Genomic DNA, 72,089 nt, shown 5'->3' on the forward strand with positions numbered 1-72,089 from the left:
GGTAAGTAAAAACTAACCTAACCCCCCTTAGGGGTGTCTAACCCTAACCTCCCCCCCCTTCCCCGCTGCCTAACCCTAAGTCCCCCCGGGGGGTGCCTAACCCTAAGTCCTACCCGGGGGTGCCTAACCCTAACCCTCCCTCCCCCTAGCATAACCCTAACCCTCCCGTGGGGGGTGCCTAACCCTAAGTCTCCCCAGGGTGCCCTTAACCTAACCCTCCCAACCCCCCCCCCCCCGCGCGGCTGTCCGCACGCGGCGCCCGGCATCCCTTCGATTGGGATGCCGGGCGCCTGTCTCCCAGCGTCGGGAAAATGATAGCGTCTAGATATAGATGCCCGTCATTTAAACCTCGCCGGGATAAAGCAGTCAGGAAGCCCCCTGTCGGGATTAAGACAGACGGTTTTCCAATTGCATCCCCTAGTATCTGTGAATGTCTCACAAGCATAGGGCCTTATTCAGCAGGGCACGCTATTACACTGCTGAACACAGATTCACGATTATCGGGAATCTGTGCAGGTGCATGATCCATGGGTCAGCGATCCCGCACGCAAACTGGCAGCAGACAGTCTGCTATCTTTTGTGGGTGGGGAGGTGGTGGCGATGGCCTCTGTTTCCTGAAACGGAGGCATTTCACCGCCGTTGGTAGGGGAGAGGCCAGGACCTCCGTTGGCTGACAGAGATTTCCTGGACTTTTCACTGCATCTGCTGTAGCAGGCTGCGTGACCCCGATGGTCACCTTAGCCTGCCGATGTTCTGCAGAATTTCCGATGCTGTGTTGGACAATGCAGCTTGGATAAGTAATGCAGCAGGAGACGTGATGCCTCCTGCTGCACTACCATATCAGCAGACAGAATTGCAAAGCTGATTGAGAGCAGCTGTGCAATTCCAGACCCTCCAACATGACCCGTTCCATTCGGTACAAAATGCTCTGCTCCTGGACTTCCCTCTTAATTTATGATTATAGACACCTGTATTATCAATTACCTAGTTCAACACAGGAGATTGCAATCATACATTAGGTGAGAAGTCCATGAGCAGAGTGTTTTGTACCTAATGGAAAGGGTCAGGTTGGAGGGTAGGCAATTCCATCCGAAGCTGAATCAGGCCCACAGTGACTTAAGGTGCATGCACACGTAAAGATTTTCTGTCCAGCCATCCAACTAGGTGATTGGTTGGAATGAAAATCTGGTAAGGTATGAAAGTAAATGACAATCAGCAATTTGCTTCCAAATACCGGAAAATGGACAAAAACTGTTGTTTGGACAAATTGTTTAGATCAAACATTTAATAAACTTGTCTGACGACCATTTTCTTCTGTTTTCTGGCATTTAGGAGCAAATTGCTGATCACCATTTACTCCCATACGTTAAACCAATCAAGGTTGGACAGAAAATCTTTACGTGTGTACCCAGCTTAAGGATAGCTTAACAAGTACAAAACTGCTGCCTAACCGTTTTGTGACTTTATATACCACCTTTTTGTGCAAATGCACATTTATTCAGTAACTGCAGACATCAGTGCGGTAAGATGATGTCTGCTTTAGCGGGGTGGGGATTAAAATGGTCAGCTGTGTAAAACTGTCCATCTGTGTATCAGGCCCAGAGTCATACCCCTTTTACACCGGAGCTAAAACCCGGGTTTTTGAAGGGTTAACCCGGGCAGCTCCCTGGTGTAAAAGGGGAGAGAGTTGGATCGACCGGGTTGAGTGACCAGGCAATCCAACCCAGGTAACTAGCAGGGTTTAACATGGGCGTAGCCCATGAAACCCTGTTGTGAGAACAGCGCACTCCGGGTCACGATGACCTGGAGTGCGCTGCTAGTCGGCCGATTGGTCCAGCTTCAGTGGCGCTTGGAGATGACGTCATCTCCAAGCGACCTCTTTCACTCCGCAAAAGCCGGGTCTAATCCGTTAGAAACTTTGTTCCAACTCCGGGTCAGACTCGGAATTTAGGTGGAAAAGGGGTATTAGGACTGAAGTGAGAAGGGTTAGGTGTTACAAAGATGGAATATAATGTGGAATAGCAGGAAAAAAATACATCACTAAAGGTGGAATAGAACTAGGGACATGTAATCTAAAATAAAGGTTAGAGATCAGGGGAGAAATATGAATGCTAATAGTCAGTTAGGGGTATTCAATATGGAGCGAAAACTCATTTTTTTGGATGTTTTCGCACCGATGACGTCATTTTCGCAGGTTTTGGTTTTACACCGTATTCGGGGCCTGATGCAGACCTGCTCGCGAGCGCTGAGCGCTCGCAAGCGGGTCGATGTTGCCCTAGTGCGCATGTGCGAGACCTGGATAGCGATGGGGAAGCCGTCGCTCTGGGTCTCGCACCAAAGGGTGCGTGCTGTCGATGGTGAGTGACAGCACGCCCCCTTTGGTTGGCGTGCCGGGGGCGTGGCTGCCCAGACGGAGGCGTTCCCATGGGAATGCCTACCGTCTGGGTCCGGCCCCACTGACATCAATAGAGCCAAAAGCACTCCAGGGCTTGCGGCAAATGAGACCCTACCACAAGGGTCTCGTCACAAGCCCGATGGTCGCTATGGTCTTGACCATCGCGACCATCTTTTTGGCCGCTCGCATAAGCTGTGGGTGGTCACCCACAGCTATGCGAGCGGCCAGGAGGCCGCTACAATATTAGGTAGGACGGCCCTGATTCAGAGCGAGAGCTCTTGTCAGAGCGTCCGGCTCTGAATCAGGCCCTAAATTTCAAAGACTTTTCGCAGGTTCGAAAAGTCTTTGAAAAACAACGGGGATAACTTTTCACCACTGAATAGCAGGCGAAAACAAGTGCAGAATTGGGGTTTAGGGGTGCAGGCTTAAAAAAAATAGCCTGCACCCCTGGGAATTACATTTTAAAAATAACTGTGTCAAAAAAAGTTTTAAAAAAAAATAGGGACACCCCAAAAAATGAATAAAAAAATTGGGGTGAAAAAAAAAATGGGAAAAAATTGTTTAAAACTAGAGAAATAGGTTCAGGGCTATTCTGCAAGTATGCGGCAGGTGTTTTCTAGAATAGTCTATTAGCGGCAGGTGCATATTTGCAGAATTTTTAAATAAAGACTTTAGGAACTTAAAAATATGCTAGTACCCATTTTCATGTACCCCAAATTTGATGGGACCACTTAAAAAAATGAAAAAAAACCACTCAGTGCTCTTCGGCATCACTTCTTCAATGTCGGGAAAAAAACACCGGCAGCCGCTATTTAAAACCCCGACTTTCATTTGCAGGCTAAAACGGGGGTACCCATAGCGATCCCCCATGTTTTTACAGTTTTAGGGGGGTCCTACAATTTATTCCAGGAAAACTTTGTTTTTTTCGCCGATCCTACTTCGCCGGGTCCCGTTTTCGTAGCTTTCATATTGAATACGGGGATAAAGCGAGCGCACGCCCGATACTTTATCCCAGGAAAATCTCCGATGTGGAGCGAAAAGTCCAGCACAGACATTTCGCTCCCATATTGAATACCCCTGAGTGTCACCAAGAAATCACTTGAGCACTAGTGCTATGGTAATCAGCAAACAGACCATTCCCTAATAAGGCCCTCTGCAGAAACTGCTCATACATCTAGAAGGGCATGGTCATGCGATCTTGGGGCATGTTTGCACCTCTCTAGAGAACCCTAGCCCCCAAAGAAAGATAGGCCTAGGAATTTAGTATCAGCTTCCCTGCATAATTGTAATAAAATAAGACCAGCAAATGAGCATACTGTAGAATGGTCATGTTTATGTGAGATTGACAGTAATGTAACCTCTGTCATTAGCCCTGTAGCTGCCGGGCATTAGGACCCAGCATCTCTCTCCAGAGGTCTAACCTTCACCAGGTGCCATCTGTGCATGCATGGCTATACATCCAGTGTTAAATAAATATTGAAAATAGAGGCGCTGATTGTCCAAACTAATTTATTTAAAACACACAATTTTTAGATTGCATTTGTTAATATATCATTGCTGGCCAGCACAAATCAGATCATATAATCCACATAAAATTACAAACTTTATACGGTTACATAGATAAAATATAAAATGTGTATTGAGTATAACACTAAACAGGGGTATTCAATATGGAGCGAAAATGCAGTTTCTGCGATGTTTTCGCTCGGATGACGTCATTTTCGCCGCTTTTACCTTTACACCGTATTCAATTTGAAAACTTTTCGCCGGTGCGAAAAGTGTATTGCATTCGACGCTGCGGAAAAGTATCACCAAGCAATGGAAGGCGAAAAAAAGTGCAGAATTGGGGTATTGGGGTGCAACATTTTGGAAACCACCCTGCAAACTTCAGACAGTCCCCCAAAGGTAAACTGTGTCAAAAATGTAAAAAAAATACCTCAGAAGACCCCAAAAAAAGCACTTTCATTTTGGGGGCGAAAAAAAAAAATTGGGGGGTACAAAGTTAAAAACTAGCGAACTACAATCTAGGGGGGGTCCCCAAGTATGCCCCAGGTGTTTTTTTCATTGCAGTTGTTTGCGGCAGGTGGATTTTTCACGTTTTTAAAAACTTCACTTTACCAACTTTTAAATATGCTCATCCCCATTTTCAAGTACCCAAAATTTGCTGGGACTACTTATTTTCAGCCAAAAAACCTAAATACTATTCTTCACAACCTTCCCAAATCCCCAGTATAGCAGCTATCGAGCCCGTTTAAAGACCCAAAAAACCTTCAGCAGGGCTAATTGGGGGTATCCAGAGTGATCCCCTTGTCAGAGCATCTTTTTGGGGGTGTTAGGGAGATTTCCCCAAAAATCAGCGAAATTTCGCTGATTTCAATTTCGCCGGTTCCATATTGAAAACGGGTGTAAGCAGGGGCGCGCGATACTTTATCGCCGGCAAAAGCTCCGATGTGCGGCGAAAACTTTGACGGCGAGGTTTATGTTTCAAATTGAATACCCCTCTAGGTCTCAATATATCATTTAATTAATCTCGATTCATAGGACAGTTTAACAACACTACTGAAAACCTGATATCACTCATTAAACAGGTTCAGCTCTTTATATGGCACTGGTGTTTTTTTTTTTTAGAACCGTATAATATAACTATATTGCTGACTATCACTTAGAACTAGGGGTGAACGGGTTCGGATTTCTGAAATCCGAGGCCGATCCGAGTCAGGCTCGACTTTTACCGCCTGACTCGGATCTGAAATCGAGGCAAAACGTCATCATTCCGCCTTCCGGGTCTTGCGGGTTTTGGATTCTATATAAGATACCCACGTCGGCGCCATTTTCTCACTCGGCTGTGGACAGTGAAGAGGGAGGGTGGGAGTTAGGGCTGGCTGGGCTGTGTAGTGTTGTGCTGTGCTGCTGTTGTCCATAGGGGCTGTGTCCACTCCTCCAAAGTCCATAGGGGCTGGCTGGGCTGTGATGTGCAGTCAGTTGTCCATAGGGGCTGTGTCCACTCCAAAGTCCTGTGCAGTGTCCCAGTCCTAAAGGAGTGCTGTAGTGTTGTCCAGGGGGCGCTGTGTCCATCAGGGGTGCTCCCCCCAAGTGCAAAAAAAATATTTTTTTCTGTGTTTGTGAATTGTGTGCGCAGTAACCGCATGTGCATCAACAAAGTAGCGCCAAGCGTGCGCCTGTGTCATAAGTAAAGGGCCAGCTGGCTTGACCTTTTAAGGGTGCTGTAACCCCCAAAGTGAACTCCAACAAAAATAAAATAATCTTTTTTTTCTGTTTGTGTGTGAAATGTATGCACAGCTGCCGCACCTGCATCGTCAAAGCTGCAGTGCCAAGCGTGTGTCTGTATGTTAAAGGGTCGTGTAACCCCCAAAGTGCGCTTCACAAAAAATAAACAATTCTTTTTTTTTCTGTCTTTGTGAATTGTGTGCACAGTAGCCGCATGTGCATCACCAAAGTAGCGCCAAGCGTGCGCCTGTGTCATAAGTAAATGGCCGGCTGGCTTGACCATTAAAGGGTGCTGTAACCCCCAAAGTGCACTCCAAACAAAATAAAAAATTATTTTCTGTGTTTGTGAATTGTGTGCACTGTGGCTGCACGTGCATTAACAAAGGAACAGCGCCAGCGTGCGCCTGTGTCATAAGTCTTTTAAAGGGTGGTGTAACCCCCAAAGTGTGCTCCACAAAAAATAAACAATTCTTTTTTTTCTGTTTGTGTGCGAAATGTATGCGCAGTAGCCGCACGTGCATCAACAAAGGAGCATCGCCAAGCATGCGCCTGTGTCCCATAAGTCTGTTAAAGGGAGGTGTAACCCCCAAAGTGCACTCCAACAAAAATAAAATATTTTCTTCTGTGTTTATGAATTGTCTGCACTGTACGTGCATTCTCAAAGCAGCAGCGCCAAGCGTCCATCTATCTGTTAAAGGGTGGTGTAACCCTCAAAGTGCGCGCCACAAAAAATAAAAAAATCTTTTTTTTCTGTCTTTGTGAATTGTGTGCACTGTAGCTGCATGTGCATCAACAAAGGAGCAGCGCCAAGCGTGCGCCTGTGTCCCATAAGTAAAGAGCCGGCTGGCTCATTTCTTAAAGGGTGGTGTAACCCACAAAGTGCACTAGTCTCCAACAATAATAAAAAATTATTTTCTGTGTTTGTGTGCGCCTTAGCTGCACGTATATATCAATATAACATAAATGGAGGACCACTTCCTCCTAGTGCTGAAGCTGCTGCCACTAGTCATGACATAGACGATAACATGCCATCAACGTCGTCTGCCAAGGCCGATGCCCAATGTCATAGTGGAGGGCACATACAATCCCAAATGACAAAGTTCAGGAAAATGACCTTAAAAAAAACATTTAAATCATCTGAGGAGAAACGTAAACTTGCCAATATGCCACTTACGACACGGAATGGCAAGGAACGGCTAAGGTCTTTCCCTATGTTCATGACTAGTGGTTCAGCTTCACATGGGATGAGGGCTTCAACTCCCTCCTTGTCAATTTCCTACTTAGTCAGGATCAGAAGTAGTCCTGCAGGCCATGTCACTGGCATGACTGACTCTCCTATCCGGGATTCCTCTGGAGGATCCTGCATTGTTACGCCTACTGCTGCCACTGCTGCTGTTGCTGATGGGAGTTGTTCATCATCCCAGAGAGGAAGTAGGAACACCACTACTTTTACTAAACAATTGACCTTCCAACAGTCCTTAGCGAGGAGGATGAAGTACGACAGCAATCATCCTGAAGCAAAACGTATAACTGAGGCCTTGACTGCTATGTTGGTGTTAGACATGCATCCGGTATCCGCCATTAGTGCAGTGGGATTTAGACAATTGATGGAGGTAGTGTGTCCCCGGTTCCAAATCCCATCTAGATTCCACTTCACTAGGCAGGCGATACCAAGACTGTACAGAAACATCAGAAAAAGTGTCCTCAGTGTCCTGAAAAATGCAGTTGTACCCAATGTCCTCTTAACCACAGACATGTGGACAAGTGGAACAGGGCAGACTAAGGACTATATGACTGTGACAGCCCACTGGGTAGATGTATCACATTATGCATCAACAACAGCAGCATCACCAGTAGCAGCATCTCAGAAACGCCAGCTCATTTCGGTTTCAGTAAGAGGAACACCGCTGACAACCTCTTAGAGAAACTGAGGGAAATCATCGCCCAGTGGCTTACCCCACTTAGACTCTCCTCGGGATTTGTGATATCTGACAATGCCACCAATATTGTGCAGGCATTACATCTGGGCAAATTCGAGCACGTCCCATGTTTTGCTCACACAATAAATTTGGTGGTGCAGAATTTTCTGAAAAGCGACAGGGGCATGCAGGAGACGCTTTGGGTGACCCGAAAAATTTCTGGCCACTTTAGCCATTCAGCGACTGGCGTGCCGAAGACTGGAGCGCCACCAAACACTCTTGAACCTGCCCCGCCATCACCTGAAGCAAGAGGTTGTGACACGGTGGAACTCCACCCTCTATATGCTTCAGAGGATGGAGGAGCAGCAAAAGGCCATTCAAGCCTATACATCCACCTATGACATAGACAAAGGAGGGGGTATGCACCTGACTCAAGCACAGTGGAGAATGATTTCAGTGTTGTGCAAGGTTCTCCAGCCCTTCGAACTTGCTACACGTGAAGTCAGTTCAGACACTGCCAGCTTGAGTCAGGTCATTCCCCTCATCAGGCTTTTGCAGAAGCAGCTGGAGAAAGTGAAGGAGGAGCTAAGATGGAGCGATTCTGCTCGGCATGTGGGACTTGTGGATGAAGCCCTTCATTCGCTTTGCCAGGATTCCAGGGTGGTCAATCTGTTGAAATTAGACCACTACATTTTGGCCACCGTGCTCAATACTAGGTTTAAAGCCTATGTGGTGTCTCTTTCCAGCCGACACAAGCCTGCAGAGGTGCAAAGACCTGCTGGTGAAAACAATGTCAGCTGAAGTGGAACGTGACGCATCAACAGCTCCTTCTTCATTTTCTCCTGCAACTGGGGCTGCCAGGAAAAAACTTAGATATCCTAAGCAACCCGCTGGTGGTGATGCAGGGCAGGCAGGACCAAGTTTGGACATCTGGTCCGGACTGAAGGACCTGGCAACAATTGTTACCAACTGTCACCATTGACAGAATGGTGGAGGATTACATCGGTGACAGCATCCAAGTAGGCATGTCAGACAGTCCGTACCTGTACTGGCAGGAATAAGAGGCAATTTGGAGGCCCCTGTACAAACTGGCTCTATTTTACCTGAGTTGCCCCCCCCTCCAGTGTGTACTCCGAAAGAGTGTTTAGTGCAGCCGGGAACCTTGTCAGCGAAAGGCGTAGGAGGTTGCTTTCACAAAATGTGGAGAAGATGATGTTCATAAAAATGAATTATCAACTCTTCCAGGGAGACCAGCTTCCAGAACGTACAGAGGGACCTGAGGTGGTGGATTCCAGCGGGGACGAATGAATACTCTGTGAGATGAGGATGTACACAACACTGAAGAGGGTGAGGAATTGGTGGATGAGGAGGATGAGGATGACATCTTGCCTCCGTAGAGCCAGTTTGTGCAGGGACAGATTAATTGCCAGCTTGTTTTGTGGGGGCCCAAACGAACCAATAATTTCAGACACAGTCGTGTGGCAGACCCTGGCACTGAAATGATTGGTTTGTTAAAGTGTGCATGTCCTGTTTATACAACATATGGGTGGGTCGGAGGTCCCAAGAACAATTCCATCTTGCACCTCTTTTTTTTTTTTTGCATTATGTACTGTTTGGGGCCTAGTTTTTCAAACTGCCATCCTGTCTGCCACTGCAGTGTCACTCCTAGATGGGCCACGTGTTTGTGCCGCCCACTTGTGTCACTTAGCATAGTCATCCAGCTACCTCGGTGCAACCTTTTGGACATAAAAACACGATTGTGAGGTGTTCAGAATAGACTGGAAATGAGTGGAAATTAATGTTATTGAGGTTAATAATAGCATAGGAGCAGAAAAACCCACAAATTCTGTTATTTTAGCTGTTTTTATGCTTTTTTTCAAAAAAATACAGATCCAAAACACAAAACCCAGAACCCAAAACACGGAAGGGTGGTTTTGGCAAAACCAATCCAGATCCAAAACACGAAGAAAGATCCAAAACCAAAACACAAAAAACACCAAAAAAGTGGCCGGTGCACACCCCTACTTAGAACATAGGCAGTTTAAACTCTACTTAGTATACGTTTTCATCAAGTTGTAATGCTGATAGAAATGTATTTAATGGTAAAACTGTTCAATTATGGGCCATATTCAATTAGCTGTCAAAGTTGGTCCTGAACTTGTCGCCGTCATCACAGGTTTCATGGTCGAAAAAGTATCGCTCTTGTCCCTGCGTTTCCCCATATTCAATTCCAAATCGACAAAAACGGGCCTGTCTAAAACTAAATCAGCAAAAAGTCTTGTCATTTTTGGGGAAGGCAGCCTGATACCCCCCCAAAAGATGCTAGGGAGCCCTGCTAAAGGTATTTGAGGTCTTTAAACTGTCTCAATAGCTGCTTTTTTGCGTCTTTGAGAAAGTGGTGAAGAACTATTAGCAACTTTTTTAAAAAAATATTAGTAGTCCCATCAAATTTGAGGTATATGAAAATGGGTGCTAGCATATTTTTAAGTTGCTAATGTGAAGATTTAAATAAATAAATAAATAAATAGTGCAAAAACCACCTTCTGCAAGTACCTGCAAAAGAAAAAACACCTGGGGCATACTTGGGGACCCGCCCTGAGTCTATTTCACTAGTTTTAAGGCTTGTCCACCAACTTTTTTTTTTTCAACCCCAAAACTAAAGTACTTTTTTGGGGTATCCGGTGGTATATATTTTTTTTATACAGTTAACCTTTGGGGGACTGTCCAAGGGGTGCTTGGGGGTTCTGCATCTTTGCAACCCAAAACCCCAATTCTGCACTATATTGACATTTATTCATAGGTGAAAACTTTACACAGATTTTTGCCATTGACTTTTCATACCTGCAAAAACTCATTGGAATTGAATACGGGGATAAGTGGAGAATGGCAAAATGATGTAATCGGCACCAAAAATAAAAAATCGCCGATAACGGCCTTTCACCAGCTAATTGAATATGGCCCTATGTATCTATTTGAAAAAATTACTTTTACCATATGCCACAAACAGTGTTTCTCCAGCTGGTCAGTTCTTAATTAGGTTGTAACAAGAAATAGCAGAAAAAATATCCAGTGTTGCAGTTTGTGTTATTTTTCAAGTGTGTAGCAAACAATAGCAGATAAAGAATTCGGTCTTGTATTTAGGGGTTACTATGCATCCATATATAAAAGGGATTTCCACATTTATCTATCAGCACTTATCTCCCAGTAATTCAGTCTTTTAACTGGAATGTATATAGAAATCAACAATGATAAAATTTCACTCTATTATATTAATTTGCTGTTAATTGGTATCCGATCAACTTACTGCCCCTTTAGTACTTCGTCCTCAGCATGTGGATCATAAATGAGCAGTTTTGGGATCCAGTGATCCAGACTTCTGTGTGTCTGTAAGTAATCGCAAATCCTTATCCTCCCAGCTGCTGGCAGTGTCCCCAGTGTGCAGCTATACCAGGGGAATTCAGTGGTAGGGACCTATGCTTAAGAGATGTGACCAGCAACCAAAGATGCTTGGCTAAAGAATAGGTAAATCTTTTTGTAGTTTCTATAGAAAGTAACCAAGCACCCATGTTGATCAGTAGTACTTTTCCATCAGGTAACTGACCATCTAATAAAGTAACATTGTATGATTGAGGTGTGGAACCTGACAGCTAGAGGTAGGTGGGCCCTCAGGCAGTGGGGCCCACCGGGGATTTCCCCTGTACCCCTTTGGTCCAGTTCAAACCTATATACACATTGCATGCATGTTTATACCGTGCATGTTTCTCCTGTGTATTTGGACATGCCTCCGAGTTACTATTCCATGAGGGGAATTTACAAGGCCCCACAGAGACACCATTACCCTTTATAACCACTGCTTAACACAGGGAACATTCTGATAAGGCAAAAACTACACAACTATTTCCAGCGTGCTGGAAATGTGTGTAGTAGACACCAGCGCACCCTGCCTGTTGTGCTAGAAGGATATAGCCAATGGTGTGTGTACAATACTGATAATGGCAAGAAGACTTATGTAGGGAAAATGCTGTCTTTTATTGATAAAAGCAACTTGCGGGTGTTAGATTACTGGCTATCCTGTTCCAGACGTAGCCAATCCTGACAGACACCGCTGTTTGTCAGTCACCTTCTGGATATATACACTGCTCAGATGTCTATATATCTGTATGATGCAGTGTGGGCGGTGATGTAAACACAAGGAAGGGGGGGGGGAGGGGGTTGGAAGTTCAGGTAGGTGCGGTGGGCCCCACGACCTCAGGGGCTGGGCTGAGAGTGACTGTAGTTAAATATGTCCATGAGTGCTACGCGAGGTGTGTGAGTAGTGTTCTGGTAGGGCGGCGTATATCCCAATCCCATATCAAGAAGGCTCTATCCAAACATTGGGATATACTTCTTCAGGATAAGGACCTACAGGGGATACTCTCAGACAAACCTAAAGTGGTTTTTAAAAAAGCCCCTGACATTAAACGAAAACTAGTCAAGAATCATATCGAACCCACGAGTCAGACGCAATCTAAATTATCATTCGCACCACACCAGACAGGCTTTCACTATTGTGGGAGGTGTATGGATTGCAAGACAACACGTATAACATCAAAGAAAATTACTTCAATAACGTCAACTACAACCAATGACACTTACACGATTAAACAAGATCTTTCCTGTGAATCCAAAGGGGTCATTTACCTATTAAGATGTGGGTGTGGGAAGGAATACGTAGGTAGGACCACAAGGGCACTGAAGGTCAGAATCTACGAACATATACGGAACATCAGAATAGGTTTCGCCCAGCATAGTGTTTCCAGTCACTTTAAAGATTATCATCATTCTAACCCTGCCTCTCTGGAATTTGTAACTTTGGAACAACCAAAACTCAACTGGAGAGGTGGTAATCACACTGATGTTATCAATAGAGCAGAAATGAAATGGATTTTTTTACTTAAAACGATGTCTCCTTTGGGTTTCAACATCGATTTCAACCTGGGAGCATTGATATGAACACTTACTGTAGAATGAGGTTTTCTTTATTATCTTTATTATCTTTATTATCATTATGATAAAATATGAATAAGAGCCGACAGAGGCTAATAGTGACCCCTAATACACAACATATGGGTACTATTGAGGGAGGGTGGATGTCGTCTACTCCCCCTTTCCCCCCCCCCCTTCCATTTTTTCTCCCCCATTCGCCTTGAATTCCTACCTAGCACCATGAAAAAGATACTAATGTCTTTTCATCTGTTCACCTTTTTCCCCTTCTCCTGTCTTTACGCAGGACATTTACATTTACATTTGTATTTATTCTCTTATTATGAGAAACATGCATTGTGTGTTGAACGCACACCTTAAGAGACTAAGACCTAATGTTCAAGGACCAATTGGTACATCTCGTTGCACACACACCCTTGCATGTCATTCCTCCATTTGATTGGCCAGCAGCAGCTTTATAACACGAGGACATAACATGACAGTTATCCTTGAGAAAGGCCTCTAAGAAGGCAGAAACGCGTTGGATCCACACCACCTCATTACCCCTGTTAAGCACTTTCCCACAGTCTCCTCAGCCTGCCCCCCTCTGAGTTGAGCCGCTGCACTAGTTGGTACAGCCCGGAGACTGCGTGATCTCGCGAGATCGCGGGACCCGGAAGTCTCGCGCCACAGCAGCGTGGAGCTCCCCCTCTTCGTTAGCACTCGGAGGGTGCGCCGCGCCAGAGAGCTCCAGGACCAGAAGAGGAAGACAGCCGATACGTCCACCGGAGGCCCCCAGGAGGTGGTCATAGAGGACGCTTGAGGGTGAGTACTGTGCACCTGGGGGAGTCGGGACACCGCCCTACCAGAACACTACTCACACACCTCGCGTAGTACTCATGGACATATTTAACTACAGTCACTCTCAGCCCAGCCCCTGAGGTTGCAGGGCCCACCGCACCTACCTGAACTTCCAACCCCCCTTTCCCCCCCCCTTCCTTGTGTTTACATCACCGCCCACACTGCATCATACAGATATATAGACATCTGAGCAGTGTATATATCCAGAAGGTGACTGACAAACAGCGGTGTCTGTCAGGATTGGCTACGTCTGGAACAGGATAGCCAGTAATCTAACACCCGCAAGTTGCTTTTATCAATAAAAGACAGCATTTTCCCTACATAAGTCTTCTTGTCATTATCAGTATTGTACACACACCATTGGCTATATCCTTCTAGCACAACAGGCAGGGTGCGCTGGTGTCTACTACACACATTTCCAGCACGCTGGAAATAGTTGTGTAGTTTTTGCCTTATCAGATACTCCACGTGGGCCTGAAGACCGCTCACGACATCTAGCTGCCCCTACCTCTTTTAATCTGCATCATATATACTACGGCTCAGAGCGCTCGTCTCGCATTATTTACAGGGAACATTCTGCTGTCAGCCTACAGGGTGAGCCATGAGTGTGCATGGGACAACCAGTGCACTACCTTGCCCAGCATACCTTATATCCTCCAGGCTGCATCTGGCATTCCATCTACAGCCTGTACCTGTGTTAAGCCTGTGTCCAAGGCAATTTGCTTCTATCTGGGTAATAACCAATTCCCTGATTAAATTGTCTTCTGTGTGAACTAACCTCCACTCACACACCACTATGCACCCAGCACAACTGCATACTCTGCAGGGGCGTATTTATTATGGGTCCAGTGGAGGGCCGCACCACACCGCCTACCTAGCACCCTTATTATATACTTACCTCTCCGGAATCCCACATCAGCGCCAGTATCAGCACTGTATAAACCTGGAAAGTGGCCATTTTCCTGACATTTTGCACAGTACAAGGAAAATGGCTACCGCAGCCATTTTCCCAGTGACCTACACATGCGCTTTAGACTCTGGGCTCACTCTAGTGCCCAGAGTCTATTAGTGTGGTGCTGGACATGCTGCGCTCATTGTGCAGCTGGCCGCAGCCTGAGAGGAGGGGGCCTGTGATGGAGACTGCACACGGGCCCCTTCTCTCTTAAAATGCCCCTGATACTAAGTAGGAGATCTGCCAACTTAGTTGTATTCCTAGTATAGTGAATAAACATAAAATATTGCATAGGGCCAAATTCAATTAGAGGCAAAAAGTCCGTTAACGGTGATAATTTATAGCCGATGATGTCATTCGTCAGTTTCACTTATCCCCATATTCAATTTCAAAGGCAGGTACGAAAAGTCTTTCTAAACAACGGGGATAAGTTTTCACCACTACTTAGGTGGTGAAAAAAAGTGCAGATTTGGGGTTTTGTGGTGCAGTGTTAACAAAAAATAGCCTGCAGCCTTTGGAATGTCCCCTTTAAGTAATCCATGTAAAAAAATGAAAAAAATTAGCATATTACACTGCCCCAAAAAAGTGGTTTCATTTTGGGGGCGAAAAAAAAATAATGGGGCACAAACTTAAAAACTATCAAAATTGACTCAGGGGGTGTCCCCAAGTATGCGGCAGGTGTTTTCTAGAATGTGGGTGGTTGCTGCAGCTGGATTTTTGTAGAATTTTTAAAAATCACTTTACGGACTTCAAAATATGCTTGCACTCATTTTCATGTACCCCAAATTTGATGGGACTAGTTATTTTCCCCCTCACCAAAAAAAAGCTAAGTGCTATTCTTCACCATTTATGCACCTGCCACGGCTGTTTAAAAACCCCAATTGACTTCAGCAGGCCAAATCGGGGGTACCCACAGTGATCCCCCATGTCAGACCGTCTTCTAGGGGGTGACAGGCCGATTTTCCCAAAAGTGACAGGACTTGATACTTACCTTTCCACCGGGTCCAGTTTTCGCCGAATCCTAATTGAATATGGGGCTCACGCCCGATACTTTATCCCAGGAAAAACCGGCGATGATGGCGAAAAGTCCAACCGGTGACTTTTCGCCTCAAATTGAATATAGCCCATAATGTGAATGGCTGAGAATTACAGGATGGTGAATATAGTGTGTGTTTATATGTGCTAGTGATATGCAGAATAGTAACTGTATAGAGATGAGCAGGTGATGAGTTATGGTTTGCATCAGACTAGGAAGAAAAACAGTTTGAAAAAAATCTTTGTTGCAATACACTTCAAGTATAATATATATTAAGAATTGAAACAAAAATATAAATTAACGATAGAAAATGTTTACATTTTACAAGAAGTGTAGTTGCTACTAGAAAACATGTTTTAGAAGGATATACAGTATCTATCTTTATCATCATAGCATTATATTGATCAGCAAATGCGAAACATGGATTATCAATGAAACGTATATAAGTCATCCAATCATAAAAAGCAATAACATCTTACCTAAAATCATTATTTAACCTAAGTAGAGCAGTTGGAATTTTTTTTTTTTAAATTGGCTGGTATGATACAATATCGAATACTGTTTTTTTTCAGGGGCAACATATTAAATATAAATACCGAAAAAGTGCTGCGCTTATATATGTAGTGTGTGCCTGTGTTAGAAAACAGACACCTTAAATGTATTGATCTGATTGTTAATGATAACTGATCCAGAATCAAGAAGAATATTAATTTTACTTCTAAGCATACAGAAACAATAAATACACAGATATTGTGAACTACATTAAAAACTTTTGGTGGTGTACAGTATGTATCTACAACATTAGTACATACAATGAAAATCAACATCCAATAGAAAATATTGATAAGTGGTTATTATTCCTCTAGTACTGTCCATATAAAGGATATATATTTACAAATAACCTCTGCTGTCCTTTGGTCCTTTGAATTTATAGTTTATGTCCAAACTTGAATATATTAAGTCCAATACAGTGGATGGGATCCACATGTGCTGATGGCTGTCCCTCAAAAAAATCAATAAAATGATAGAAGATTGAATAGGATTCAATTGCGGAAAGTGTCATGCTCAGCAGCGTCCAACTTTTAAATAGTGGAGGGTATGGAGAAGATTACGTTGGTGCACTAACAGCGCTGCAAGGAGCCAGGTACCTCACTGATGCCGAGGGCTATTGCCGTGGGTACCTTCAGGGTCTCCGGACCTGGCTCAGTCTCCGGATGCCAGACTACTTTGGTCCGCTTTGTAACAGAGGTCCCCCAGTGTCCGGCACTCATGGACTATGTCGCCGAAGTCTAGGGTGGGGGTATGCCAGGTCAGGGCTTGTGATAGCCGATCGCCGGGTACCCCTGCCACTACAGAGACTCACCTGTATGATCCTCGCACTGACTGCTCCTTTGCACCAGGGCCCGGTCTCACTGCTGTCTGCTGTCTGCCATGTGCTTGATGGATCACGAGATCACTGCAGTGCTGGAGTTCCCGTCCGGATATTTATACTTGTCTTGGATGTGGAAAGTGTTATGTCTGAACTCTCAACGCATTTCAACCAGATGTTGGTCTTCCTCTTATTAAATAAGCCATAATTTGGATGTGTTTGATCAATTATACCGCTTTTATACTTTTATAGCTCCAATAACCTGGGTTTTTGCACGTGAACACACAGCAATCCTGGTTATTGTGCAGTGTGAAAGGGCCAGGTTGAAATAAGCAGGGTTTTAGCAACCTGGCATTTCAACCCTAGTCATGAGAAGGGTTGAACACATGTTCAACCCAGCTCGTGATGCAGTGTGAATGGGTAACTGTTCTCTGCATAGAAAGAGTCTGTGCTTGGAGATGAGATCATCTCCAAGCACCAACTCATCATATGATGCCGATTACCTCATCAACCCAGCATTAGTGGCGGGTCAGGCCACCTGTCTGTAAGGGGTCTCTGCCGGGTTGCACCCGGGATGGGCGCGTGGGCAGAATCCCGGGTGCAGCCCAGCAGATGTAAAGGTAGTATCACACTTTTATAACCCGGGTTATTGCACATGAACACACAGCAACCCAGGTTACTGTGCAGTGTGAAAGGACCAGGTTGAAAAAGCCAGGTTGAGCATGGTTGAAAACAGGTTCAACCCGGCTCGCGATGCAGTGTGAATAGGTAACCTGCGTCAATGAGACCTGGGAACACTCCAAAGATTTATGTTTAACTGCTGTGCAGTCCCAAACCAAACAACACTTCTATAAGTCAATAAACTTTCTATAATGCACCCATAAAATTTCACTAAAATATCCGTACGCATTCCTGATGCACGCATTTTCCATAAAAAGTATATGTGCTGCTGAGCCCTTCTTTTTTTTAGCCACCAACTAAAGCTGGGTAGACTTGTCCAATCCTTTGCAGATCCGTCCCATGATCAAACAGTTGGCCTGACATTGGAAATGTGTGTACCCTCCCCCATCCAACCCTTTCACCTGATCATGGTTATCTTATTATAGGGTAAAAATCAATGTCATTAGTGGAGTCTTAATTAAGATAATTTATCCACCTGGGACTAATTAATTCACACACCAAAGAACATATTCATTAGACATCTAGTTAATCCTGTTAATTCAGACCACTATCAAATTTATTAAAAACCATGAGTTCATCATAAAGCCATATAATAAACCAAAATTCATATATACTTTCTGTCTTTTTCAGGAACTATACTTATCTATTTTCCACTGTAAGGTCAAAGTAGTGGAAAAAAACATTTTAAAGGGAAGGAACATTTTAGTAAGAGAAAGAAAATTTATTTTTTAACAGAACATTTATTTCTTAAAGGGGTGGACCAACATTCATTAATGAGAGATACATTAATAAACTACTAAGAGCATACATGGGTACATCACATGGTAAATGTAGGCCCTACAGTACATAAAGGTATTCCCAGAACAGAATGAAGAATTAGAAAAAAGAAAAAGCAAATCATACATGCACAGAATGAACACCGGTGAAATAATAACAGACCATTCTATGCATCTCTCCCAATATAATTTATGATCATCAGAGGAATTCTAGATCCACCATTTCATTTAATCCGTCAGGGTAGAGAGAGCCCATATTATGAATCCAATAAGATTCCGTCATGCATAATCTCCTATACCTATCGCCACCCCTGGAGAAGATAAGCTCGCCATCCACTAAACAATTTCTGTCAGATATCTGTCCAATCTGGCTGGTTGGAATGAAATCCTGGTAATGTATGGGAGCAAATGACAGTCGATCATATGGTTTTAAACACTGAAAAAAGGACAAATAAATTGTTCACATTGGTTACATTTGTGTGTTTTAACCAATTTGTCTGAACAACCATTTTTGGCTATTTTCCAGTGTTTATGAGCAAATGGATGATTGTCATTTGCTCCCATACATTACCAGGTTTTCATTCCAACCAGCCAGATTGGACAGATATCTGACAGAAAATTGTATAGTGAATGCCCGGCTTAAGACACCTGTTCAATTCCACAAAATTTTAACCCTTTTGGATCTCCATTATGGTAATCTCTAAAATGCCATGAAACACTATGACCAATATGTAGGTTTGCTGGATTAATTTTTCCAGTGATACATTTGCATCAAGTCAGTTGCTCTAATAATAACATTAAATTGGATTTTCATCTGTGTGAGTTGATTTTGCACAGTTATTTCTGAAAAATATCATGTCCTTTTGATTGAAGATTTTTTTAACTTTATGAGCAAAATTTACTAAGCGGCGGTTTGACAACGGTTTCTATTCTATTCTAAACCTCGGCGGTTTGGTGGCAGTTTCTATTCTATTCTAAACCCTGGGGGTTTGGTGGCGGTTTCTATTCTATTCTAAACCCGGGGGTTTGGTGGTGGTTTTGCAGAGGTTTCTAAATGACAGCCCTGTTCTATTCTATTCTAAAATGTGTTTTGATGGCAGTTTTGCAGCGGTTTTGGAGTTAGTAAATCTGCAGATACCAAACCACAGTCAAAACACATTTTAGAATAGAATAGAACAGGACTGTCATGTAGAAACCACTGCAAAACCACCACCAAACCCCCGGGGTTTCGAATAGAATAGAAACCGCCACCAAACCGCTGGGGTTTAGAATATAATAGAAACTGCCACCAAACCGCCGGGGTTTAGAATAGAAGAGAAACCACCGTCAAACCACCGCTTAGTAAATTTTGCCCTATATCTTACATGTTATGTAATTATTAATGGATATTAAATTTATTTGTGCAAAAACCATAAGTTATATTTAGCTTTTTAGCAATTCAGTATTGGCTCTACAATTAAAATAAATTAGATGATGTGTTTGTAGCTGTTTTCAGGTAAAAAAAAGTAGAATTGGCCATTTCTTTTGGGAGCAGCCTCAACCAAATAGTGGCGCACTACATTATTTATTACTCTGTAGCAGGATGAGAGTAGTAGTAATGGGATGCAGGGTATAGGATGAGAGTGGTAGTAGTGGGAAGCTGTAGGTTGTATTGGAGTAGTAGTGCAGATCAGGGGCAATATAGGAGTAGTAGTAGTGCACATCAGGGACAGTATAGGAGTAGTAGTAGTACATATTAGGGGCAGTATAGGAGTAGTAGTAGTGCAGATCAGGGACAGTATAGGAGTAGTAGTAGTGCAAATCAGGGCAGTATAGGAGTAGTAGTAGTACACATCAGGGACAGTATAGGAGTAGTAGTAGTACATATTAGGGGCAGTATAGGAGTAGTAGTAGTGCAGATCAGGGACAGTATAGGAGTAGTAGTAGTAGTGCAAATCAGGGCAGTATAGGAGTAGTAGTGCAGATCAGGGACAGTATTGGAGTAGTAGTATTATTAGTGCAGATCAAGGACAGTATAAGAGTAGTAGTAGTGCAGATCAGGGGCAGTATAGGAGTAGTAATAGCAGTAGTAGTATTACAGATCATGGACAGTATAGGAGTAGTAGTAGTAGTGCAGATCAGGGACAGTATAGGAGTAGTAGTAGTAGTGCAGATCAGGGACAGTATAGGAGTAGTAGTAGTAGTACAGATCAGGGACAGTATTTGAGTAGTAGTAGTAGTAGTACAGATCAGGGACAGTATTTGAGTAGTAGTAGTAGTAGTACAGATCAGGGACAGTATTTGAGTAGTAGTAGTAGTACAGATCAGGGGCAGTATAGGAGTAGTAGTAGTGCAGATCAGGGGCAGTATAGGAGTAGTAGTAGTAGTGCAGATCAGGGACAGTATTTGAGTAGTAGTAGTAGTACAGATCAGGGACAGTATTTGAGTAGTAGTAGTAGTACAGATCAGGGACAGTATTTGAGTAGTAGTAGTAGTACAGATCAGGGGCAGTATAGGAGTAGTAGTAGTGCAGATCAGGGGCAGTATAGGAGTAGTAGAAGTGTAGATCAGGGGCAGGATGGGAGTAAACATTACTTTGGGTAGGCTTGAAGTATTAGTAGTGTGGAGCAGAGGGCAGGCTGGGAGTAGTAGTCCAGAACAGGGGGCTGGATGGGAGTAATAGTGGAAAGCAGGTGCAGGATGGGAGTAGTAGTGTGGAGCAAGGGGCAGGGTGGGAGTAGTGGTAATAAGTATGTAGGATGGGAGTGAAGGGGACTCTTTGGGAAGAAGTAAGCTGAACATAACTCACCTCCGCTCCGGGTGTCACCTTCTCTCTGCATGGGTCCTGATCACCATCCCTCTCTCACACTGAAAGAAGCCAGTTTGCACATGCAGAGTGAGTGAAATGCACCTTCCACCCACGTCCTGCTCCTCCAGCTCTGCCTCTTACTCTGTCCCAGGACTCCCAGCTATAAAGTTGCAGCCTGCACATGCCCCTTTCATCCCTGCATGGTCACATCCACCCCGCCTCCCACAGCCCCAGGGGATGACCCCAACACAGACAGGGAGGGGGCTGCTGACAGCCGGTGGTGGCAGAGACTGATGGAGAGGACATTGCACAGTGATAGTGAAGCCACGAGCTTCCGGTTTCCTGGAAGCGCAGCAGACTACATACAAGGATGACCCAGCCGGCAGTGTTGGGCTGGCCAGCCCTGCAGATGGGTTCATGGGACCGGCCCAGCGGGAACTCTCCTGCTCTACCATCACCCCAGTCTGCCCCTGATTGTTAGTTATTATGGTAGTGCAGAGCCCCTGAGATGTCTATTTAAACACTGTGGTCACATACCATTTTGCAGCCCAAATCTAGGAATGGTGAGTGCCATGGATTACTGATTTTTGTTTATTTGACTACATTTTTTCATTAATAATTTGCAATCAAATTTTCTCATGCACCTCTTTGAACTTGTCCAATCTAGCTTGTGTTAGTTGGTTTCCTAGGTGCTTTACAACAGGTGTGCTTGGTGACTGTCTCACCTTTTAAAGCAAAGTTACTGTGATCTTTAAACCTTGATAGCACACTCTGGGGTAGATGTATTAAAGCGGCACTTAATGTGCCGCTATAATGCTTCCTGCTTCTCCTCTCTCCCAAGGCGAAGCAGGAAGAACTACCGATGAGCTGTATGAACAAAATATTTTAATTAATACAAAAGTGTAGCTGTGATCTGGATCACTAGCTACTTGTATCTAGGATATGTCATATAAGTAATAAATGTAGATCAAAGGAATACTACTAAAAATTGGATATTTAGTAGTATTCCTTTGATCTATATTTATTATTAAAATATTTTGTATATATAATTTATGGTTGCACGGATTGCACTGACACTTTCATTACACTGCCTTATATCCAGCTCCCATTCCCTCTCTTTTGTATTGATTTTATCTTTGTTTATATTCCATTAGATGAATGCACACTTCTAGATTGATATCCACTATTGTATGATTTTATTTATTTTCTACCTTATAAGCACCATTTGTCACTCCCGAGCATAACAGCAGACTACAACTGTAGCTTTCTTCTCCTTGAGATAGCTGACACCTATAACCAGACAGGAAAGTTCGATTAGATATTGTATATCATGTGTATTACTGTATAAAATAATATCCAGGTGGCGCTTATTTATCTTCTACTTCTCTCATATATAAATCTAAGTTGTTAATTTATATACAGAGATTGAGTGTTACTCTGTTCAGTTACATTTTACCACTCATATTGTAATTTTGTTATGTAATTACATAATGTCTATACAAGATGTTATTATTTGTGACTGTCAGATGTGAGCTTAAGTAAAATTATAAGCATGCAGTGATATAATTTAAGCGTAAGTTTATTCTCATTTGGGTTTTCCCAAGTAGCTCCAGTCTACTACCAATACTTGGGTGGAGGCGTACTGCTGAGATGTGTAACTCAAGTGCAGGTTCAGCGCAGTAGCTAACATAGCTGAATTTGTGAATGGGGAGGCCTGGGAATGGCATGTAAATGGAGTACCTCCAGAGAGGAGTTTTGTGTTATATGGGGATCTTACAGTCCCTATAGATAGAAACAAGGGGTGAAGAGGTTGTGGAAACTACAAGTGAAGGAAATGTCCAATCCTGCATCAGCAGAGCATCCCTCTGTGGTTATGGGTGAGGACTGATGATTTTAATCCTCAGGGAAATTGGGTATGTGAAAGAGGAGATAAGGGAACCGGCTTAGCATAGTATAGAGAATAGAGTGTAGTTGACCAGTATTATATTGAGAGATGGACATAGCTGGACTCTCATAGAGAAAAGGAGGTACACCACTTAATATGAGTTTAAGGGTGGGTAAAAAGAAGTTACGTATGAGTAGGTAACCTGGTGTCCCTTTAGAGGGTAAAGGGGGGTTTACAAATGTTTATTGTTTTTACATTTTCTGTAATCTAATGGCTCATACACACGGTATGATAACATGTCAGATTTCAACAATAAATATCCTATCGTTATTGTTCAAATCTGACAGTTTCTGGGCCCTGCTAATGACCAAACGATGGACGATGCGCGTCCACGTATGGTCGTTGACGACAAACTACCGTCGTCTGTGCAAGCAGGCATACCTGGTGGATATCGACCAGGTTAGCCTGTTTCCTATGGTTGATTACGGGTCATTATAGTAGTGGGGGATATGCTGCATGTGCTGGATGTTCGATCCAGCACATGCAGAACAATCAGATAATGATAATATGATTGTTATCTGATCGTTGCTGTCGCACCTTGTGTACGCAGCATTACACACAGAGATTCACATGATAAGAAACATAAAACTTGTTAATAGATGAGGTCCTATCACCAAAACGAATGATAAATGTCATTGTGTATGATAAATGCTGCTCCAACCAATCAGCTCCCAACTGTCAACTGTTAGAAAAATGACAGTTGGGAGCTGATTGGCTGGAGCACCATTTATCATACACAGTGAAATGTATCACTCGTTTTGGTGATAAAACTCGATAAAAAATGGGTGCCATAATGGGTTGTTATTATAACTTGTGTGTCCCCTGTGGCTATGTTATGATAAGTGAGTTAGCATCTGGTGCTTATGGCCATCAGCCATTTTGTGGAAGTCCGCTATGTGATCCATGGGGCAGAGGCACACACATGCTGTCCTACTTGGACCAATCAACCATGTTCTTACCACATTCTCAATGTGCATCCAAAATGCGGGCAACCACTTTCACACATAGGGAGCTGCTGATCCTGACCAAAGTCATGGATCATAGGATAGGATAGGATAGGATTGGCAGTTCCCTACATCACCAATCAGGTGAAGTGGATGCATATAAGGAGGCCAAGTGCTGCATCCCCATTGCAGTGAGGACCCGCCACACTGTTGTGCAACTGGAGACGCACTGGAGTGATCTCCTAGCACAGTTGCATGCTTCCATCATCAGGAGAAGTAACTTCTTTTGCATTTGCTGACATATGCACACAGTATACCTGCTATTATAATCTTAGTATAATATATATATATATATATATATATATATATATATATACACACACGTGTGTGTGTGTGTGTATATGTGTATGTGTATATATATATATATATATATATATATATATATATATAAAATAAATAAATAAAAAACCAATAATCCACGGCAATCACCTTTCCTAGATTTGGGGTGCAACATGGTATGTGACCACTTTGTTTAAATAGAAATCACAGGGGCTCTGCACTCACCATAATAACTAATAATAATAATAGACATAATAAACAGTGGGGTTTTGGTTCATGAATTGATCAATGAATTTAAGCTTGCAGTCCCCATCACGGGACCCCACTTTACTGCAAGTCCCTACTCTATTGCTCAGAATTATAACATGGACATAGCCATCACATTAGTGTTAAACTCAGGGAATGCTATCAAGGTTTAAAGCTCACAGCTTAAATGCAAGCTTAAATGCATTGATCAATTCATGAACCAAAACCCCACTGTTTATTATGTCTATTATTAGTATTATTGTTAGTTATTATGGTGAGTGCAGAGCCCCTGTGATTTCTATTTAAACAATGTGGTCACATACAATGTTGTACCCCAAATCTAGGAATGGTGAGTGCCTTGGATTAGTGTTTTTTGTTTATTATGATTAATTTTTATAATTAATCATTTTTGTGATCACATTTTCTCATCCACCCCTTTTAACTAGTTATCTAACTCATGTCAGCTGTTTTCCTAGGTGCTTTGCAACAGGTGTGCTTGGTAACTGTCTCACATTTAAAAGCAAAGTTGCTGTGAGCTTTAAACCTTGATAGCATACCCTGAGTTTAACACTAATGTGATGGCTATGTCCATGTTATAATTCTGAGCAATAGAGAAGGGACTTGCAGTAAAGTGGGGTCCCGTGACGGTGGCTGCAAGCATAAATGCATTGATCAATTCATGAACTAATACCCCACTGTTTATTATGTTTATTATTATTATTATTATTATTATTGTTATTATGGTGAGTGCAGAGCCCCTGTGATTTTTATTATATATATATATATATATATATATATATCAACAATATCTAACATTTACCTACATAAGCAATTATTATATTCATTATTCATAATGATATTGTCATATTGAAAGCATATTATTAATGGCATATTATATTAATAGTATCATATTACAGTGTTTGCAGGATGCAGGCAAGATCCTGCTCGACCTACCAGCCAGTCTACACCTGCTGTGTATACCCCAAGGACTCAATAAAACCAGTCCTCCATCCCACCTGCCAGTCTTCATCCTCCCATCCCACCAGAGAATAAGGTATCCACCCCACGTGCTCCTGCTCTGGGGAGCCCACAGCCTTATCTGGTGGGTCTGGAGGATGAGGACTCTTCTTTCCCTTCTCCCCCCTCCCAAATCCAACTTTCCTCTGCTTTACTTTCTCCCAGTCCCATTTTCTCACCCTGCCCAGCCCAAGATATATTTCCAAGATGTTTGGTACACCTTTTCCTGGAGCATGAGAGGAAGAAGTGTCTCCTGAAGGTATGTAGTGCAATTACTTTTTAAACGTGTATGTTACAGTTTAATACTATTACAGTATATTAAATGTGCCCTTATATTTATATCCACAGCATCTCCATGTTCTAGCGATCTGGAGGCCTTGGCCAGGGAGGTGGCCAGAGTGGCTGATGCCCTGCTTATGGCACACTAGGGCCTGGAAAATATAGATGGCCCAAAGCAAAAAATAATGTTTTAATTGTGAAAAAAAAATCTATTAACAAAAAAAACCACTTATATTTGAAAAGTTTTAAGTAAATAATGGCATAGATTAAACGTTTTTATGGTTGCAAAGTGTGATATGTTTAAAAGGTATATGTGTACATACAGTATACACACAGACATACATTATGTTATTACTTTGTAAGGTAGATAAGGACCTTTCTAAATCTATATTCAGAGGAAGCAGTTTAGATCTAAAAAATGTTTATTGACATTATTAACATAATTTTGTGTAAATTTTTAATTTTATACATATATAATGTTTATCTTTCAGACTGAAGAAGTCTGGCCAATGAGCAAGCTGAACTAGCTGACGAAACGCGTTGAAGTGACCGTGTTCCACCCTCTGCTATGTGGTGACCTGAACCAGATTAGCTTCATGAATTGTTCTTAGATGTATGGTTTAGATATTATTTATTATATGTGCTTTTTACTAGAGACTTCATCAGTACCTTTTTTCCTTGTTTTTCCCCTCAAAAACTTATCTGAGTGACATTGTGGATGTCAGGACAGAAGCGTATTAGTCCTTTGGTATGAGCACATGCACTTTATATGTTGGGGTTATGGAATAATTTTTTGGTACATGCTTGATTTATTTTGCACAGGCACAGTGCACTTTATAGCTTGCAGTGAAAAAGCACAAGTACACTGTTCTTGCATTTTTTAAGCACTTTTTTGCACTTTGTTGGAATATTGTGGCACTAACACTTGTTTGGAGTGGTTTATATGCACAAACAAAACATTGTTTTAAAAACATTTTACTGATACACTTGTTTAAATATTCATTTTTATGTACCACAGAGAACATCCTGAGTTTCTGAAAAGGAAGGTCTGTGAAATAAGCACATTTGCTGCAAAGGGAATTTGCTTGTATACATTAGATGGGGTTGTTTTCTCACCATTGTTGAATATTATTTTGTGGACTTTTGAACAATGGTCTGTTTTTGGATATTCTGAGGCTGCCAATCGCAATAAGAGGAGTGTAATCTATTTCTAGGTTTGGAGTAAAGAGGAACTCTTCTAAGAACTTTTCTAAGAACTTTTATAAGTACATTTTAAGCAATTGAACATTCTTGAAATAGCGCTGTATACTACTGTTTTAAATATATATTTTTAGGGTAAGAAAAAAAATCTTCATTTTAAGTCCTACTTAATATGTAAAATAAAAACCATTGTTCACAATAGTTACATATACACAATCTCCATATCCGATATACAATATACATTATATATTAACATAGTCAAACATAAAGGTCATGCAATTAGTCGAGCATATCTATAGCAATAACTCTGGTACTGAATCAACAGGGGACAATGCACAATTACAGTTTCATAAACAATGACAAACAAACCAAGTGGAGAATGTATAACATGAAAATGTTAGAGCAATCTGATAACTGGTATGAAGTTCATCAGAAGATTGTCTGATATTGTTATTCTGCAAGACCTTCATCAACATATGTGTACTACACATGTTCAAAATGATGTTGATTCTGCAGATCCTTCATCACATGTGTAGTACACATGTTCAAAATTACTTTGATGGGCTCCAAGTTGTCCTCATTCCTGACCTTATCCTAGCCAATGTAAGGTAGATGGTTAAGGTCTAGGTTTCCTGTGTAATTACTCACAGTTTGAAAATAATTCTCTCTGAATGATTCAGCAGTAGTGTTGGCACATTTAGTAATCATACACAATACCTCCTCATGGTTTATTTAAAAAAAATTAGCTGGCAAGCTTAATTTTGCAAATAACCCCACTTTATGGAGCCTGGGTAACATAAATTTTAGCTTTGATGGCTACTTGCACATCCAAGGTTATAATTTTATTTTATTCAGGAAAACACACCAGTGTCATCAAATCAACACATTAAATGTATGGTAAAGTGAAACAGTTTTGAACCAGATACATATTATTTATAACAAATCATATGAAAGGTCCCAAAGTCAAACAACTTTACTTACTCGAAACAGCAGTTAACTACTGTACTTCTTGATGGAAGTTATGTACCATATGGCCATTCGCATCCCCTAACACCTCCTTATCCCCAGGCAAGTGGTCCTGTCCATTCTAAGGCACCATGTCTCCTTGTTCCTATGTTGTGAAACACACCACACAGGACAATGATCTTAGCAACCAATTCCAGTGCATACATGAGTGTGCCACCAGAGCGATCTAAACACTCGTGTGGAGTTAAAATCAGATTCTGCACCTGATTTGGGTGATGCAAATGGAGAAAGAAGCCATGGCTAACAGGGGTAGGTACTATGTCCTGTGAACAAAACAGAACACATTAGTAAGGAATGTACTGTATGGTCATATTTTTCCCAAACACATTTTCAAATACTGTATGTAGGAAAGAAATATAGTTACCCAGCAACCACACATCACCACGTTGCATCAGAGAAAGTTTCTGCCATATCCCTGTTTGCCAAATCACATTGGAATCATGCAAGCTTCATGGATAGCATGAATTCAGGGAAACACCACATACTATCATCACATTTTATTTTTCAAATAATTTTTATTGTTTTTCAAGAAATGGTTTACAAACAAGCTGTATATCAAAGAATTGAACTAGTACAGATGATCCCTGATGACAAAAAGAAGAATAAATCATCATTGTAATATGCTTTTAAGTAATAAACAATTGGATATAGATATACATTGTAGATATGTGATGAAAATTCCTTATATCAGTGAGATACTGAAGAGATGAACAATATAACATAGACAAAGTAAAGTATGTATCATCTCTAATAGAGAACACAAGGTGGAGTTAGGGGAGAGAGAGAGAGAAAAAGGTAAACGCAGTAACAAGGAGGGGGGAATATACCAAAGATGGCAGCATCAATTCAGCATTATCTAATAGACCAAGCAGATTGAAAATAGGGTCGGGGAAAAAGCTTCTCTTATATCATGAAGTGGCAAAATAAAAAATATGGGAAAGTTGGAGTGAAATAACTTTGAAAGCGGAAGGGAGGTACTGTAGCATATTAAGAGTCAGAGGACAATTGGTGAGTCAAGTACCATTCCATAGATTTAAACAGCTTCGAGATTATATTTTCTGTATTTTCATCTAGGGCAGTGTTTTTCAGCCACTGTGCCGTGGCACACTAGTGTGCCCTGAGCACCTGTCAAGTGTGCAGCGGCAGTCAGCTCAGCACATTTGTACTTAAGTGTGTTTTATTCCTGAGGAGGCCAATGTACTGTGTTTTATTTCTGTGGAGGTCAATGTAGTGTGTTTTATTCCTGAGGAGGCCAATGTAGTGTGTTTTATTCCTGTGGAGGTCAATGTAGTGTGTTTTATTCCAGAGGAGGCCAATGTAGTGTGTTTTATTCCTGTGGAGGCCAATATGTGTGTATATTTTATGTGGGAGCCAATGTTTATGTTTTTTCATTGGTCATGCATGCCGCATCGCTGGATGGTGTGCCTTGGCAATTTTAAAATCTTGTGTAGTGTGCCTTGAGTTGAAAAGGTTGAAAATCTGATCACTGATCTAGGGTATCTATGTATTGCTCCCATTATTATAAAAGGTTTCCACATTTTTGTTTAGAGTGGGTAGTGTGGCTCACCTGTAGAAGTAGATCAATTGTAACATCTACTGATCATGAAGTCCAATGAGTAAGTATGATCTTCTTCGCAAAGGTAACTAGTATGGCAATAATGGGTAATACAGCATTCTTGTTCTGTTCAAGATCTCAGTTGTCAAAGTTAGCACGGAGGCATGCTAGAGGGTCAGATATTAAATGAAGAGTGTCATGTCCTGACACTGGGTATCCTCAGGGGGGGTTAGGTGAACAGGAAGCAGCAAAAGGGTGGCTGTATAGATGTCTTCCTCATAGGCCAAATCCAGGTGTTGGTGAGACCTGAACTGAGGCACGGTCTAACCAACCTGGTGGTCTTCACCAGTGACTCCTCCAATTGGGATTTGAGTTTTGCCAAACCAAGTGAGCAGGTCGCAGACCTCAGGTCAGGTACTTGGGAACAGCGAGGAGAACAAAACTGAAGAAGAAAGTTTATCTGGAGAAGAATGATGAAGAATGGATTCTGTAAATGTGATTTGTTGATGTAGAGGAGGAGATGTGTACACCGGTTAGCATTGCAAATAGAACTGGAGACTTGTACGTAGTTTAGCACTGTGGGTAATATGGAGGATCCATACGCAGGTATGCACAGTGAGTAGTATGCAGGATCCGGACACAGGTGTGCACTGAGGGCAGTACAGAGGATCTGGATGCAGGTGTGCACTGTGAGCAGTACCGAGGATCTAGATGCAGGTATGCACTATGGGCAGTACAGAGGATTAGTATACAGTTTGTAGAATACACCGGAGACTCTCTTCTCTGAAGAACAGTTCACTGAAGAGGATACTAAATAATGTCACAGGAAAATCAGTACGCAGACTGCTGGAATCACTAGAGAATATCACTGAAGATCCAGATGTAGGTTTTCTCTGAGAGAAAATACTGGAATTGATCACTACTAGGCACAAGCACATCGAGGAGCCTGGGATGCTGTCCCAGCAAACAGTCATTGTAGTAGTGAAGTTGTACAGGAAACTTCCTGTTCCTGGAGTCCAGCTATATACCCTTAGGTGGTTGGTCATTGGAGAATGGAATCAGTTGAGTGACCACTGGACTACCATTGGAGGAAGGTCTGGTCTGGTGATACAGACAACTTGGCTGCACCCATGACCTCAGCCATAGGAAACTCCTCAATGGAGACTCGCATAAAAGTCTTAGCAGACCCTTGGGAGAATACTCTGTGCCCACCCACCGCTGCACCTGCTGTCTGTCTGGAAGTTCAAGGGAAACCAGCACTACAGTGACTAGTGGCTGATTCCAGGATGCATCCTGACAGTACCCTCCCTTTCAGACACCTAGAAGGTTTATCAGGAAATTTAATATGGAAAGCACGGATAATCTGTGGAGCATGCACATCCAAGGCTTTGATCCATGCCCGTTCCTTTGGGCCATAGCCTTTCCAGTTGACCAAGTACCAGAGATGACCCTAAGCAATGTAGAGAATCAAGATTTAAACTCCACGTTGAGTATGAACTTGCAAAGTCTTAGGTGGAGCATGTTGAAACCAGTTGAGTATCAACGTTTAAGGCAATGAAACATGAAAGGAATTAGGTATTCTCAAATTAGGAGGTATATCCAATTTATAAGATACTGTATTAATGACTCTCAGAATCTGATAAGGCCTGATGAAACATGGAGTGAATTTCATGCTCAGAACTTTCAGCCTTAGGTTCCTTGTAGAGAGCCAGACTCTATCATTAGGTTTTAAAAGAGGAACTGCCAGATGTCTCCGAACTGCAATTTTTTTTTGTAATTATTGGAAGTTTTCTTTAAAGAAGAGTGAATCTTCTTCCAAATGTTAGAGGAAGGAGTCCAAAAGGCTATAAACTGCAGGCACTTCTATGAGTGGTAAATCTTGGAATTCAGGGACACTAGGATGTCTGCCAAACAGAGCGAAGAATGGTGTTGAGTTTGTAGAGATATGATACCTGTAATTATGGGTGAATTCTGCCCAAGGCAGCAAGTCATACCAATCATCCTCGGAGGAAGACACAAACAATCTAAGGAAGGTCTCAAGTTCTTGGCTAACGCTTTCTGTCTGCTAATTAATTTGTGGATGGTACGCAGATGAAAGTTTTAGTTTGACGCCACAGGATGAGCAGAGGGCCTGCCAGAATCTTGCTACAAATTGGACTTCTTGATCAGATATGATTTCTGTAGGCAGACCATGCAAGCAGAAAATTTCACGTAAGAAGATTTTGGACAGTTGAGGGGCTGAAAGAATACCAACTAGAGGAATAAAGTGTGCCATTTTGGAAAAAATGATCCACATCCAACAATATAGTATTGTATCCCTTTGCGATAGGTAAGTCAGCAGTGAAGTCCATGAACATGTGAGGACCAACCATCTTTTTATAAATGGACTTGCACTATGCACACATAACACAGGAGGTAATGAAGGCACTGACATCTTCCCTCATGGATGGCTACCAGTAAGAGCGCTGGAGTAATTTCAGTGTCCATAGGGGGAGGGGCCATAGATTGCACACACTAAGCACAATGTGAGGTGCTACCTGCTGTGACTTGTAGTGCTGCAAGCAGAAAATCAGAAACAAATGCAAGTGCACATTGTAACTATGCTGAACCTAATAATAATACAGCTAAATTGCATCCAAGAGGTTCTTAGCATAATGATGGCCATAATTATGGGCCTGCCCACCATATCCAGGTGACCTCCATCAGACAGGTCCCTAACACTCCCCCCCAGGCCAACCCAGCAGAACTGCCCCATGGCATCACACTGGTGAAGATGCCAGGTGCTTGGATCTAGCAGAGAGAAGGGAGCTAGCTGACACTGGACTGCTTGTTACTTTTTTAGCCAAAGTTTCTGAATTTTGAAGACACTTTGGATGGATGTGCTGTAGATGATGTAACAGAGTGGAGGTTCCTAGATGGTTAAGGTCCCTACCTCTACTTACTCTGGTATAACAATGTGTACAGATGGCTTGATAATTGCTGTCCGGATATGTATAGAAATGATTCCACACATAAGAAGTGAATTTTTTTGTTTTATGCCCAGGCATGACAATGGGCTTATCCTTATCATGGCCAACAGCTGTTTCCACTGGGGCCTGATTTACACAAACATCATCCTTATCATCAACATCCTTTTTAGTGTAAGCTACACAAATATCCTCTTCATCCTGGTGCAATTCCATAGAAGTATCCTCGATTTCTATGTCAGCATGTTGACTTGTGCTGCTCATCCCCGCATTTGCAGAGGATGCACAAGTGGTGGAAGGAGGCTCCTCTACAAGTACAGTTTTGGAAAGGTCTGGCTCACACATGGCACCTGCCGACACACTTAGGGGTAAATTTACCATGATTGGTCCCGATTTGGCCTGTTTTTCAACTGCGATAGGATTGATCAAAAACTGCCATTTTTTTAATTTAAAAATCAGGAATTTACCTAGCTCCTGGTTTTGACATGATTGAGTTGATTGATGGTGTATTTGATCGATCCTGTCCATGTTGAAGTCCTGAGTTCCTTGCTTGACTTTCTCTCCCGAACAAGCAGCCTGCACATATCAGTAAAATATGTGCAGGCTGCTTGTTTGTTTCTGTAATGTTAAGGATTCATTTAAAAAAAAAAATATGTGGGATCCCCCACAAAAGACATAACCACCCCCGGACTGGTCAACTAGTCCTGGTTCCTAAAATTATGGGGCACAAAATGTGCCAGTCCTGGTTTTAAATATATGGGGGGAAAAATTAGTAGGGTTCCCCCTATATTTAAAACCAGCACTGGACCCAAACCGACCAGGGTGTAATGCTACAGCTAGGAGACCCTATCACCTGGTCTTCATGGCCAAAGCATTTGCAGCCCAAGCTGGTCAGCCCAAGCTGGGGATCTCATGGGAGTTGGGGACCCTCTACCGAAATCCCAGGCTTGGGCTGAAGCCCGGGGCTCTTCCCCACACTCCTGGGCTGTGGGTACGGGGATAATAATGTGTTACATGGTTCAAAACTATTGTATTTTACAGTTGAACTACAGGTGCCAGCATGCATGTCCTTTGGCACTTGTGGAACTACAAGTGCCAGCAGGTGGCTGGCACCCATACCCCCACTGTAAAATAAATAATTAACAAAATACAGTACACACACCATCTAAAGTACAGCTTTATTATATACCTACCTAACTCACACATACTTACCTACTGCCAGCTGGATGGTCCACTTCTTCCATGTAGATTCCAATGTATGTACCTAAAATAAAGATTTGATACTCCCCTCCATCCTTGCACTGCTTCCTGTAGCATCCCTGGGACTTGACAACATAACAAACTGAGTAACCGAACCCATACGTACAAGTATTGCTATGTGTGTTGTCACACAATAGCAATACTTCACGAATGACAGCTGATGGGCCGCTTCGGTAAATCCCATGGCCTGCCAGCCAATCAGAGGCCGCTTGACATATAGCGTCCCCTCATTGACTGAGACCCACGTGTAAACCAGGATCTTCTTCCTTTGGGCTGCCGATGTCAGGATATAAACCGACGGCTATTCTGCCGCCATGACTTCATACCCATTCCATCACAATATGTGTTGAATATTACACTGCATTTCCACTTACAGTGTCACAATATTTTTTATAAATAATACACTGCATTTCCACTTACAGTGTCACAATATTTTGTATGAATACACTGCGCTACCACTTAGTGTCACAATATTTTTTATGAGTAAACCTGCTCTACCACACAGTGTCACAATACATGTTGAATATTACACTGTGTTTCCCTTACAGTGTCACAATATCTTTTATGAATAATACACTGCACTACCACTTATAATGTCACAATATTTTTTCTGAATACACTGCACTACCATTTAGTGTCACAATATTTGTTATGAGTAAAACCCTGCTCTACCACTTAGTGTCACAATACGTGTTGAATATTACACTGCGTTTCCACTTACGGTGTCATAATATTTTTTATAAATAATACATAAATAGGGCATTTTGAATAAGAAGCTGTAGTTGTGCAAGGTTAAATAGCCTTGGTCAACAAATTTCAAACTTGGAAACCACAGAGGGTGGTCAGGTACATATGACCCACTTGCCATTTACCTTGATAAACCAGAATGTGGACATACACAGGGCAGTAGAACAGGCACAGGCACCAGAAGCATTGATGGGGCAGAGGGGCATAGTACAGATGGTGTGTGGTGCAGAGACACTGATGATGGGGGGACAGGCACAGATGAAGAGTAGAGGCACAGGTAGGGAGGCTAGCAGTGGCACAGGTGGGACAGAAGCACAGATGGTAAGGGAGGCAGTGGAATAAGTGGTGAAAGAGTAGTGGTAAGGGTGGGGTGAGGGTAGAGGCACAGGAGATTAGGGAATAGGTGTAATAGTTGGAGTGAAAGTATCAGAATGGGTGGTGTAGCGCTAGATGCACAGGTGATGATGGAGGCAGTGGCATAGGTGTTGAGTGGATAGAGGCATGGAAAACAGTGGCACAGGTGGTGAGGGATAGAGGCATGGATGGGGTGGGACTAGATGCACAGATGGTGAGTGAGCTAGTGGCATAGGTGGTGAGGGGGCAGAGGCAAAGTTGGTGAGGGTGCAGTGGCACAGCTGGTGAGAGGGCAGATGCACATGTATTAAAAATGAAAGTGGTGCAAATTGCAAGGAGGGCGGTGGCATAGAGTGTTATAGAATGAGGCCGACTCGTCAAAGGCACACATCGGGTAACTTCTGAGATCACCTGTCTGTGCAGTGCAGCTACTTACTTTGCATTGCTGTGTGCACCACACTGATAAGATAATCTGCCTGGATCATGAATGCATGGTGGAGGAGGAGAGCTGGGGGTGGGATACATATGCAGTCAGTAGAAATAAGTAGAGCTGTTTGGGTCCTTGGAAGGAGAAGCTAATAATTGTACCTCCATCTGGCACTACTGATGCCAATGATCCCATCCAGGCCAATAACTGCTTTTGCTACACTGACTGATTGTGGATCAAAACCAGTTCCAGGTTATAGTCATTGATTCCAGAGGTGCCATAACCCTGTGCCCTCCAGGCTTCGGTGCTTCTGGCAATGGCCCTGTCAGACCATGCCTTGAACTGCCACTGCTCTCAAAGATTCTCATGTAAAAAAGAAAACACGAGCACTATTGTAAAGAATGAATGGGTTTACAGTGCATATACATGCTGTTTCACTCGCTATTGGCCCCAAAGTTTTTCTTAGAACTTTTTATATAATATACGTAATTTAGTAAAATGTGACACAGACATACTGGGATCTGGACTATAGATCGACAGTAAAAAGGTCGACAATGTGTAGATAGACACCAGATGTTAGACAGTGAATAGGTCAACAGGGAGAAAAGGTTGATACACTAAATGTTGACATATAGGAAGGTTGGCAGGTACAAATGGTCAACAGGGTCAAAATGCAGACACAAAAATGCTTGACACATTTCTTTTTTTTGGGGTTAGTCTTATGCACTTACTGGAGGGTTAGGGTTAGGCACCAGGAGGGAGGGATAGGGTAAGGTACTTATCAGAGGTTTAAGGTTAGACACTAGAAGGGATGGTTAGGGTCAGGCACCTACCCCGATGGTTAGGCACTAAGGGGGGAGGGTTTTGGTTAGGCACAGGGGAGGGTAAGGGTTAGAGGTAAGAGTTAGTGTTCGGGAAGTTACATTATCTTCTCGGGATTTAACTGTCGGGATGCTGCTGTTGGTACTCTTACCGGCGCATCCCGACAGCCAGGATCCTATACCCAATCCTAGATGAATGTGGTTAAACCCTTGCAAAACTACAGCTACTTATTTGAAATGACAACATCTGCTGCCTGTGCAGGCTTTACTGCCCTACTGTATTTATGCCCAAAACTTTGTTTGTCAAGGCAAATTGATAATATGTATGTGGCCACCTACTGTGGGTTCCAAGTGTAAAATTTGTCGACTGAGGCAAGTTAACCTTGCAAAACTACTGCTTCTTATTCAAAATGACAAAATCTGGTGCCTGTGCCTGCTTTTGCACCTTATTTCATGCCCAAATCCTTGTTAGTCAAGGCAAATGGCATTTGGGACATATGTACCTGAACACTCTCTGTGGGTTCCAAGTTTTAAATTGGTTGACTAAGACTATTTAACCCTTGCACAACTACAGCTTCTTATCTAAAATGACAACATCTGGTGCCTGTGCCTGGTTTTTCACCCTATTTATGTCCAAAACCTCACTGGTCAAGACAAATAGCAAGTGGTTCATATGTATGTGACCAGCCTGTGTGGGTTCCAAGTGTGAAATTTGTTGACTATTTTTTTAAAGTACTTTTTTATTGATTTTTTCAGCATAATATCCTTGAAATATACAAGGAATAAACAAATACAGTCATAATATCATAGAATATGATTGACTAAAGGATAAAATAGATATAAAATCAGGTTAATGATAGAAAAAAGGTGAACATAACCTTTATCTTTGACCAGAAGTATCAATCAACAAACAAGATCTAAGAACAAATAGTCATTAATATTTTCTGAAAAAGTAAATAGCTAAGTTTCTGTAATTAGCATCCAAAATATTGAAAGAACAAACAACACATAAGGGGAAAAGGGAGGAGAAGTGGGGGGAAACATAGGGCCTGATTCAGAGCTGAACGCTCTGACCAGAGCGCTCGCTCTGAATCAGGGCCCTCCTCCATGAAAATGGAGCGGCCTCCTGGCCGCTCGCATAGCTGTGGGTGACCACCCACAGCATATGCGAGCGGCCAAAAAGATGGTGGCGATGGTCTTGACCATCGCGACCATCGGAACTTGCGATGGAGACCCTGCGGTAGGGTCTCCCTGCCACAAGCCCTGGAGTGATTTTGGCTCTATCAGAGCCAAAATCACTCTCACTGACATCACTAGTGATGCCAGTGGGGCTCGCTTCAGATGGTAGGCGTTCCCATGGGAATACCTCCATCTGGCAGGCACGACCACCAAAGGGGGCATGCTGTCAATCAACATCGACAGCACGCCCCCTTTGGTGTGAGACCCGGAGCGATGGAAAGCCCGTCGCTCCCCGGGTCTCGCGCATGCACACGACGGAGCTCCCTCCGTCGTGTGCATGCACAGTGGGGAACATCGACCCGCTTGCGAGTGTACTGCCGCTCACGAGTGGGTCTGAATGACCCCCATAGTTGCTTAAGCAGAAGTGAGAGCTTCTTTAACCTGGTAACTATGTAGATCCAAAACTATCAGTGGAATGAGTAGGAGAAAAAGGCATGATAACATACTGTACCTGTTAAATTGTTTAAGAGGAGGAAATGTGACTCAGAAGAAACCAATACGTGTTTTCAAATTGTTTAATAATTTGGTCCTGAATCGATTTGTCAAGTGTATGAATATAGGGTTCCCATTTATTATAGAATCTTTCCACCCCTTTATTTATCTCCGGTAAGGTCGACCTTCTGTCATAATATAACAATATAACATTTTCTGTTTAACTTCCATAAGAGAGGGAGAGGACGTATTAGTCCAATGTATCAAGATCACTTTCTTTGCTATTGTGAGAATGCTAATAATCAACAGGAGTTTTAATGCTTTGTTCACTCCTAAATCCCAAATAGGTTATTAATAATTTGAACAACTTTGTTCCAAAATTTCCGAACTTGTCCGCATTCCCACATACAGTGAATAACAGTAGAATTTACCATGTGACATTTAGGGCAAACACCAGATTCTGATTCAACCATATGTTTGTGCTATGCTGGGGAGATGAATGCCCTGTGAATCATATGCAAATGTACTCCTTGCAAATATGCCGATTGTAATTTTTGTAGTGTAGAATCCATATACATAGTTATATCAGGAAGGGAAAATGTTGTCATAATATCTTTCTTTCATGCATCATGCAATGAAACCCATTGAACAGCTGAAGGATTACCAACCAAATGTGTATATATAACATCTTAATTGTATAAGTGACAGTATATAATAATTTTAATAGCGAATGAAGAGAAACAGATTCAATATCTACATCTGAATCTAAAGAGATTGTTGATATAAAATGCCTGGTTTGTAGATACATATAAAAATGTTGTCTTGGTAATTGAAATTTTTGTTGTAAGTTAGTAAAAGACAGTAAAGATCTACCCGGATCAAAAACTTTAGTTATGCTCGAAAGACCTCTCTCTTTCCATCGAAGATAGTTACTATTAGTCAATGAAGGAGGGAAAGCTGGGTTGCCCCATAAAGGAATATATGGGGAGTGAAGATAATTACTTCACAGCTTCTTGTTAATAGAAATCCATGAATAATAAGTATCTTTAAAAAAATATTATGTAAATAAGTGGAGGAATATCTTTGATATTAGTATAGTATGTAATAATGCACTAGGGGAGTAGGGGGAGAACATTGCTAAATCCAATTGTTTATCTGTGTAACTACCTTTATATAATAGCCAATCACTAATATATCGAAAAAATATTGAAATAAAATAACTCTTAAAATCAGAGAGACCAAATCCACCTTTAGTTCTTGGAACTGTCATCCTAGCCAACGCTATCCCTGGGCTTTTACCCTGCTATAGAAAGAACCAAAACATTTTGGTAAGAATTGTTATATCTTTTAGGGTAAGACCAATTGGCAGCATTTGAATTAGATAAAAAAAATTGGAACAATTATAGATTTTATTACTGCTAATGTGCCCAAAAGTGAAACGGGTAAAGATTTCCAATTATCCAGTAAGGATTTAATTTTAACTATCATAGGTGAATAATTGACAGCATAAAGACGTAATAAAGCCGATGTAATATGCACACCTAAATAATAAGGGTATTGGAAACACCACAAAGCGATTGTAAAATTAATAAAGAATCAAAATAAGCTTTTGACCCACAAATCGGCAACCTCGGATTTATCCAAATTCACTTTGTACCCTGAAATTTACCCAAAATAAGATATTATATCCATCACCTCTCGAAATGAAGTATGAAGATTAGAGATGAAGAGCAATATGTCATCTGCAAAAAGTGCAATTTTTAAAGTGACATTACCAATTAAAATTCCCTCCAATAACGGAGATGATCTCAAAGCTATAGCTAGTGGTTCAATCGCCACCACAGAAAGGAGTGGGGAAAGGGGGCAGCCTTGTCTTGTTCCTCTATATATCTCTATTGGCAAAGATGTATATCCATTACAGGAAACCTGTGAGAGTGGGTTTGTATATAATGTTTTTAAAATGTCGATGAAAGTCGAAGGAAGTCCAAACTTACTCCAAGTTAATTAAAAGTGCTTCCATATTACAAGGTCGAATGACTTTTCTGCATCAAAAGAGACTATCATGCTAGGAGTAGTACATTGGGAAGAACAAAGATGTTGCACAGCAGCCAAAACCCTCCTGACATTTACCACAGAATGTCGCCCCATTATAAATACAGATTGGTCCGTATGTATAATTTGTGGGAGGATTTGTTTTAATCGCTCAGCAAATATTTTTGTTAATATCTTATAGTCCACATTGAGCAAAGATATTGGTATATAAGATCCCAAGAGCGACAAATCTTTATTAGGTTTAGGGAGAACATCAATTATTGCAGAGTTAAAATAAAGTGGAAAAGATTTAGTGTTAATAACATGGTTGTAAGAGACTAAAGTGTCCCCAATCTGTGGTAAAAGTATTTTATAAAACTCGGTCGATAATCCATCTGGACCAGGAGCTTTGGCAGGCTTCAGCTGCTGTACAACCCTAATAACCTCCTCAAGTGTTATAGGTTCTACTACAGAGTAAGCTAAATTTTATGTTATCTGTGGAAATAAGAGAGTATCCCACCAAGTCGGGGTAATATTGTCGGAGTCTATCGAGGTGGTGTTATGTGAGTAGAGCAGGGGTTCCCAACCACGGTCCTCAAGGCACGCTAACAGTCCAGGTTTTAGGGATAGTCATACTTGAGCACAAGTGACTTAATTAGTACCTCAGTTATTTTGATTTAACCATCTGTGCACAATCATGGATATCACTAAAACCAGGACCGTTAGTGTGCCTTAAGGACCAAGGCTGGGAATCACTGGAGTAGAGTATGGCATAAAAAGTTCTCATAAGCTCTGTAATTTGATCACTAGAGGTGGTCAAAGAGCCATCTACTGTTCATAATGGGTTAACCTTCATCGGCTTCCTAGTCCCCTGCAACAGATTAGTCAATAATTTTCCAGTTTTATTGCCAAATTTGTGAAACTTAAAATTAATTAAAACATAATGTCTCCTTTTATTTTTCATATGTTCGTGAAGTGTATTTTAGCTTCATAATATTTCATTTTAGCTGAGGGAGTTGGATTGGATTTGAAGAAATGAAAGGCATCAGTGAGTTTAGTCTGAACATCTGCGTATACAAAGGCAAGTCTTTTATTTTCAGCGGAAACATATGAAATAATGTAACCTCGAAGAACTGATTTTGCCACTTGTCAAAACAGTGAAGGTTTAGATTTTGCATGAGAGAGATTAGTGTGTTTATAATCCATCCATGCTGTCTCCAATTTATAATGAAAAGTGATTGATTGCGAAAGGTATGCAGGAAACCACAAGTGAAGGTATGGACCTCTATCAATCGTTGTCTGAAGAAACATCCATACCAATGCATGGTCAGATATGACTATAGACTCAATATTTGTTTTCAAAACTTGTGGAAAAAGAGCACAAGATATAATCTATTTGTGAAAGGGTATGATGGGCTGCAGATAGACATGTATAATCTCTTTCTATGGGATTAATTGCCCACCAAACATCTACTAGTTGTAATCTAGAAGCTAGAGTAAGGACTCCTAGTTTAGGTAAGGAGATTGTAGAAGTAACGTTCTGTGAATGATCTAAAATTGGGGATGATATTAGGTTGAAATCACCACAGAATATCATGGAATTTGAGTTATATACTAGTAGTTTAGTGAGGAGTACCTGGAAAAAGGATTTCTTATATATATATTTAGAGCATATATATTACACAGAATATAATTCGTTTCATCTCAACTATAACATATAACATAATGACCTTTCAGATCTGAGTATACAGAAATTACCGACAAGTATATAGAGCGTTTGTCCTGGATAACAACCCCCCATGATTTAGAATTAAAAGGAGCAGCTGCTACCAGTGTCCAATTAAGTATTTGCAATTTAGTTGTTTTCTCTGCTGTCAAATGAGTCTCCTGAAGACAAGCAATGTCTATTTGCTGTTTAGAGAGGTACATAAGGATTTTACGTCTCTTCACAGGGGAATTAAATCCTCCGACATTCCACATACCAATTTTAAGTGCCATGGAATCTCATAGCAGACAAGCTGAATGAATCTAAAATATAAGTAGCCAAAAATTATCATACCTACAATTATAATAAGTAATGTGGAAGGAAAGAACACAAGGGGAGAAAAACAAACAGAAAAAGACAGGGGACTGACAAAACATATTATACTCCAATCTGATAATATTGCAAGAATTATTAGCCTAAAAAATATAAGACTATACAACATTTGTAGCATTAAATCTGACATCATAGCTAAAGATAAACAATAAGGAGTAAATTTACTAAGAATCGAGATTGGTCGAGATGACAATCTCTGGTGAGTTTAGGCATGTTTTTCATCTTTCAAATTTACTAAGGACAAACTCTAGTGGGTTTTCTTTTTTCACTGTTTAAACTTGGGAGAGATGTAAATCTCGAATTAACTCGCCAACGTCCAAATTTAATTTTTTTTTTCCATGTGAGAAATACATCTTGCAAATTTGCCAAGAATCGAGTTGTGAAAGTCGCCCATGAAATACATTTTCTCGGGTGAGTTCTCCCGATTCAAACAGATGTGCCTGGCAGCTGCGGGTTCCAGCGAAGGCAGTGTAAAATAGTCTGAAAATGCAAACTCGTTTTGAATCTTGCACCTGGTTTACATAAGTTAGCATGTGTTTCCAATTCCATTAATTAGGCCACTCATAGGGAGACTATAAATGGGGCCAACTGTGTTTTTTTTTTTTTTGTAGTGAGGGAAGATAGCTGTGTTTGTGAATGCTGGTGTGTTTGGTGTGTGGCTGGGATACCAGAGGCTCTACCACCAGGCTGGAAGTGAACTGGAGCAAGAAACTGAGCAGGCAGAAGAGGTTATGCAGGTACCATGGAGGCTGCGCAGGCAGTATTTTTTAGGGGGCATTTGAACCTGAACACATTTTCGATGACGAGGTCATACAGCACAATCATTCCAACATATTCCATCTGTATGACCTTGTCAAACTTGACATAGATCCTGAGACAGGTCGCTCATGCACTGTCTTAGGAATGCATAAGCTTTTGAGTGTGTTGCACTTTTTTGCAACAGGAAACTTCCAGTCTGTCACGGGGAGGGTAGTAGGGATATCTCAGTCCACATTCTCCAGATATCTAACCCAGGTGATGGCTCCAAGCCTCAATCTGCTTCCCTAACAAAGAGTCACAAAGGCATGCTATCAAGGTAGCTTTTATGGCATTGCAGGCATGCCAAATGTCCTTGGCACAATAGACTGCACACACTTTGAGCTGAGATCACCTCGGAATAGGGCGCATGTATTTTTGAATAGGCAACATGCCCATTCTACAAAGTACATGTGGTTTGTGATGCAAAACTCAAATCATGAGTGTTGTAGTCGGCTACCCTGGCTCAAGTCATGATGCCTTTGTCCTCAGTCAGTCATCCCTCCATGAAAAATTTGAGGCTGGTCAAATGCCGGAAGGATGGCTGTTGGGTAAGTATTTAGCAATACTGTTTTTCCCTGTTTTTAAAATAAAAAATTTGTTGATGTTTTTTTTCCCCATTTCTCCACAATAGGTGACTCTGGCTATGTGTGTTGCTCTTGGTTACTGACTCCACTGTCGCTTCCAAATTCTCCAGCACATAAGTCCACCAGATGTGTGATAGAACTTACTTTTGGTCTTTTAAAGTCTAGGTTCCGTTGTCTAGATAAATCTGGTGGAATTTTATTGTATGCACCCAATAAAGTGTCAGATATTGTGCTCTGCTGCTGTGTTTTGCATAATACGTGTTTGCAGCAGCCTTTAACCGATGATTATGTGGAGGGCAGCGGGCAGGCTGGAATTTTGGAGAAATCGGGCAACAGCTGGAGCACAGAAACTTGAAGACAGGTGAGGCAGAACCTAATTGTGTAGCACTTTACTGGTAAGTGTAATTCCTCACATGTTTAATGTTTAGTTTGTTACAAACCATTTTGAATGTGTAGTTTACAAAGTGTATATTGTGAAGTAGGCTTTCACTACACTTTGATGCATTTTACATTGTGTTGGCCCTTTGAACTGCCTGAATTTTGCATTATTAAACATAAACTCTACACAAACTCAATTATTCCATAAAACTTCGTACATTTTTGCAAAGTTAGTTGTTTTGCACAATTTGCTGGTGTGTTGGATGTTTTTTGAAATAAGATTGTAGTTCCCTAATCTGTGTTCAATATGTGTATGTTTGCTGCACATTGTCAACAATGATCGCTGTATTGTCTATTTGGTTGTTTTGGGTTTGAGCTGCATTTATTGTACCCTAAACTTATCCTTAAAATTACATGGTTAATACTTGGGGTAAACTTAAGCACATCCAAATGTGTCAAATACACAATAATGAGCCATGTGTTCTCTTTCCAAAATGTTTATTTATGTTGTTTAGTATCCAAACTTTGGATATGTATACTTATTCAAAATCACATTGTTAATGCATATTTTAACTATAGAAATGTCAACAATGCACAATGGCATTTTTTTAATGCTTCAAGAAAAATTTTTACCATTACATTCTCCAAAATGTGTGGCTCTAGACACACCAAATATACATCTTAACTTTGCAAACATACACACGTGTTCTGTATTTGTTCCGCAACAGACATATAACATTAGATTGTAAAACACTTTTGTAACTAACATTACAACATAGTTAGTTTGCATGCTAAATTCTGATTTGCAGAACTAAGCCTGAACAAGTTTAACAATATACGCTTTGTTTGGTGATACAAAATATATAGCCAAGGAATATGTCCCAAAATGTCAAAATACATTAATCATGTACTTCAAAACAATTTTTTTTTACAGTTGTTCCTTAGTTTTCTCAATGTTTGTAACTTTTACAACCCAAACAACATTTCTGTGTTGAACACTTTGGTGTTACTAACATTTTAGACAATTTGTGAAAATACAATATATGTTAATTTTAGCCACCATGTGTTTGTTCACATTAAAACATTCTTTAATTGCAGACCTCACTTAGAGCGACCCCTGCCACCCTGACTTGTTTGACTGCCAACTCGTGTTACTTGTGTGCATCAGGGTGGTGTAGCAATTGGGCTTGGTGCCTGGGAAGTGCTGCTTGACGTGATTCTTGCAGTATTTTCTGGTAAGTGGCCTAAAATCTGTGTGCCTAAACTTTGTAATATTCCTGAGAAATCTCTAAAAGCAGAGTTTTGTATTTCTACTAAACGCAGAAAATGATCATTAAACCAATTAGCACTATAATTTTGCTGTAAGTGTGACCCCTCCAAATGCACAATGCTTTATCTAATTTGCTCCATAGTGTTGGCCATCCGTGTTAACTCTACCCTATGAGCCATCTGGTTCTTTGTGTGTCGGTGTCCTATTTTATTTATTGTTTCATGTTGAGTGATGTGTCTGCATAGCAAATCTATTTGTTGCTGTTGGAATGCAAACATATCTTGCCAGTATGTTGATTCTGGCTGGGGAGGTGGAGGAGGAGTGGGTGAAGTAGGTAGTAAAATGGGTGGAGCAGATGGCGCAGTGTTTGTTGTCAGCATATTTGGCATTGGAGGGATAAGTGTTAATATATTCTGTTCTTCAATTTCGTATAGACCTTCAGCATCCAAAAATGTGTCTTGGGTAAGGCCAGGTTGTTCAGACAAATCTATAAGAGACACTTGGGTAAGTATTGTTTTTTTGCATGTTTAAACAATGTACCGTATATACTCGAGTATAAGTCGACCCGAATATAAGCCGAGGTACCTACTTTTACCCAAAAAAACTGGGAAAACTTACTGACTCGAGTATAAGCCTAGTGTGGGAAATGGCAACAGCTGGTAGTGCCCCCAGTAGTAATTCCCCTTGGTTGTGCCCCCAGTAGTAATCCCCCCCTGGTAGTGCCCCCAGTGGTAATCCTCCCTTTCAGTGCCTCCAGTAGTAATCCCCCCCTGGTAGTACCCCCAGTAGTAATCCCCCCCTGGTAGTACCCCCAGTAGTAATCCCCCCCTTTAGTGCCCCCAGTAGTAATCCCGCCTTTTAGTGCCCCCTGTAGTAATCCCCCCCTGGTAGTGCCCCCTGTAGTCATCGCCCCCTGGTAGTGCCCCCTGTAGTCATCACCCCCTGGTAGTGCCCCCTGTAGTCCCCCCCCCTAAGTAGAGAGAGACGTGATAACAATAAAAAAAAAAATAAACACTTACCTGAAACTCCCGCTCATGGTCCCGCCGCTGTCCGCTCCTCCGGCCGCTTTGCATGGGAGAGACGTCGTCATGACGATGTGTCTCCCATCACCCACTGCGGGAGCCAGAAGATGGCTCCCGCAGTGGGAGCAGCAGCAGCCGCTGAGAGTCTGACAGACTCTCAGCGGCTGCTGATTACAGCAAACACATAGCTGCCGGCTCCGGCGGCTGTGTGTTTGGCAGTGTGTAGCGCTGACCGATCTCCGTCCGGTCAGCGCTACACTTGACTCGAGTATAAGCCGAGGGGGACTTTTTCAGCACATTTTTTGTGCTGAAAAACTCGGCTTATACTCGAGTATATACGGTATACCATTTTCTTGTTTGTAAACATTTCAAAACATTAAACCATATATGTTGATACAGATTTAATAGTACTGTGTTGACTAGATTCTCAACTACTAGTTGTACTAATATGAACTCTTGGCCTGCGTTTTTTGGTTTGTGCTGGTTGTAAATTTTGGAATAACCATTTAAATTATCATGGTCCAGGATTGCAGTTTATTTTCATTTGATTAATGTTGAACTTAATTGGATTCCCCCCCCCCAAAAAAAAAAGCAAAACAAAAACAGGGTTCTACTTGTAAAATTGCACTGCTTAACCCCTTTTTTATTTCACGAACATTATATTTCAGGATCAAGTCTTTTATTCACCTAAAAAGGTCAAACCATCAAACAACAACAACTGTACTGCTGGAACATGACATCCAGTACTTCATCAACCACAAAACAACGCGTGATGTAGTGTGCGGGACATACAAGTCAATTGCAGACCAACTACTATTCCAACAGGTAAAACAGACAGGCAGGCAGGCAGGCAATCTGGACAGTAATTCTATCTTCTCATTTATTCAGACTTATTGAATTTGCCTAAATCTACATTTATGCAATAATGAGATGGGTTCAAAACCAATGCAGATTACATTTAAAAGACAAAAGAGAGAAATGTAAACAAAAGGTTAAAAATAGAGTATTAGAGAATAACTCATTAAATGAAAACTAACAGTAATATTTTGCTTCAAGGGCCATATATACCTCAAAAGGTAAAAAAAAAGAAAACATGTAAATTACCAGAAAAAAAACACTCCTTTCATACTTCACCAAAGGAAAGGAAAGGTGAGCAAACACATATTTCCTTTTCCAACCAATATGTATATGTAGCTTTTAACACCACAAAGTATGAATGCTAGATGCATAATTTCCTAATCAACACATATCTATCCAATTTCAGATCGACAAAAACTCACCATCCAGATGAGATGAAGAGGGTCCCCGAGAAAAATAAAAACACATCCTGACATCTTGGTGGTGTTGTTGGCTATTCTAATGACTGTGGTGTAATGCGCCTCTTTTTAGGGGCAGATTGGAAGGACCTACAGAGCAAAATTCAGTGTCATTATGTAATTTACCTTACTGTGCGTCTTCAAAAGACTAGTGGCACTTAAGTTACCAGCCTCCTCTGACTTCTGATGCTCCCTTTGTGAAAGTGTCCTTTGTTTTTGTTTCTTTGCTAGTATATGAAAGAGAATTTTTTTTAAAAAGCAATAACATATATGTCTGACATTTGTTCTTGAGATCAATTAACCATGATAAATAATCTGTTTATGCATAATTAATGACATTGTCCTTTACTAAAAAGGATCATGGTTACTAATGTGTGTTGCTGAGAAATGTACATCACCTTTACATAAAGATAGAATAGCTTGTATGCAAACTTAGAAAATCGACTAGTCCTTATTTTTGCCCCAAAAAATCATGTTGTATCCAATAAAATACAGTACAAACTGGTTTGGAAAACTATAAATAAAATGTCCAAAGCCCTGAATATAATTTAAAGATGTTTGAAAAATAAAAAACAGTTGTTTTTCAAATATTCAGAAAACAACACAGCAAGCTTGGTGAAACCAGCTAAAACAATGCATGTGCTATTGCCAAGATAATCCAAAACTAAACATTTGTTGCTATGGGTTACCGCACAAAATAAAAAATAATTCTAAGTTCTTTAAAAAAAAAAAACTGAGTTCAAGAAGTCTGCCCATAACATTGTGTACATACATTAACACACATGATCCATTTCAGTAGCTTGAACAAGAACACAGGAAAGTGATTGTTGAAAACAACCCATTGTTACTATTAGAACACACACCAAAAAGCAAAAAATAAAAACTCACATGTCTGCTTAGGGGCATCTGTGTCCCACACATAACTCTTGGGCACCACTTCAGGAGGTATGAGCACTTTCAGGGGTTCCTCATAATCTAAATACGCTGCCTCATATGGTGATCCACCACCAGTACCACGGGCAGACTTCATTTTATTCGCCATCTTCTCTTTAACATGTCGCTTGATGTCAGAGAAATGCTTCTTACAGTGGCTCTCATCATGCTTAGTTGGCCCTACCACATTCACTGCATTGACACCTGCCCAAATAGAACTTTTACGCCGAGCAGAGGTGTGGACAGAGAATAAAAATGAAAAACTCACCCGAGTTTTGGCGATGCAAATCGAGTTAAAAAATATAAAAAAAACTCGAGCAAACTCCCTTAATTTACCCCTAAGGCTCAACAGAGCCTGGTGCTATCACCCTCTAATATATAGAAAGCATGAGAATATATATATAGTAATTAGGGGTGTGCACCAGCCACTTTTCATGTTTTGGTTTTGGATCTGGATCTTTCTTCATGTTTTGGATCTGGATTGGTCAGGAGGGCTTCCATTGTCATGTGAAGCTGAACCACTAGTCATGAACATAGGGAAAGAAGTTAGCCGTTCCTTGCCACTCCATGTCGTAAATGGCATATTGGCAAGTTTACGTTTCTCCTCAGATGATTTAAATGTATTTTTGAAGGTCATTTTCCTGAACTTTGTCATTTGGGATTTTATATGCCCACTGCTATGACATTGGGCATCGGCCTTGGCAGACGACATTGATGAAATTTTATCATCTATGTTACTAGTGGCAGCAGCTTCAGCACTAGGAGGAAGTGGTTTTTGATCTTTTCCTATTTTATTTTTTTTCGGACAAATTTTTGTCCACCATTTATGTGATATTGATATATACGTGCGGCTAGGGCGCACACAAACACAGAAATTTTTTTTTTATTTTTTTTGGGATGGAGCACACTTTGGGGGTTATACCACCTTTCAACAGATGAGCCAGCCGGCCCTTGATTTATGACACAGGTGCACGCTTGGCGGTGGGACTTTGTTGATGCGTATGCAGCTACTGCGCACACAATTCACAAACACAAATACAAATAATTTTGTATTTATTTTGGAGCGCACTTTGGGGGTTACAGCACCCTTCAACAGATGAGCCAGCCAGCCCTTGATTTATGACACAGACGCACGCTTGGAGGCTGCTACTTTGTTGATGCATGTGCAGCTACTGCGCACACAATTCACAAACACAGATAAAAATTATATTTTATTTTTTTTGGAGCGCACTTTGGGGTTTACACCACACTTCAACAGACGAGCATGCCGGCCCTTTACTTATACTACTTTGTTGATGCATGTGTGGCTACTGCACACACCATTCACAAACACAGATAAAAATATAATTTTTTTTGGAGTGCACTTTGGGGGTTCAACCACCATTCAACAGACGAGCCAGTTGGCCCTTGATTTATGACACAGGCACACGCTTGGCACTGCTACTTTGTTGATACACGTGCGGCTACTGCGCACACAATTCACAAACACAGAAAAAAACTTATTTTTTTGGGGGTTCACTTTGGGGGTTACAGCACCCTTTAACAGATGAGCCAGCTGGCCCTTGATTTATGAAACAGGTGCACGCTTGGTGCTGCTACTTTGTTGATGCACTTGCTGCTACTGCACACACAATTCACAAATGCAGATAATAACTATTTTTTGGGAGCGCACTTTGGGGGTTACACCAGTCTTTAACAGATGAGCCAGCCGGCCCTTGATTTATGAAACAGGTGCACGCTTGGCGGTGCTACTTTGTTGATGCATGTGTGGCTACTGCATACACAATTCACAAACACAGATAAAAATATAATTTTTTTTGTTGGGAGCGCACTTTGGGGGTACACCACCCTTCAACAGCCGAGCCAGCCGGCCCTTGATTTATGACACAGGTGCATGCTTGGCGGTGGTACTTTGTTGATGCGTGTTCAGCTACTGCGCACACAATTCACAAACACAAATACAAATATTTTTAAATTCTTTTTGGAGTGCACTTTGGGGGTTACACCACCCTTCAACAGCCGAGCCAGCCGGCCCTTGAATTATGACACAGATGCATGCTTGGAGGCTGCTACTTTGTTGATGCACATGCAGCTACTGCGCACACAATTCACAAACACAGATAAAAATGATTTTTTATTTTTTTGGAGCGCACTTTGGGGTTTTACACCACACTTCAACAGACGAGCCTGCCGGCCCTTTACTTATAACACAGGCGCACGCTTTTCACTGCTACTTTGTTGATGCACGTGTGACTACTGCGCACACAATTCACAAACACAGAAAAAAATTATTGTTTTTTTGCACTTGGGGGGAGCACTCCTGATGGACAGATCACCCCCTGGACAACACTACAGCACACCTTCAGGATTACAGCCTTTATGGGACACTGCACAACACAGCCCAGCCAGCCCCTATGGACAACTGACTGCACAACATAGCCCAGCCAGCCCCTATGGAGAACAGTAGCACAACACAGCCCAGCCAGCCCCTAAGGACAATGGCAGCACAACACAGCCCAGCCAGCCCTTATAGACAACAGTAGCACAACACAGCCCAGCCAGCCCTAACTCTCACCTTCCCTCTTCACTGTCCACAGCCGGAATGAAAAATGGCGCTGACGCGGGGACCTTTTATAGAATCCAAAACCCGCGATATCCGACAGTGGGATGACATTTTGCCTCGATTTCAGATCCGAGTCAGGCGGGAAAACCTGAGCCGGAATCGGTTCTCAGCTCAATTCGGGGGAGGGGTTGCGATTTCATAAATCCGAACCAGCTCATCCCTAATAGTAATACAAACATACTAATAATATGGATATAGAAAATAATTCAATAGTGAAATATTTAAACATTTCAATGAAATCACATAAACATAAATAGCATACAGTATTCAAATTATACTCAGCTATTGGTGCAAATAGTAGTCGGCAAATCTTCCAGATCTTCAGTGCCCAATAAACTAACTTATATAGGGCCAATTCATATCACAATCATTCAAAACAGTCCAGATAGGATCTGAAACAGAATTTTATTGTGTTGATGAAGGAACGTCAGATATATCTTGAGATGAAGCTTCTCGTTCCACGCGTATATAGGCCATTGCATCAGAAGGATTGGTGAAATCATTGTAAGTGGTTCCCTTGAATAATCAAAGCCTAGCTGGGTAAATGAGAACAAATTTACTTTTGTCTTCAACTAATCGAGAGCAAAATGGGGAAAAAGCCTTCCCAGCTCTAGATAGTTCCACCGAGTAATCCTGAAAGATAAAGAGGACCTCATTCAGAGTCGGTCGTTTGCGGCTGCGCGCGGCTAGCAGTGCGCATGTGTGTTCGAGCTCTACCGATCAAAAATACTGTCGGTCGTAGGGCTTCCGACACGGAAGTGGATTGCTAAAGTTGATTGACAGGAAAGACCGTTTGTGGGAGTATACGGGGGTGGTGGTCTGCAAACGGAGGCGTTCTTCAGTGTTTCCAGGCGTTTTAGGGGAGCGCATAAATTTCCTTGCTTCGACCAAGAATTGCGGATGCATGAAAACGTCACTCTACGAACAGGATGATCGTCCAGGCTAAGGTAGGCAAGAAGCATCCGTAAGCCACAACAGTACAATCGTTAATCTGATGTTATCTGCGATGTTTCGATTTGGAACCACACAAACCAAGCAGCTAAGATTGCTGCATTCTAACTATTAACACTGCTAATTACCTTGTAACTCATTTCACTTGCGTGTGCATTAGGGAATTCGTAACACAAATGTTTATTTGTGCTTTTTAAACCTTTTTTTTGTAAAACAGTTTTTAAAACATATAGCATTGCGTTTTCCATAGCAGCCTTTTCAGATACCACACTTTTTAAACCTTGTATACATTGATATAGTTAAAGATAGACATTTTTGGTATTACATTTTTTTATTTTTTTGAAATTTGCCTTTCAGCACAATTTAAATAATAATTGTTATGGCAACATTTGTATATAATTAAAATAATAAAAAAAAAAAAAAAATTTTTTTGTTTAAAAAAAAAAAAGAGCTTGAGACATTGGTGACAAGAAATATGGGGACTGGACAACAGGTGAGGGAGGAGATATCCAGGGCTACTTTCTTCATTTGGGTCAGCTCGGAGGAAGAGGTAAGCTACAGACAGCCGACTGGCATGTAACATGCCGACTGGCCTGGCCAGAGGTAGATGGGATTTCCCCTGGCCTAGGCATAGGGCTCTCCATACTTGCGGGGGAGACTGTTGGGCTGCCAGAGGTGGTGGTCCTGGGAGGAAGGGAGTCTTGCTCCATCATGGCAGGTGTGTTGGCCTACTCCTGGGTATTGGCCAAACGATCTAGGGCCCCAGCAATGGTCTCCAGGGCCACCGCCACCCTCACCAGAGTGGTCTCCATTCTCAGAAGAACACATGTGTTCTCCTAAGTTTGGGAGACCAACCTGGTGAGGAGAGGCACTGCTCGGTCTGATGGTTGCCCTGGAGTAGACTCCACAGGGTCCCCAGATGGAGTACTTGGATCCTTCCCTGCAGAGTCTCCATCTTTGCTGGACCCAGACCTGACCTCAGGAGCAGGCACTACCTCCTCTGAGTCTGGAATATAAAAAATTTTTTTTTATTTGTTTTCATAAAAAAAATCGCATAGACGTTTGAGCTTTATACTTTTTGGCTAACAAAAAAAATTTACCTTCTTGCACAAGTGGAGCATTGAAGTCGGCCATGTCAGTGTCCATAGTGGACACGGACATACTATCTCCTCTTCCGTCACACATCCCTGAGCCAACGTCTCCAACCTTGTCAAGGCCAGCTCCTCAGGGATGGGAGCACCACCTGTCCCCGCAGCATGGTCCACCCTACTCCATAGCTTCCTCTTCAGTTGGTACTTGAAATCCGTCCAGCTGTCAACGTGATTTTGGAAATGTTAAGGGTTAGTTTATTTAAATAAGATCAAGCTTTGGACTTCAGTACACTCACAATATCATTTTCTTACCGTTTTTTAACAACTTTCATGGTTCTGTAGGTTGTCCCCACAGCATTAACAGCCCTGGATATCTCCTCCCACATCCTGCCTTTGGCTCCAGCCCCCATATTTCTTGGGGCATTGACAAGGTTATCCATTGTCATGGTCACCAATGTCTCAAGCTCGATCCATGAAAACGGAGGGTTTCTTGGCCTTGGCCTGCTTGGGCCCGCCTCCTCCTCCTATACTGGTGGACTTTGATTCCCAGCACCTACAACACTGTTTAAATTAGATAAAATTATAAACATTTTTTAAGGGAAATATGAACAGTTCTTGTGTTGTCAAAAAAATGTGATTTGCACTTACCTGCCTCAGTTGGCCTCTGCTCACTATGCTCCTCACTTGAATTTTGCTAACCTGTGAGAGAGCATGAAGAATACTGCTTGTGCAGACTTTTTAATAGATGTGAGCGCATCCCTGGATTGGTTACCCATGCATCCTTATTTACCTAACTACAAATGCACACCTTTCCTGCATGATTCAATAATTGGGGTTTTATTACTTTATTTAAGACAAAGCCAAATGTTCCCTTACTTGGGGGTTGTAGTTGGAGTGATTTGTGGTGCAGGAAGGGATTGTTAGTGGTTACATTGTTTGGAGTTGTTTGAGTGTTGCTTGTGTGAGTTGTTTGAGAGGTGCTTGTGTGAGTTGTTTGAGAGGTGCTTGTGTGAGTTGTTTGAGAGGTGTATGTGTGAGTTGTTTGAGTATTGCTTGTGTGAGTTGTTTGAGAGGTGCTTGTGTGTGTTGTTTGTGTGTTGGTTGTGTTTTTTTTTTTATTTATTTATTTTGGTTGTGTGTGTTTTTTTTGTTCCTTTATTTTGGGTGGGTGTTTTTTTGGTTCCTTTATTTTTGGTGGGTGTTTTTTTGGTTCCTTTATTTTGGGTGGGTGTTTTTTTGGTTCCTTTATTTTTGGTGGGTGTTTTTTTGGTTCCTTTATTTTTGGTGGGTGTTTTTTTGGTTCCTTTATTTTTGGTGGTGTTTTTGTTCCTTTATTTTTGGTGGTGGTTTTTTTATAGTGTTATTTTTTTGGTGGTGGTTTTTGTTTTTCAAATTTGTTTGGTGCAGACAGTTACAAAAACCTGTTACTTGTTGTGTTTGAGCCGGTTACTTGTTCTGTTTGGGTGGCCGGGCTTTTGTAGCCTTAAAAAAACAACCTGATTAGAAGACTCAAGTAAGTGTGCTAGCCTACTGCATTTTTTGTTTATTTTCTTTTTGTTCTATAATCCTAAAAAAAATAAAAAATTTTGTTACTAATTTTTTTTTTTAAATTTATTAAAGGTGTTTAACAGTCCATTTTGTACTTGAATCAGGTAAGTGTCTATTTATTCAAACCTACAATTATGTTTTTTTTTTTTTTCATTTAATATTTTTTTTTCTATTTGGTAAATGTAAATTCGTACATTTAACAAAAATTCATTTTGCCCAATTTAAAAGTTAAGCTTTGCTTTAACAATAATAGTAGTAATATTTGTTTGGACTAAAAAATTATCAAAAATTTTTGTCTTCCATAAAAAAAACAACCGTACAATAAATACACATGTAGGGATTTCCAAAGATGGCACTGCCCGACCCTGTAAGAATATGCACCATTATTATAAAGCTAAGTATTTTTGAACAAATAATCAAAAAACACTCTGTAGAACCAATTTTAAATATAAATTTAACTTTACAGAGTGATGTTGGACAGCTAATAGTGGCCATGTTGCCCCCACCAACCTTCCTCTGCCTCCTCCTGGGCGTAGGCATAGGAGGCGTGCAAGGGCCAAGATATATATAGAACACGTGTCACCCTTTTCGGAATGTCTGATGATATGGTTGTAACCACTTTTCGCCTGCCTCCAAATATTATCCTAGACACTCTTTCAATAATAAAGAATGATCTAGAAAGTCAGATTCACATTCCAACAGCAAACTCACCACTTACACAGTTGTTGGTGGTATTACATTTCTGTGTCTCAGGGTCCTTCCAAACCACTGTGGGGCTGGTGGGTGGCCTCTCCCTGCCCTCATTTTCACGGATCCTGAGGCGTGTGCTAGATGCATTTTTCAATCATCTAGCACATTTTATTAGTATGCCTTTGGACACGGAAGCCCTTGATGTGGTAAAGCAGAAGTTTTTTGAAATTGCAGGCTTTCCACACGTCATAGGGGTAGTGGATGGCACTCACATAGCACTTCAGCCCCCTGCATGCAGGGAACAAATATATAGGAACCGAAAACATTTCTATTCCCTAAATGTAATGGTGCTATGTGATGCCTCCCTCCAGATCCTCTCCCTGAATGCCAAATTCCCAGGCTGCAGCCATGATGCATATGTGATCCAGCATTCAGGGATATGGCCAAAATTAAGCACACTGCAAGCTGGTGACGCGTGGATTCTTGGCAAGTAAAAATCCACTATGTATCTATAGTAATAGATACCATGTTTTCATGGTAAATGTATGTATCTTTTGGTGTCCCATTTCCATCAGGTGACAGTGGATATCCTTGCACGCCCTGGCTGCTGACTCCTTATTTGACTCCCACACCAGGGCCTCAAACTCACTATAATACCATGTTTACTGCCACCAGGCAGGTGGTGGAGCGCTGTATCGGCCTTTTAAAGGGCCGGTTCCGGTGTCTCCATCACTCTGGTGGTGCACTCATGTACTCGCCGGATATGGTTTCTCACATTGTGGTCCTGTGTGGGATTTTACACAATATTGCAATAAGGAGTCGAGTACCCATGCAGCCAGAGGAGGACTTGCCAGAGGATGGCCTCCCGGAAGAAGGTGTTGTGATGCTGTCGGGGGGGCAGACGAGATTATGTTGTTTCATGTTTTTTTAGGTAGGAATATTGACTTTTTTTTTTAAACAAAACACTTTTTGCAAATGTATTTTAATGTGTACCTTTTTCTTTTGTTTTCTTTTCCTACCAAACAAATCACAACACTTTCCAAAAACTGCCAAAATAATGGAACCCATTAGCAAAACCCTGTATGTTTTTGGACAACTAACACATTTTGCATGGATATACCCCAACATGTTTAGTTAATTTGCCTATTGTTTTATTAATTTGTATGTTTCCCATTCAAAAATCTGTTTGTTATTTACTATAGTTGTTTATGTCCGACTAAGCCAGATGTTTTATTTGGCCAAACCCTGAGGACATTTGTTATGTGTGAATCTGTTCTGAAATTATTTTTACGAGTAAAAGCCTGTTGGCAACATGTTTGTTATTTAATAAATGTTTTCAATTATATACAATTGGTGTTTTTTTTTAGAAAAATAAAAACCATTTTGAGGTGGATAATGTATGCCAACCCCTAAAAAAATAAATATACATCATTACTGCAAATGTTCTTAAGGTTTACTAATACGTTTTTTCAGTTCTTACACTATGGAACGGCACCCACCTTTGTTCACAAAGTTTTTAAAATGCAGAATTACACCCTTTAATGTGTGGCAAATAAGAGGACAAATGTTTTAACCTCAAAAACTTTATTTTATTTTTTTTTTGAATTTTAAAAAATGGAAAAATAGGAAAACAAAATAACTATAAATTCTCCAAAGTCCCCACAATTCTTTGGAGGCAGTAGTAGGCCTGCATTAAATAGCCACTTGTGTCTCGTAGCTCCTCCCTTATTTGCCTCAGGATGTTTGTTAGATCTGTGGACAGAAAAATGTTTTTTTGTGATTAAAAACTTCATTAAAATTCCAAACATTTGAACATTACACATTATTCAATGTACCAAAAAGTGGTTAAACACAATGATGTTACGGTGTGTTTGAAAGTATCAGCCACACAACATTATTAATAGGTTTATACTTTTATGTTTGAAAAATAATTGGATATCCTAACTATGTGGCATAAGCCAAAAACCACTATGATGATGTTAAAAATAATGGGAGGTGTATTCTTAAGTCATGATGGCCATATCCTTAAAACACAATGCACGTAATTCACTTCTAGAATGTTCTTGATAATCCTAAAATACAATGTGTTTCTTTGCTATGGCAAACATCACTTTTCCTAATGAAGTTACATCTTAGTACATTTTAAACACAGTGTACACAACATCAACAAGGGTAGTCTGGTTCCTAGCACCTTGCCAAGTTGTGTGACATGTTTTTTTACATTATAAAATACTAATCCGAATGTAATCATTATTTCGTAAAAATACAAAACCTTTTTAAAAGCCCAAAAAAACTATATTTTTGCGGTCCACAATAAAAAAAGGCCCAGGCACAAAACCTAAGGTCGCAATTGTGAAAAACAGCATTACTGCGCAATGATTTTGACACACATACTGAAATTACACCAAAAAAAATGGTAATAAAGTTGTACATATACATGGATAACAACAACACCCAAAAAAACAACAAAAAACACATACCCTCAGTGGTCGGGCACAACCACAGATGTCACCAGAGATGCTTCCGGAGAAAGGGAATACTGTGGAGTTGGGGGATTGGTGGAAGGGGAAATAGAGCAGGAAAGATCCAAGGGAGGGGATATTTCGGAAATTTGGGATGAGTGGGCAGGGGAGGGAGGAATAATCGGGGAGTATTGGAAGAGGGAGGGTTACTGGGGGAGTATGGTGGTGGGGAGGTAGGGCTGGGTTGAGGAGATGGTGAAGGTGAGGGCTACAGGTTGGCACCTGCCTTTCTTCGCATTCTGCGTGCCCTTCTGTCTCCGCTGTGCTTCTAAAATGTAAACATAAAACATAAAACATAGGATTTTGACCCAATCTATGGAGTCTCTCCACTACCAAATCACTGCATTCCTCTTTAATATCAAGTAATGATGGTAATGTGTTGCAAACAGAATGGGCTAATGCTGAGCCTTTGATTCTGAAAGGCCAACTAGCCTAATGTTATTTCGATGAGACCTATGTTCTAGGTCATCAATTTTATTCCATAAGTGATAGTTGTCTTGCTCCAACTTTTTCACTGTATGTTTTATTTGGGAGACATCTTGAAAAGCTTCACCCAATTTCTGTTCTGTCTCAGTAACTCTATGGTTAAATCTTTCAATTGTGAGGTAAAATCGGAAACAGCTTGAGACAAGAGCAGACACAGCAGGCAGCAGCACAATCAGGGAACAGAGCAGGGTTTAACAGGTCACTGGGAGCAGGGCTAAGCTCCATGCCTCCTGTTCTAAGTAGAAATAAAAAATAGTAGCCCCACAGCCATCAATGGCAGAGAACAATTGGATCTCCAATGGCAAAACCATCAACCATCGATGGAAAACCAATAATGGCTGTTGGCCACTGATGGTCTATTGTTATCCATATAATAAAAGAAATGTAAAATGAAAAACAGACAAGACAATGTTGCATGGTGCTCTAGACTGCAATTTATCTGCACAGAGAAAAGTCCAGCATCTGACAACTGTGTTATTTTACTAACAGCAAAACAGAAGAACAATTTAATGACAGGTAAACCACTTAGTTTTTCTAGTACCAGGATGAGAAATTAATATTAAATGTCAAAATGACAGTTTATAATAAAAAGTAAACACATAAGAACAGTAAGCTAAGATTCATCTGCCAGTCCATACACTTTATACATTTGGAGAAAGTACATAATAATGTGATAAATGAAAAGTAGTGGAACAATAAATAAGAACAGTATACAATATCCTCCTAGAACATAAGCTCATATTTTTCAATGTTGGCAGCAATGAGAGTCTTAGAAACCACAGTCACTTGTGAGCAGTAGCACATTGTACTGTAATAGAGGCAGAATGGGCAATCTCCTGGGTCCCTAGGCAATACGGGTACCACAGTTGCAGTCTAATTATCTCCAGGGCCTACCACAGAAATCTGCATCTTTGGATGTTTACTTGCGTTAGTTTTATTATCTGGCATTAGGTGGAGGATCCAGAGCAGAGGGCACAGACACTGACCTGTAGAGAATCTGTCATTGTTGTCCTTTATGGTGGCTGGCAGCTCTCCAGGGTCCTGCTGCTGGTTATTAGTCTCTTGCCCTGACAGGCATAGCTCCATGTCATATATATATATATAAATAAATATCCAGCCAGCAGTACTCGAACAAATGAGACATACACAGGTACGTAGACCAACATTTCTTTGCTCTATTTTGGCATTTTCATCAGGGTGCATCACTTGCACCCTGACGAAAATGCCAAAATAGAGCATTGAAACATTTGTCTACATACCTGTGTATGTCTCATTTGTTCGAGTGCTGCTGGCTGGATATCCTATGGTGGCTACACTACTTCAGTGCAGACCTTGGAGGGCACCGCGTTGCATGCATTTATGATATAAGTTTGTCGCTTGTGAGGAGTGCCACTTCCAAGATATATATATAGGGAGAAAAGAGACAGTGGCACTCACAGTACTGTGAGTGCTGCTGTCTCTTTTCTCCCTGCACGTAAGGTTACAAACACCTCAGAGGGCACCAGGGCGAGTATTTATTTATAATGTGGAGTGCCGGCTTAAATTGACTATATATATATAAACAATCCGGCACTCCCACACAGAATGTAATGGCTGCTGGGTGCCTCCACAATGTGATCATGCACAAAAATATCGGCAGGAGAGTGGCACTCACGGCACATCAAGAAGAAGAAATGGCACAAACACAGTGTGTCTTGTTTCATTCAATAATCAGAATTTTGTCAGGAAGCATATACAATACAAAAAACACATCTTACCTTATACCCTCCACCCAGCGTGTGAGGAAACCTCCCGCGAACATCACAGGAAGGCACTCATATATGACGTCATCGCGCATCGGCGCAACGCATGTCAGTGTGTACAAATACCATAGTGACAATCACCATAGTTACATATGCAAAGAATATAACATTCAATGACAAACAAGGGCTGCGGAGGTCATCAAAATAGCATAAAGGAACATAATATGTGCATTTAAAAGATAAAGCAGCAAAAGACAGAGGACCTCATTCAGAGGCGGTTGCAAGAAGCGATCGCTCTCCCTGAATGAGGGCGTGCGCTTCATTTTATAAAGTGCAGCCTCCTGGTGGCAAGCTAAGCTGTGGGTTACCACCCACAGCTTAGCTTGCGACCAGGGTGATGGTCGCGATGGTCATCACCATCGCGACCATCGGGGCTTACGATGAGACCATAAGGTTGGGTCTCGACACTCGTAAGCCCCAGGGAGCTACCTGCTCTGTTTGAGCTGGAAGCTCCCCACTGACATCATTGATGATGTCAGTGCGGCTGCCCACAAAACGGCAGGCGTTCGCATGGGAGTGCCTCCGTTTGTGTAGCCACCCCCCCACCCCGCCTACAAAATGGGGCGAGCTGTCGATCACCATCGACAGCTGCCCTTTTGTAGAGAGCTCCGGAGCAAGAGATTTTCTCTCACGCTCCGGGGCGTGCACACGTGCAGTGCGGCATCTGCTCATGCGCAGGACTAACCATCAAGTCGGTTGTGAGCGCATCGGCGCTTGCGACCGCCTCTGAATGAGGTCCAGAGTCTGCCCAAAATACACAATACAGATGCCCAAATAAATGAACCTTAAATACCATAATGTCAAACCATATTACAAAATACATTCGGGTATATATATCACAGTGTAAATGGTCACATAGTATCCAGCAAGACTACATAATATACTGCAAGGTATACAAAGAACAAGATTGAACATAAACAAACATAAGGGGCCAAATGTAATATGGTGAGAGTTTAGAAAAGTGAGAGTTTCTGACACTTTTTAAACTTTGCCAATGTAATAGAGTCCAAAAACAAAGTAACAGAGCAAACTCGCATGTTTTTTTAGACTTAAAAAACTCTCACGATTTAAAATCTCATTTAGATGTTTTCCCATTTTGAAGATAAAACTCCACCCATGTGAGAGTTTACTGCTAAACTCTCACCCTATTACATTTGGCCCAAAGTCTCCTGATTTTTTTAAGGAAACATGCCAGGGGTAACATTTCATTTAACCCCTTTGGAAATATAATATCCAGAGAATGTATCCAAAAGGCTTCACGTTTAAGTAATAATTTATTGCGATCACTTCCTCTCTTAGGTTGTGGAACAAAATTGATCATGCGATAATGAAGGCTATCCAGATTATGCCCTGCTTCAACAAAATGCCAGGCTACTGGCTGATCACTACCACCACTTAGTAGGGCTGCTCTAATAGAGGATCGATGTACCGCCATCCTCTCTTTAAACTTCCTAGAAGTTTTCCCGATATCAGTGTAGCTGCATGGGCAAATGATCTGATAAATTACAAAGGATGAATCACATGTCAGATGGAACCTAAAGCACAATTCTTTCCCAGAGTGTGGATGGCAAAATCATACTTGCCGACAATCAGTTCCCTCCTTTCGGGAGGAAGCTGATTGTCGGCTAACAGTGGGGGGCAAGGCCGGCAAGTGATGTCACATTGGGGGCAGGGCCACATGATCACGTCATCATGGCCCCACCCCCTCTTCACAATGCCGTTATTTTCGGCATTGTGAAGCAGCGGGCGGGGCCTTGATGACACGATTCAGCGCGAATCTGGGGGGAGGTCGGGAGGATCGCTGGCTGCCGGGAGGCTTGCCAGCCTTTCCGGGGGGGCCGGGAACAGCACCCGAAAATCAGGAGGCTCCCGGCCAAATTGGGAGGGATGGCAAGCCGGGTAAAATACATCTCCAGTAAGCAGATATCTGCAGGTTACACATATACACTTGCAACAACCTGGTTTCTGGGCAAGAAAATTCGAAACAGTCTGTGTTTTACCAAAGCCTGAAATGTCAGTTTTAACCAACATATCCCGCAGGTTGCTAGATCTTGAATAACATGGCATCAAGGCACAATTGGTCAATTTAAGATCCTTATCTGTCTGGATCAGCTTCCAAAGTTTTTTGGACACCTTGTTAATTACTGGTGAGCATGTATTATATTGGGACACCCAGGGGAGTTTTTCACAACCCACTGTCTGTTTTTTTTAAATAATAACACATTCTGATCAAATTGCATCACCTTATGTTTTAAGCCAACCAAATAATCACGATCATAGCCTCTCATTACAAATCGTTCAATCATGGTATTAATCTGTTCCTCTGCCTTGATAGAATCATTATTAATACATTTAATCCTTAGCATTTGGGAATAAGGGATACCGAATTTCATGCTACGAGGATGACAACTTGTCGCATGCAAATATGTATTTCGATCAGTATTTTTATGAAACACAGTGGTATCAATATTTGAATCTCTTAAAGTAATCTGCACATCCAAAAATTCAATAGTTCTTTGATGCATTTTAAATGTTAATTTAACAGGGCAAGTAGACAAATTATGGATTTCAAAAATCTGTTCAAGTTCAACCTTAGTACCACACCAAATGAAGAGGAGATCATCTATATATCACTTATAGAATAAAATTTTGCTAGACACACTGACATAATAGAAAAATAGTTTATCCTCTATATTGAACATATAGGTGTTGGCATAAGTGGGTGCAACCGAAGAACCCATTGCACGTCCTTTGGGTTGTAAAAAAATACCCATTATCAAAGAGAAAGAAATTCTTAGTTAATATCAATTCTGACATCATAAGTAGAATATCCACATGTGCAATATCAAATAGATTTTTACTCTGTAATAATCTTCTAACAGATGCTAAACCCTCATGGTGAGGAATGATAGTATATAAACTTGTTACGTCGACCGTCACGAGCCATACATCGTTAGGAAGATCAGTCAGATTTTTAAGTTCACGAAGTAACATTGATGTGTCTAGGAGATAGTGTGGATGTTCACAAATCAGAGATTGAAGAATCGAGTCTAAATATATCGCAGTAGGTTGAAATAATGACCCACGGGCCGAAATAATGGGCCTGCCAGGGGGAGGGGAAAGTCCCTTATGGATCTTAGGTAATGTGTATAAAAGAGGTAGAATCGGAAACTCCGGTAATAGAATATTAAATAAGTTCTCATTAATTAAGGATGCGTCTTTTGCTAAACAAAGTATTTCTCTCAATTCTTTCTTGAAAGAAACAGTCGGGTCACCTCTTAATTTTAAATACACTCCTGGCTCGCTAAATTGCCAATTAATCTCTGTACGATAATCAGAAAGGTCCTGGAGAATGATGGCACCCCCTTTATCCACAGACGGATTATAAGTTGATCATTTCCTCTAAGGCAACGTAAAGCCTTATTTTCTTCAACCGACAAATTGGGGAAACATGGCTTCAGATTATAGATCTCATGGGAGACATCTTGTTCAAGAACTCTGAGAGATGTCTTAATGGAGGGGTTGTTAGAGAGTGGCTCAAATATAGATGTTTTTTTCAGACTATTCAGTTTACAGGGGATCTCATCTAAGGGTCTAGGAACAAATTCATTTTTAACAAAGAGGTCTTTCAATTTGAGTTTACGCTGCAATTGAAATTTCTCACTTTTCCATCTCAGATCGTTAAAATGATTAGTCGGGACAAATGATAAACCCTTCGTATGGACACTTTGCTCATGTATAGATAGCGAATAGGAAGATAAATTAAAAATTATCTCCTCTTTGGCTGTGCGGGGTGGCTTTTTTTCACATCCGTTGTCGCCTATTCTGGCCACCCCTCCTATTTGGTCATTGTTTGCGGCACTTTTTGTCCGTGTGACAACCCCTAAAGGGATGGTCGGCCCTCTGCATCATCTATTAGACCCCTCCATATCACTGGTCTTACTATTACTTTCAGCAGATGTATCAGTATCAAGAGCTGTCCTAGGATGGTTGCATTTACGGAAAAAGGGGCATTTAGTGTCCCCAAACCTATTACCGGTGAGCCAGCAGTACACTTGATGTTGTTCGTAGATTGCCTCCACTTTGACTAGTTTATCCTTCTTAAATTTAATCAACTCCCTTTTATAATTGGTTAACTGAGCATTAAGTTTGCCAATCCAGTCCTCCTCAGTGTCAGATTTCAAGACGGATAGATGAATAGTCTCAAAATTTAATATTTTATCCTTAAGAATTTCAATCTCTTTGTTGGACTGTTCAATAACTAATAACATTAAGTCAAGTGAACATTTGTTGAGGATAGCAATCCATTTAGAGCAGAACTGGGGGTCATATCTCCCAATAGTGGGGTAATTGCGTACTCTGAATCCTCTGGGGATCTTTTTAGAGCGATAATAGTTGATTAAAGAGATAGCATGGCAGTTAAAATCTATTTCTTTCTTTTTGAGCTTTATAAAATCCTTATATAGTGATTCGGTTGACAATGCTTCAGCCTGTTTAAAGAGCTCATCCTTCCGCAGAATGGCTTCAGCATTGGATTCTGAAAAACTCAGAAGCTCGTACTGTTGTAAAGTCAGAGGGTCAAAATTCTGGTCACTCTCTATAATTGAATCCATAATCAACTTTTCTGAAATGATAAATGCACAGATGTATATGCACAAAACTGTGCACAATAAATTTTTTATGTATTCCTGTAATGCACTAAAATCCACCAAGTAGTGTCCACAAATAAGTGATACCAGTGCAAGAAAAACATATATATAAAAAAGTAAAAAATAAATAATGTCACATGACTAATGACATGATTGCCTTGACCTGGTTCATTCCCCGATGCTGTGAGGCATGTTCCAAAAACATAAGTCAAATGATCCGGCATTCCCACACAGAATGTAATGGCACAATGCGATTGTGCACAAAAATTTGGCAGGAGAGAGGCACTCACGGCACATCAAGAAGAAGAAATGGCACAAACACACAGTGTGTCTTCAACGTTTCATTCTAAAATCAGAATTTTGTCAGGAAGCATATACAATATAAAAAAACACATCTACCCTTATACCCTCCACCCAGCGTGTGAGGCAACCTCCTGCGAGCGTCACAGGCAGGTGCTCACACATGACGTCATCGTGCATCGGCACAGCGCACATCAATGTCTATAAATACCATACTATACCTGTGTATGTCTCATTTGTTCGAGTGCTGCTGGTTGGATATCCTATGGTGGCTACACTACTTCAGTGCAGACCTGGGAGGGCACCGCGTTACATGCATTTATGATATAAGTTTGTCGCTTGTGAGGAGTGCCACTTCCAAGATATATATATATAGGAAGAAAAGAGACTGTGGCACTCACAGTCCTGTGAGTGCAGCTGTCTTTTTTCTTCCTGCACGTAAGGTTACAAACACCTCAGAGGGCACCAGGGTGAGTATCTACTTATAATGTGGAGTGGCGGCTTAAAATGACTTTATCTATATATATATATATATATATGTATATATATACATATATATATATGTATATATGTATATATATATATATATATATATATATATATTCGTGTTTTGGTTTTGGATTTAGATCTTTCTTCGTGTTTTGGATCTGGATTGGTTTTGCCAAAACCACCCGTCCGTGTTTTTGGTTCTGGGTTTTGTGTTTTGGATCTGTATTTGTTTTTAGAGAAAGCATATAAACGGCTAAAATCACAGAATTTGTGGGTTTTTATGCTCCTATGCTGTTATTAACCACAATAACATTCATTTCCACTCATTTCCAGTCTATTCTGAACACCTCACACCTCACAATATTGTTTTTAGTCCAAAAGGTAGCTGGATGACTATGCTAAGCAACACAAGTGGGCGGTACAAACACATAGCCCATCTAGGAGTGACACTGCAGTGGCAGACAGGATGGCAGTTTGAAAAACTAGGCCCCAAAGAGTACATAACGCAAAGAAAAAAAAGAGGTGCAAGATGGAATTGTCCTTGGGCCCTCCGACCCACCCTTATGTTGTATAAACAGGACATGCACACTTTAACAAACCAATCATTTCAGCGCCAGGGTCTGCCAGATGACTGTGGCTTAAATGATTGGTTCATTTGTGCCCCCACAAAACAAGCTGGCAATTGATCTGTCCCTGCACAAACTGGCTTTATGGAGGCAAGATGTCGTCCTCATCCTCCTCATCCACTGATTCCTCACCCTTTTCAGTGTTGTGTACATCTTCATCCTCACATTCGTCCCCGCTGGAATCCACCACCACAGGTCCCTCTGTACGTTCTGGAGGCTTTTCTCCCTGGAAGAATTGATAATTCATTTTGATGAACATCATCTTCTCCACATTTTGTGAAAGCAACCTCCTACGCCTTTCGCTGACAAGGTTCCCAGATGCACTAAACACTCTTTTGGAGTACACACTGGAAGGGGGGCAACTTAGGTAAAATAGAGCCAGTTTGTACGGGGGCCTCCAAATTGCCTCTTTTTCCTGCCAGTACAGGTACGGACTGTCTGACATGCCTACTTGGATGCTGTCACCGATGTAATCCTCCACCATTCTGTCAATGGTGACAATATCATATGCAGTGACAGTAGACATGTCAGAAATTGTTGCCAGTCCAGACCAGATGTCCAAACTTGGTCCTGCCTGCCCTGCATCACTGCCAGCGGGTTGCTTAGGATACCTAAGTTGTTTCCTGGCAGCTCCAGTTGCGGGAGAAAATGAAGAAGGAGCTGTTGACGTGTCACATTTCGCTTCTGCTGACAGTTTTTCACCAGCAGGTCTTTGCACCTCTGCAGGCTTGTGTCGGCCGGAGACACCACATAGGCTTTAAACCTAGGATCAAGCATGGTGGCCAAAATGTAGTGGTCTTATTTCAACAGATTGACCACCCTCGAATCCTGGCAAAGCGAATGAAGGGCTTCATCCACAAGTCCCACATGCCTAGCAGAATTGCTCCATCTTAACTCCTCCTTCACTTTCTCCAGCTGCTTCTGCAAAAGCCTGATGACGGGAATGACCAGACTCAAGCTGGCAGTGTCTGAACTGACTTCACATGTGGCAAGTTCGAAGGGCTGGAGAACCTTGCACAACACGGAAATCATTCTCCACTGCACTTGAGTCAGGTGCATACCCCCTCCTTTGCCTATGTCATAGGTGGATGTATAGGCTTGAATGGCCTTTTGCTGCTCCTCCATTCTCTGAAGCATATAGAGGGTTGAGTTCCACCGCATCACAACCTCTTGCTTCAGGTGATGGTGGGGCAGGTTCAAGAGTGTTTGCTGGTGCTCCAGTCTTCGGCATGCATGAATGGCGAAAGCAGCCAGAAATTTTTCGGGCCATCCAAAGCATCTCCTGCACGCCCCTGTCGTTTTTCAGAAAATTCTGCACCACCAAATTTATTGTGTGAGCAAAACATGGGACATGCTGGAATTTGCCCAGATGTAATGCCCACACAATATTGGTGGCATTGTCAGATATCACAAATCCCCAGGAGAGTCTAAGTGGGGTAAGCCACTGGGTGATGATTTCCCTCAGTTTCTCTAAGAGGTTGTTGGCGGTGTTCCTCTTACTGAAACCGGTGATACACAGTGTAGCCTGCCTTGGAACAAGCTGGCATTTCTTAGCTGCTGCTACTGGTGATGCTGCTGTTGTTGCTGCATAAGGCGATACATCTACCCAGTGGGCTGTCACAGTCATATAGTCCTTTGTCTGCCCTGTTCCACTTGTCCACATGTCTGTGGTTAAGTGGACATTGGGCAGAACCGCATTTTTTATGACACTGAGGACACTTTTTCTGATGTTTCTGTACATTCTCAGTATCGCCTGCCTAGTGAAGTGGAATCTAGATGGGATTTGGTACCAGGGACACACTACTCCATCAATTGTCTATATCCCACTGCAATAATGGCGGATACCGGATGCACGTCTAACACCAACATAGCAGTCAAGGCCTCAGTTATCCGTTGTGCTTCAGAATGACTGCTGTCGTACTTCATCCTCCTCGCTAAGGACTGTTGGAGGGTCAATTGTTTAGTAAAAGTAGTGGTGTTCCTACTTCCTCTCTGGGATGATGAACAACTCCCAGCAGTAACAGCAGCAGTGGCAGCAGTAGGCGTAGCAATGCAGTATCCTCCAGAGGATATGAGATTGGAGAGTCAGTCATGCCAGTGACATGGCCTGCAGGACTACTTCCGATCCTGACTAAGAAGGAAATTGATGAGGAGGGAGTTGATGGTGTGGTTTGCTGGCGCTTGGATACAACAGGACAAAGGGATTTAGGTGTCCCTGGACTGCTTACGGTCCTAGCCAAAGTTTCTGAACTTGACAGTAACTTTTTATAAATGTGCTGCAGGTGACGTATAAGGGAGGATGTTCCTAGATGGTTAACGTCCCTTCCCCTACTTATTTCACCTTTACATATGGTACATATGGCAAGACAGTTGTTGTCTGGATTTGGATATGAAATATTTTTTATCCTGATCCTCTTTTACTCTGTTTTATTAGTTTATATTGTTATCTTGTGTATTCCCCGTTTCTTTATCCCCATAGCCCCTCCCCTCCCCTTTTTATGATTTGTGTCTCTCAATAAATTGTTTACTATTTATCTATACATCTATATGCACTGGCACTTTATTTTTATGAATTCGATCATGGGTATATATATGAATTAATTGGGTAACACCCATGTTATGAGCACATTTTAGCAACTTAGTCGCCCGCTAGTCAATCTATTCTCTAGTATATATATATATATATATAGTACTTCAGATAGGTGGCACTCCCATTGAATAGATAATAAAACACCGGTGCCCTTTGTAGGTGATCCCAGCATGGAACCCCAACAATACACTCAAAGGACAGCGGCACTCGGGTTAAACAATTCCTCTCAGCAGCAGGTATATAATCAATGTTTGAATGATTTATTTAATCGTTATCAGGATTTTTAACCTGATGACGATTAAATAAATCATCGAAATGTTGATTCTTAGAGCCTGGGCATTATTTTAAGCATCCGCATAGTGGCAAAAAATTTCTGATTCGCCACGTACTGACGTGTACTTCCACATTTGTAGTATATATCATCATTTGCCCATGCGGACTATACTACGTGGGGCAGACTACCCGCACTTTTAGAGAGCGGGCCGCTCTGCATCGATCTGCCATTAGAGCATCGCTTGGAGGCAAGGATATAGAGCAGCCTGTAGCTCGTCACTTTCGACAGGCCAATCATTCATTGGCTAGTCTTAAATATAAAATTATTGACTATGTTGCTGTTGATATCCGTGGGGGTGACAGAGTTAAGCGGCTGAGCCAATGCGAAGCCTATTGGATCTTTCACTTGGACTCATTGGCCCCGGGAGGCCTCAATGAAAAGAATATGTTAAATGTGTTCCTGTAGTTTTGGATCAAGTCTAGATTTCTTTATATAATATGCCCATGTTCTTGCCATGTGTTACATTATCGCTATAATTGTATATATATATTTATTGCTGTTCCCAGTATGTTTATTTAGTATATAACTTAGTATCAACTCCATGTTCTGATATATTTTCTTGATTCAGCTTAGGTTTATAGCTGATGTCACCTTTAGTTTATATATATTTTTTTCACTGTTTAGTTAATGTCTGTTCACAGGTGCTTTTTCACTGCTTTTTTGTTTCTCTCTTTTCTTTCTTTCTCTGGTTCTTTACAGGGTCTCCTAGCCCAACTAGCCCGTCTGGAGCTGTAGCGCTGGTTGCTGGGCTACCACAGTGGCGACCAGTGGCTGTGGGATTCCCCCACTTGCGGCTGACGTTCTGATCAGGTGGCCTCCGGCGTGTATCACATTCCAGAGGTCCCGACAGACGCCGCGTCTCAGGTTGCTGGGCAACCCCGGCACAGGGTGAAGTCAGGTGAGTTCCCCACTTCTGGCTGACGCTCCAGTCTCGTAGCTCCAGGCTGGGTGAGAGACCTTTTCAGCATTTCTTATTTCTTTATATAAGGTAGGACTTCAGTGTTTGTTTGTTGTTCTTTTTCGTGTCCTGATGAAAAGGCCTAAGGGCCTTGAAACGTCGACATACATGTTGATTATGTAGATATTCATTTGATCAATACAAATTGCATTTTTTCTATTGGAGTGCCGCCTGTTTCCTAGATTGCCTGAGTGTATTCTCATCCTTCTGGATCCTATGTGTATTTATTCAAGGAGGGCACCCGCTTTTTTGATTGATTGTCCTGAGTGCCGGACTGTTCCATTTGTATATATATATATATATATATATATATATATATATATATATAATGGTATTCCGATCTGGGCGGCACTCAAGAGACTTCCAGTCAAGTTGAAAAAAAGCAGTTTATTCCATCAACGTTTCGGAGGACGAACCTCCTTTATCAGGACACTGACATATGTATGTCAGTGTCTTGATAAAGGAGGTTCATCCTCTGAAACGTTGATAGAATAAACTGCTTTTTTTCAACTTGACTGGAAGTCTCTTGAGTGCTGCCCAGATTGGAATACTATTTGTAGGTTTTTTGCTGTAAAATCTCAGGGAGGGCACCGGAGCGAGTACTGTGCTGGAACACTGCCGTTGGAGTGCCGGTCCATTGGACATTGTATATATATATATATATATATATAATGGGGCATTTCTAGAGAGGAGGGGGCCCATTTACAGTCTCCAACATGGGCCCCCTCATCTCTGTCAGGTGGCCGGCAGTGCACTGAACATTGCGAAGCCAGGGCCGGAGTTATAGACTTTAGACACTAGAGTGCGCCCAGAGTCTATAGAGTATGCACTTGTCACCAGGAAAATGGCTGTGGCGGACATGCGCAAACGATGGGAAAATGGTAGCGGCTGCCATCTTCCTGTCATTTTTAGAGCACCGGACCCCCGCTCCAACATTTAACTATGGAGAGGTAAGTATGCTATGGGTGCAGGGTGGACACAACACAGCCCCACTGGATGGACACAGGCTCCATGGATGGAAGAGTACAGCCCCTGGGTGGAGCACAGCCCTCGATGGACACAGATTAGCCCCTGGATTGATACAACACAGCCTTTTGGATAGAACAGTACAGCCCCTGTATGGAGCAAAGCTGTGGATGGATACAGCCTTGCCCCTGGATGGACACAGCCCCCTGTTTAGAACAGCACAGCCCCTGGATGGAACTGTGGATGGACACAACACAGCCCCCTTGGATGGACAGCACAGCCCTTGGATAGACGCAGCCACAGTAAAGTACCACAGCAGTAAAGCAAATGGTGTTGATCATCGTGGGGAGGGATTTATATGCAATCCAAAACCCATGAGTATCCAAAGCAGAATTGGTGACATTTTTCCTTGTTTTCAGGTCCAAGTCATGTAGGAAGACACAATCCTGTATCGGATCCTATTTGGATTCACTATTGTCCGGTGGGTCCGGTTCTTAGAGAACCCGACCCACTCATTTCTAGTCCTCAATACTATTTTTAATTGAAAGCAACAGTCTCTCATGCCTCTTATATTTGTATGCAGCATGAATCATGTGGATACAAGACCCTAATTATATGCAAGTAAGACCACTTCGAATACTTAAGGAATAGTAAAATTAGAAATAGAATCTTCCAGATTTGTATGGAAAGGATGGCTGCTGCACATCATTTGTCAGTGATAGTGAATGATTTGTGAGCAGATCCTATACCTGGTAGATAGAAGAAAGATAATGACATCTGCTTTTGGAAACCCCAGGTCTGGTCTGATGCTTGCAGTGCAGACCAGCCCTCTTAGGCATATATTTACTAAAGTGCGGGTTTTTAAAAGTGGAGTTCCTGCCCACCTCTAATTCCTAGATTCAGATGTTCTAAGCCAAAAATGTTAAGGTATTTAGGTGATCCTTTGTGTGTGTTCAAGAAATGTCTTGCCACAGATGTATATTTCTTAAATTTTTATATGTTAGAGGATTTCTGAAGTTGTCAACCTGTTTAAGGGTGCTTTGCTTCAAGATACATGATGTCATACCCACATATAGTATCTTAATCCCAATGTGCATTTGAGACAATAAATCATACCCATGGTGTTGCAATTGAAGAAATATTTTATCTTGATTGTGACTCCGAAGCTATCCACTACCATGTTTTTCTTCATAGTGAATATGCATGCCTTGCAGTTCCCTTACGGGAACATATCCTGGAGATTGTTAGCTCTCCACCAACTGAAAAAACA

This window comes from Taudactylus pleione, unplaced genomic scaffold (assembly GCF_031769625.1).
Source record: "Taudactylus pleione unplaced genomic scaffold, aTauple2 ptg000406l, whole genome shotgun sequence".
Lineage (NCBI taxonomy): Eukaryota > Metazoa > Chordata > Amphibia > Anura > Myobatrachidae > Taudactylus > Taudactylus pleione.